The following is a 67586-nucleotide window of genomic DNA, read 5'->3' on the forward strand; positions in this document are numbered from 1 at the left end:
CATGTCTTGCTCAATACACCCAGATATCCCCACTTCAATGAATCATTTGAAAATAGATCTATTTATGCTTAATGTGCCAACTTCCTGACAGGACATTCTAACAGGAAGGCTATATTAGTGATTGAGTGGGAGTAGGGTGAGACAAATGGCAGGAATGATATAAGCCATTATGACACACACACACACCCCTCTGGATGAGGGCTGATTCACCAGAAGTCAAAGCACCCCTTAACTCTCAACCTGCATATCTAGTCAGTGTATTCCCCTCATCCTTTTGATAAATCTGTGTTTCCAAGGACATGCAAGTGCAATGATTATCCAGGAGCCGTCATAGCACTTAACAATGCACAAACTAACCTGTATTTGTCTCTTTGATGTGTTATATGTCTTGTTTTTTTTTAACTTGTTTTACTTAAGCTGAGTATTCATAGTGTACATTTGTATAGTTATATTGTATTTGTATTGTTTTTGTTTTTTATTTTTCAATAGCACTGAAGTCTGAGAGCTGACACCTCAATTTCATTGCACTTGTGCAATGACAAATAAATATATTCTATTCTATTATCAGTATTTGAGAGACTTTTTGATATAATCTGAAGATCAAAATGTCTTAAATGCAAGGTGGGGCGCAAACCAAAGACAATAACTCTTATTTTTATTTTAAAAATTTCATTGTAGAGAGCTAGATTTACCAACTCCAAAGCTACCCTTCAAACTCCACCACCCACATTACCAATACAACATCTATCACAAATGCATCTTAAATTGCATAAGCTACACTATTATTTCCCCTGCCATAAACACCATGCTGGACACTAAACCAGACTTGCATCCCACTTATTCCCCCATAAAACATGAGCAACATAGTTATTGCAACTATATAGTTACATTCAAATCAACATGTGGCAGAACCGGTGCATGTTCAACATTGCAATCTAATTCTGCAGGGGATTTGCAAATGTAAAAACAGAGGACTTGCCAATTCTTGGTTTTAGTTTGGCGTAATATATGCTAGTGGCTCCCCCTTGTGGACATACAACATAATGCACATCAGCTGTCCATGACCTAGCAAGTCATGCTGACCCAGCTCAATATGGAGTACTGTATTAGTGTTTAAGGGATAGCTCAACAATGGTCCAGTTTACTGTTAAACTAGAAGTGATGCATTACATACATAAACACACTGGTCAATAATATATGCATTGTGTATGTAAGAGACTGACCACAGTTTGGAAGTTTAATCTAATGGACATTATAAAATATAAAAAAGGTTAATAAATTTGGCTTAATGTTGATCACTTCTTGTGATAAGTGGCAGTTAAGACACCTGTAGGTACAGATGTGAGAAACAAATGGATGATTAAACAAATGATCAGACAATATCCACTTGACTCATGTCGTTCAAGTGAGTAAGTCACAGGAAATTAATGTATTTTTTTTTTTGCCCAGTTGGAGCATAAACTTATCAACCATGTACTCCATGGACAAAAATGTTCAAAGCAATCAATTTGAAGCATTCAAGGTCATGGATGTTAAAATGTGTTCTAGGAGCAGGTAACAAAGTGTCTAGGAACACTAGAGGGTTGGTTTGTTTGGTTTGCATGCCGACAACTCCCCATTCAAGTCAATATATACAATATGTTTGAAGCATTGCTATAAAAATCACAAGTAAAAGATTAATGCTTTAACACCTTTATTGTGCCCAATCAGAACAGTATACTTCACATTTGTAAGTAAAGGCAGCAAACATTGCAGACCACAATGAGGTAGACGGTCAAATCTCTAAAAAGCAGCCGGGCTGGCCAACAAGCTCAGCAAGGAGTTACACGGGGAAGGGGGGGGGGGGGGGGGTGACATGATTGGAAAAATGACACCATCTTTGGCACAGTTGATCAAATACACATCCCAAAGAGGAACATGGGGAGGGGGGGAGGAGGGGAGAGGGGCATTAGAGGAAATGCTGCATTTTGGTCTGCTCTGGCTCCTCCTACATTCCAGCAAAGTACTACGTTCTACATTCAACAAGCAGCTGTTCATGCCTGGGGTCATGCCCCACGGCAATACCTGCTGATGTACATAACAAACGTGTTTAAAAACCAGTCACCGCTTTCTCCAAAGTGCAAATTAAAAAGTGCAACAATAAAACTATGTGCATTCAAAAGGTCAATGGCCATTTCAGTATCAGACTTGTAAATTGAAATTGATTCGAAAATGACTAAAACATCCGTTGAAGTGATGCTAGGCTTTGAAAAACATCGCAAAACTGTCAAGGTGAGATTTAATAGCAGTACATTGCAAAACCACTGAATTAATCCTAACAAGCAGATCAGCGGGGGAAAAAAAATAAATTGCTCATTTGTATCATCGTATGGTGTGGAAGAAAACTATAGAACTATTTAAATAAATTTAAATGCTGCCAGGTAAGTTTTCTGTTCAAAATTTCCATGTCTTCCATGACTTAAAACCTGTGTAAAAATTAGTAAAAAACTGCGTAAAAATGTCCGGAAAATGACAGTTGGCCTTCAATTACGTATTTGCGTTTCAAAGTAAAAAACGCTGGCCGGCTGTACTGGGGAAAACAAACAGCCAACCAGCTGAGGGGAAAAGAAATCTAAAGGCACTGTATGGCATCTGCCAGAGTGAAAGGCAATGAGATTTGAATGATCAAGTCACCAAAAAAAATGTAAAAAAAATGCTTTCAAAAAGAAAATTCTGAACCATGGCCTGAATGGTCTCCAACTCCCATGCATGGGACCTGAGGGCCTCCTCAACCCATCACTTCACTGTTGAAGGAGACAAGCTCTAACTCTTTCACAAGTAGAAACTTTTAAAATTTCTAATACTGTGCATAGTGCCATTGTGAACAAGCAAAAAAAAAAAAAAAAAATCCACAAAAAAGTAGCAAGTGCAATAGTGAACCTTCTAGTGTTGGATTCCCATCCCCCAATCCTGGTGGAGTGCAGTTCCCGTGGGGGGAGCCAGCACTCGTGCTCTGCTCCATAGGCGTGGCGCTGTCGACTCTCGCCACTAGCATTCCGCTGCCACGCTTAGCTGGAGTCGCGGCTCTTCTGGTTGCGCATCAGTGGGCGATGGTTGCTCAGGATGTCCATCGAGTGTTGCCAGTGCCAGCAGGAGCGGCAGAAGTACTTAAAGCAGTTCTGAGGGAAAGCACAACATATGAGAATAAGCACACAAGAAACTCTTACACGCTTATATAAGTTAAGATAAACCACAAGGTCTTAAAATCTGTTAGATCAGTGTGTGTGGTGTTGGGGGGGGGGGGGGGGGGGGGGGGTTTCTCCATTTTGGACCAACCTGGTCTCTGCAGAAGAAAGGCCCAGTTTGACGATTGCACAGTTGGCACATTGAGTCCTCCAAATATGGGTCAATCTGAACCTGAATGATGGGAGCAAAAGTTGGATTCACTTAGTCAGTGATCAAAACAAAATGCTTGTATCTGAGAATGCACCTCAAGTGACTCAGCAGAATGCGCTACCTTCTTGGTAAACTTTGGGGTTTTAATCTCCACAAACGCAGCACTGACCGCCTTCAAATAGCTACGCTGATTACTGAAGGTGACGCGACCAGATCCTGGGGAGGAGGAAATTCATTTAACACTATAATTACAAAAATCACAACAACTATTTCAAACCATCACCAACAGACCAATTTACAACTCAAAGCACTGGGAAAAAAATTATAAAATAACAAGACTTGCATTACCAATGGGGTATTTGTGCTTGTCTGTGTCGATCCCCGCATACATAACTCCTCCAAACAGGTCATTCATGATACTGGCCAGAGCTTCAGCATTAAGCATGCCATGCAGAGCACCCACAAAAACAGTCTTACTGGGGTCCAGGCGTTGGGAGGGGCATCGCATGTAGTTACTGTCAGAAATCACCCATGGAATTACCTGAACCTATTAAGCAAGAAAAACAGGGATTGAATTTTAAAGCCACACTGGTCTCACACAAATGGCCAAATTAGGGCTGGGCAATATACAATTTTATTATACGGCAAAGATCCTTATTGCCCTACAGTGACGTCATCTTAAAAATAAGCAACAACATGTACCAAGTACTAAACATTACATCCTTAAAAATTAGCGATATTAATAGACATCGACAGCCATGAGCATGTAATGTTTAGTACTGATAGAATCAGGACTATTATTATGAAACTAGAAAATGCATTTCCTGAAGGAAATACCAGTGCATGAAATGCAAAGGTTAAGAAAGGAAGAAGAAAAGAAAGAAGAGTGAAAGAAGGAAAGAAGAAAGGAAAGAAGAGTGGAAGAAGGAAAGACAAAAGGAAAGAAGAGTGAAGAAAGGAGAGAAGAGTGGAAGAAGGAAAGAAGAAAGGAAAGAAGAAAAGAAAGAAGAGTGAAATAATGAAAGAAGAAAGGAAAGAAGAGTGAAGGAAGGAAAGAAGAGTGGAAGAAGGAAATAAGAAAAGAAAGAAGAGTGAAAGAAGGAAAGAAGAGTGTAAGAAGGAAAGAAGAGTGAAGAAAGGAAAGAAAGGTGGAAGAAGGAAAGAAGAGTGGATGAAGGAAAAAAGAAAGGCAAGAAGAGTGGCAGAAGGAAAGAAAAATGGAAGAAGAAAATAAGAAAGGAAAGAAGAGTGGAAGAAGGAAAGAAGAGTGAACCAGAGTGGCTCTGGATGAAGAGATAAAGAGAGAGTGAAAATATTGAAAAAAGGAGATCAAAATGGAGTGAAGAAGAGAGATTGAGTGTGAGAGAAAGTTGACAGAGAGAAAGATGGAGAGAAAAAAAATAGAGAATGGATGGTGTCTTAATGTTCCTAGTTACAGTTAAATTGAGAGGGACAGAGAGAGAAGAGGTTCTTTGGATTTGGCACAGGTGTCAGTAAAGCACAGGTGCAAGCCAGTTTAAAGACCCTATTATGATGTCATAATGGCCCAATGTAAGTCAATGGGAGAAATTTATATTCGTTTTTCTTTATTATCTTAAAAAGTATAAAGTTTAGAAAAGTGAAAAATACATAGCATAAGTGTCGTTTACAAGACCTACGCGACAAAGTTTGAATGAAGTTTCTACGTTAAGCGGTTCGGGCTGAATTAATCGCAGAAAAAGGTAACAAGAATAAGAAGAAGAAGAAGAAGAAGCCTAGGAATAACAATACAGGGCATTTCATGCACTGTAATTATCTTTGAACAGGAAACCAGTTGAATTTTCATGGCACCATGACAGTTAAAAAGTAAAGACTCAAGAACTCTGGGACATTTTGATATCGGTAATACTTTATAGGACTTAGTGCAGGTCAGTACAATTCAGAAGCAGCGAAAATGTGTTATTGAAATGATGATTAAGACTAGACTACTATGGTTTGAATCACTTGTGTTTAACTGTAAATTAAAGCCATTTAAGCGGAGCCCTGTTGTCCATTTTCTATTGATCATTGTAACTTGAAGTTAGCAAGTCATTGTTTGCTAGGCAACACCTGAAATACACTGTGTCGTGAGAATACTTGAGAGCTGAACAAAACGACATGTTTTCTATTTACAATTACCATTATTTTTCATTTATAAAATTAAATGAGTTAAAATGCCATACAATACTAACCTCGGCAGTTTGGTCATGCAGGGAAATATCAGACTTCAGCTTTGCCGTATCAACCTCGCTACCGCTCTGTAGATATGTTACAGCCTCAGTGTGATATTTCCCTGCATGACCTCTCGGTTAGTAAGTAGTTGTATTCATTTAAGTTTAACGACGTGAACAATAACCAAACTGCAAAATCAACATTAATGCTTCTTCCGCAGTCACTCAAACACCAGCGCTAGTGTCAGTACTGAGTCACCAATCAATTCTATTGGTCTGTTGAACGAGTCCTTAGGACAGGTTATAGCAGTTGCCTGTTTTATCAGGTTAATGCTGCTAGTAAACCATAGACATATAGGAAACAAATTACCCTTTTGGTTTAACATTGAGTATTTAAATCACTAGTGGTATATAACACATCAGAAATGTGCCATTGATCAATTTGTACCCATGATGACACATAACCTAGGGCTACCATCCATATCAACTGCTGTAAAACTGTAAACTGGGCATTTGTTGAACTGTTTTGCATGTTGTCCTGATGTGTTTTCCCTACTTGACTGCAAATAGATTTTCTTATTAACTGAGCTATGCATGATTAATCCATTAAACTGGTGACACTGAAAACAACAACAAATTTGGGATACTTTTCCATCTTCGCCATTACCATTATGACTTAAGAAATACAGAGATTATTGTTAAATCTTCACATGTTACAAGATAGTCAAAAACTATACTGATCCCATCTTTATGACATGTGATTGCACTGTGCCACCTACTGACCTTTCTTGGTATTGCTAGTTGCAAATATTAAAACCTCTCCTGGGCCTATGATGGGAAAATATGGCTCATATGCCACAAATGGCCCTAGTGACTGGGGATGTGGGGAATGGCATATAGTTTAAAAAAGAAACACATTTTTGAAACCATTTTATCTTGAGCTCATGTAAACAGAAAAAAGGGATACAAAAATTATCTAAAAATTATAATGTCTCTAAAAGGCCCCATTAGTAACCTATTATCTGACTATCACATTAACTGTTGCCTTACCAAACATTGCATTTTGCATTAAATACCACTTACTGGGGAAAGATCAAAGTAGATGTGTATATAAAATGAAATATAGATGTCTATACACCTTCAAATATAAAGTTATTAAACCGTCAGGTCTCCAACATATGAAATCTGTAACAATGCCAGATTAAAACAATCCATAATCTATAATGAGTTGCCATTCCCACATAGCAGTCAATCACAGCAAAGTATTGTGTCTTCATTCCCACAGAAAATAGAAGACATGTTCGAGTACAGAGAGTGAACCTCCACAAGATGCCAGCAGCAAAAATGTCCAGTGTAGTGGGTAAAAGAACACATTTATTCATGGCAGTCATAGCCAAGTCTGAAGCCAGTTAATGTAGGCTATCCAACTGTAGCTTAGGGAGTCATTTTAACAGTTGGCAGTTGCTAGGGTTTATTATGAACTAATTAGCTGCAAGATACACTTCATGTATTTGGGGGCCAAGCGGTGAAGCTAAACAGGCACCGTATGTTTCTACCTTTCTTAGTCTAGCCAGGTCACATTGCCTGGGAAGACTTTAAATCACATTATCCTCTGCTGCCACAGAAGAGTGCTCTCGCCTATATTGTTCCACTACAGTGTATGGTGTCCACCCAGACACTTCCATGTTTGGCTAGTTCAAAAATAAACAAAAGCATCAACTTCATCCTCTTACCTAAACTATCATTCTAAATTAAACTGAACCAGTACCACAGAGCCTTCTTGCAATCTTCGGGCTCGTACTTACATCCTTGCTGCGCATCCTTCGGCTGGACATTTTAAAGTAGTATTCACTTAGGTCATCGGGGTGGAGGAGGTCCTGGGTGCAGGCTTGAAGCAGGCTACGCACAGACCTCTCCGACTCGAACACCAGGTAGACATACCCTACAGAGACACAACTGTTAGTATCTGAAATCCTACCTTGAAATCAGTTTTGTAAATGAAAGTGAAAACCGATAATGTTCATTTAAAGAAATTCCACACCAATCAAAACATCATTTTTTTTAGCTCTATACAAAAGCTAAAAGGTCTCATTTAAAAGTAAAGTGTAGCACAGAGCTTAGAGATTTTAAGGCAAATTTCCAGTAGAGAAAGCTCCCAGAAATCAAGATGGTTGGTGGTACCATTTTCAGCTATGCAATTTAGTTCATTGCAAGACCATGGTCTAAAAACACAAGTACTATGCCCCATGAGATTAACCACACACCCACTAAAGACCAAGTAATGGTTTGGACTTGTAGGCCATAAGACTTCACATTATTCGCTAGTCATATTAATCTATGGCCATGTGTGATCCCTCTGGGACTATATTCATCTGACTGCATTATTCTGCAAAACTTCTTATCTTCTATTTCTTCTTGGCTTAACCACACTGAGAACTTAGGACGAGAGAATTCAGAAAGGCATTGCCTCTTCAGTGTTTTAAAGAAGTACTTTGCTGTAGGTCTAGAGGTATTAACAAAAGTAACATTTTAAGTAACAAGGTCATTCAGCCATTCTGGCAGTGGGTTGTGTTTCATCTTCACCTACCAGAACAGTGCCACACCACCAAGCCCATTCCAGATGCCCACCACCTCCACCAAGGTGCTCGAGAGAAATTAAAATACCCGACCGCTGCATTACCTTTTGGCATATTACCTTTGGGAGGGCAGCGTGGATGCTTGCCGTCCTTACCAGGCCATTCCACAGTCAGAGGGCCAAAGCTACTGAATGTGTTGTTCAGTCCAGCTGGAGCAAGACAATACAAAAACACTTTAAAGACAAAACATTCAAATCTGCCAGAGGTTGTCTGCTGCAACAGCTAGTTTGTTGACAGGTCTTGACAGAAAAATTATTTGTGTGCTACATCAGTGCTAAACAGTCGGCCATTTTATGAAGCTATAATACTGGTCCATAACCAATAGCCTTACCAATCCTGCTCATTTTAATGTCTGAAGGGGTCAAGTTTACCTCTCATACATAGACAACACCATAAGAGGTAGTGATTGTCTTCACTGAAATCAGATGTTGATTTGCATCGGAAGACTGCAGTGTGTAATGAAAGACCTCCCCTAATTGTTTTGCTATACATTGCCTTGATGCCCTAAGCCTAGAATATATATACCCTAGAAACCCCAAGTTGGGGAGTTTGCAGTCCCAAATTTAAATGCATGTTGCCTTTTGAATAATATGGGCTGGAAGAAAGGGAATGCAAGGTTCAACTTCCAGGTATGGCTGAACTGACCAACCTGAACAATAAGACAGTCATCCAGGTCTGAGGAACATGGCTAACCTTAGCAATAAGACAGTCATCCAGTTCTGAGGGACATGGTTCACCTTAGCATTAAGACAGTAATCCAGTTCTGAGGGACATGGTTCACCTTAGCAATAACAGTCATCCAGGTCTGAGGAACATGGCTAACCTTGCATCTAAAGTGTACATAGGACTCCAGGATCCATTACATAAATCCTGAACAAGTTCCTCTAACAGTTTAGCATCTATGCTCAGCTCTGCACTGTACTGTACTGAGATCTAGTGCAAGGGAGAGGTGGTAGAAAAAGCAAACTACTTCAGACAAGGCTTTGCAAGCCACTAGTGTCATTTTGCAGTGAGGGCCAAAACTAATGTAGGCACTCAATACTTTTGCTTTTGTTCAGGCTTTGTTCATTCACACCCTTTCAAAATGGATGGAAGCATACCGTTGCTGGTAATAATCTGAACCAAGATGCATGAAAACCGTGTGAACAAACCCTCAGTAATATCCCATGGTACACCTCCCAAAAAGACTTTGCAGGAATACATGGGATTCTTGTAGTTTCTAGGTGGCAGTTGTCCACTCCAGGTAAAAGTGGCCTCATTCACAGCTGTGTGAAAACAGATAAGAACAAAAGATGGAACCCTTTTGAAGCACCCAGACCAATAAGCAACACAGAGATGCTAAATGTCCTGTGCAAATCATGGCTTGGGGCTAAATCAAACAAATGTCAGCCATTTTGAAAGATACAAAAAAAGGACCACATACATACCAGCAGCTTGTCTATGGAGCCTGGCCTCCCTTTCAATACTAAATGTCTCATCTGGAGCATCCATGAGGTCCAAGTTAGGCCACACAGAGGCACCGGGCCAGCGTTTGGCCAGAGCATTGGCTGGCGTGGCACTGGGAGGCGGGGTGAGAGGAGAGTTGTCGTGGTCTAGCCTTTGACCCAGAGCCAGCTTCAGATGATCTTTTTGCATATTGGACATCACAAAGTTCAGCGGAGGAGAGATCCTCAGGGATGACTGCCAAACGAGAACACAAATGACGACCAACTAGTATCCTTACAAAACATGCATACATCCCAAAGACAAACTCCCAGATATCCCCAGGAAAATCAGGGAAAGCATTATATTTGCATCATATTTGATGGCAGTCACATGCAATAGAAATGAGTCGAACCAAATTGAACATAGAACCGATAGACCCACCAGGAGGTCAGAGAGGTGGTCAGAGCTGGAGCTGAAGCCGCTGGTCTCGGAGTCCACCGGGCTGCTGGAGCGAGAGTCCAGGTAGGAGCGGGAGTCCAGCCGTGGGCTCATTCGGACCATGCCGGGAAACTTTTCCAGGAAGTCAGGACCAGCCATTGCCTCATTGGAAGGAAAGCCCATGGGTTTGTGGCGGAGCTGGCTTAGGGGACTTCCAAGCATTCCTAACACTAATGAGAGGATCAAAACATGTATTGACAACAATGTAAACACCAATGTGGTCTTCCAAATGAAACATATAGGCAAAATGAGCCTTCAGTAGCACACAAGCTAAATGGTGGATTTGATCTGGTGCTGTTCACTTAACACTAAGCCCATAGACTCAGACTTCAAATAAGTGGGATTCCACATGCTACTGGTGGTGATATCAGCTGTGGACAATGTAACCCAGGGTTCAAAACACCAACAGGCTGCTCGTCATTGGATACAATTATAGCCAGTAACAATATTTCACCCTCCAGGTCATGGAAAGTATTGGTAATGCAATCAGATTGGCCTGACTTGTCATTAGAATTTAAATGACTAATAGATTTTCCTCAGCATGACTAAGGCGAAAAGTTTGAAAAGAGAGTGCTAATCTCATGTACAGTAGAGAAGAGGCAATTGGGTTTATTCATTACAGATCCCTTTTGAACATCAAGGCAGACCAGTAGCAAACATCCCCAATATCCTCTTAAAATCCCGAACCATAGCGCAGAGTAACGAACAAAACAAGGGATGCATTGTACGCAACATCAACAGAAGTCTTATAAGGACAATGCTGCTTGTTACATCATACTGGTCTCCTGACATGGCAATATCAGTACACAGCCAGAATACATCGACCAACTTCACAGAACAAAAACAGTACAGAACACTGTAGAAATATGTAGAACATTCTACCACATCAAAAATACAAGACACACCCACATAATGGACTCACCCAATACAATCTGGGAAAAAAAAACACACAAGTTGCAAGATAGCCATCAAGGACTGTACTCACTGGAGGAGGAGTTTGCTTGAGGCACCGGCTCGCTCTCCTGGTTGCTCCATGGGCGGTCCCACCCAGACAGGCTGAGAGACTGCAGGCCTAGGCCCAGGTCATTGATGTCGGGCAGCCCCCGCTGGGGTTCCTGCGTGGCGTTTGGGAAAAGCATCCTGCTCGCCGCAGCAGAGAAGTCAGAGTCCTGCCGGTCTGCGGAGGAAGAGGAGGAGGAAGAGAATGTGGAGATATGAGAGTTAGGGAGCTCTGCATCAGCTGCGGGCCATGAGAGAGATGGGGAAAGGGAGGGAGGGAGCAAGCTGGCTGCCTCCTGATAAAAATAAACCTCACAGCGTACACTCCCCCCCACTTCAGAGCTGCCGGAGAGTCAGCCGAGCCAAACCTGAGCCAGTGGCGAGTGCGGTGGCTGCCTCTGCCACGCATCTCCCTCTGCGTCTCAGACCCACCCAGCATGTGACCCAGGTGCTGATGCACTCACACACTCTTGCTAATGACATCACCTCGCTGCCCCTCCCCTCCCCGCCTCTCTGCTGGCAGCTGTGTGCGACACCAATGAAAATTCCTGTCAAATTCTCCGGCTGACAAAACAAGCGGAACGTCTGTCTCGGCAGGCACAGCTCCAGCACTTTCCTGTGCTCTGGACAAGAGAGAGAGCGCGAGAGAGCGCGAGCGAGAGAGAGAGAGAGAGAGAGAGAGAGCACGAGAGAGAGAGAGGGAGCACGAGAGAGAGAGAGGGAGCACGAGAGAGCGAGAGACAGTAAGAGCGAGCAGGAGGGAGGGAGACAGAGCGATAGAGACAGATTAGAATTCAAGATCAGAAAGAGGGTAAGGGAAAAAGTGCAGGAAAGAGCTAGAAAGGGAGAGAAACGGATTATACGACAGCCACAACAGCAAATAGAGGGGGCTGACCAAAGGCAGACACAGCCCTACACCAGGCCAGCCTCTGCCTACGCTCCAATGACGCCGGTTCAGACAGGAGCCGCTGACTGATCAGAAGCTGAGGGCTGTGCAAATCACACTGCCAGCCCACTCTCTGCACTCCCAAGCTGGAGAGCATCCAACTGCCACAGCCACGATTCAGCAACTTCAGCCTAAGCAGAGGGGTGGGCGGAGAGAGTGAGAGACCATCGCTGTAGCTTTGCATCTGGCTGCATGACACTGCCCTATTAAACTGAACCTCACTAATGCAGCATTGTTTACCATGCACCACAGACTCAAGTCACATGAGGGCACTTTAGCAACCATTACAATCTACTCATTTTACGATTGTGTAATATGGACAACTGTTCTGTTCTGAGTATTAAATAATGAAAAAAAAAATATGTAAGAACCAGAAACTGAGTCATAACCAATACGACACAGTTTCAAGAAGATTTAAGCTACATGGTAACCTATCAGTTTATAAATAGATGCCAGCGCGTAAAACTGAGTCAAAATGTTACAGAAAGAGGCAACGAGGTGGGAAAATGCAGACAGATTCAACCTTGCCAAGCTTCTGGCAAGTTTCCGGTTAGCCCTCATGTGCTGCATTGCTGGAGGCCTGCAGTGGTGCAGCATGAATCAGCTATTCTGAACTTGATGTACAAAGGCTGCTTACAAAAGAAGGTCAATTTAAAATCCATGACAACAGCACGTCTACAGTCAGCTTCCACTGCTAGTGACATTGGTATACAACCATGTTAACAGGTCTGTTCTGATACAAATACAATTAACCATACAATTAATCCTACCAAACAGAGGGTCTCGCCTTCCCCTGCCACCGGGTGAGTTGCACATGCCAGTGAGGTCCAAAGAGTTGCCCAGCATGCTATTCATTCTGCGGAAAATATTGGCATTGCTGCATGAAGACAAAGGGGCCTCAAACTCCCATCTGTTATGGATGCTAGGTTCGTCTCTCTGCAAATGAAAGAACAGAATTTCACCAGAAACATAATGTTAGCGTTATGGGTTAACTTGTGAAGTTTGACAATGGATGGACATTAAGTTAAACCGAAACTGGGTCAACAATAGCCTTGGCTTCTAATAACTCACTGAGGGGTCTATGGTAGACAAAGATGTGAAGTGATGAAAACGCTAATGGACTTCCCAATGTAAAACATGTAACATTTCACCTCAGCTTTCAAAAAACATTATCATAGACAGTGCCGTTGCTGGTTCTCACTCAGACCAGATAGAGGTGTGAAACTTTTCGCGTGTGCACCACTACTTACCATAGAAAATGCCATTGTAGAATTGTCAGACTTTTTCGAGCATAACCGTTAACGGCTAACTGAGGTTTACTTATGCCCTCTTCAGCCCTTTGAAATTAGCCTTCATGATTAGGAAAAGGTGCGCTCGCTCGTGTCGTCAGAGCTGTTGACAATTGGTAGGGGTTCAAACACAGGTCAACATGCTCGCATTCATAGTCATAGTAACATTTAAATAATTTACACGTCCTGGATTAAAGTTGGCAGTTGTAAAAAGTCTGTACATTAATGTGATGATTATTTTCTTTTTTGCTTTGTCATAGAATTGTCTATGCTGGAGTCTGGCTGGAGAGAGTCTTCTATTGTAGGCTAGCCTATTGGGATTGTTTCTCTCTGAATTCAGGAGCGAATAAGAAAGCAGATGAGCGACGTGACCACTGCATGCTCACCCATGTGGCGTTCAAAACACCTCGAGCCAGTGTAATTGATCAGCTTGCTTTTAACGGGGCATGGACCACGAGTGCCAGCTCCTGGACGGCCCTTGGTGTGACCTTTCCTGAATTATTATCTGCAAACTATATGAAATACGTTATGTAAATCTGCAACGATATTCAGCACCATGGATAGCGAGGAGATGCAAGTTAACATCGTTCAACCCGGCATTTGATAGAGTACTTGAATTGTAGTACAAACGACGTTTTTAGAGTTGTGGATTAAACTGTTTACTGGTGACCATGGGCAAGCATGTAGTGAGAACACTAAATGGGAAATCGTTGATTTAACTACAGAAGGCTATTACAAAATAATCTGCAGAGAAGTGACGACACACTTCCTGTAAAATTGCCCAAAGAGGTAGTTTGTGTGAATTGGTACAGTAAACATATACCTAGTTCTATCGCAATTGCGAACTGTCTATTGTAATTCCCAATATAACGATATTAATTACTTCAATTACAGCAATGTAAGTTATATCATTTGATTACTTTCGATTACTTATTGACTGGCAGGCGAGAGGCATGCAAATTCAAATAAGAGAAACAATCTAAAAAACAAATCTCAAAATGTGAGCGCATACTGCCAAATGAATGGAGCCTGTCTAGATGGCGAAAACATGCAATTTATAAATACAAGCAACGGAGTGAATGTTAGATTCTACATATAACATTTAAAGCCTAGAAAGGAGTACATCCAGATGTTACCCTTTTGTAATCACCAACATTTTGCTGAGAAATTGCACTTTTCAGTAACTGTGACAGATTACAATTACATTTATTTTGTAAATTAGTTGTGTCACTCTGCCAACTTTCCCTTTTCCATTCAAAGGTGGCAGTCTTTGGGCCCATGCTTGGAGTAGGGTTGCCCTCCACTCTGGAAACTCAAACCTTCAGGGAGGGAAGTTAGAATATCTGGCTTAAAGGCACAGTCCACGATCCAATAGACAATTTGTCAGATTCAGTCAATTGCTCCTCGCTGTCCTCTAGCTGACTGTTCTGGATGTGCGCTCAAAAACGAATGTTTGTACACAGTCCTGGATATGTTAGTAGGAAAAAAACAAGCAGCTCGGAGAAAGTCATACACTATTCCAGCCAATCAACACGTTGCTTCAGGAGCACAGAAGAGAGGGTATAAATTGATTGGTTGTTGTGTTCAAGTTATTGCCAGAATCGCAGACTGTATCTTTAATATGGGCCTGCACAATTGAATCACCACAATGCATGTGTAATAGAATTTTTTTTTTGCAGTCTTAACCTTTGCTGGTGCACAGGATGCTAATAATAATGTTAAAAGATAGCTGGTGTCAGTCAGAGTTACTTTTTGTAGTGGCTGCACACTTGGTTATAACAGGCTTTATCGGCTTAACACTGATGCATAACATTGTTCTTTTATTCTAAGATGTAACCACCTGTAAACTCATACATTTACAGAATCCACCTTTATGCTGTGAGTCTATAATGTAATGTACCACGACAGTAGGCATTCATTTTATTTAAAACAAACCCTTATTATGTACAAAAATACCATTTTATAAGGCATGGATCAGCCTAGCCCTAGTGTATGTTTGTCCCACCAGGATCTTCTGACGGGTTGTTGTGATTGTTGTCGCCAAAAGTGAGTGAATTTGCTGCTGGAATTGGGGTTTGTTTGTTGTTTTAGTCCCAAATAATGCAAAAATTCCACGACAACATTTTTTTTTTGTCTTAAATATTGCAGTAATAAGAGACAATTGTAACCCCAATTGCATAATTATTAATATTTAGAATTCATTATGAATGTGTAGTTTGTAAAGAATGTGATTCCATGCGATTGATAGCAACCAGCCGTATCAACTGTTGAAATTAGTCACAGCAGAACTTGAACAGCAGCCAGATCAATGCACAAGTCTGTCATCTGGTTTATGAGACTGGCTGTGATTAGGGGTTTTATTTATCCTCTGTCCTCTTCAATATCACGCTTTGACTGATGGACACAATTTAGTTTGGGTGCATTTTGCATGGGAAGTCAGTGAATACGTAAGTATATCTCTGTTTCTCTGTCAACACCGTCCATGTGACATTACCTTATCACCTGAAATGACGTGCTAATGTTTATACTAAACCCTAATCTTGTATAAGCGTTAATATAGTATAAAATGGAACTGACAGTTAGAAAATGCACAGAAATACTGGGAAACCTTATATTTACATGCTTGCTTCAAATCTTCAAGTTGTTTTTTAATAACAAAGCAGGCAAAACAATGTGTTGCAAAGTGTTACTGAAACCTATCTGTAGAGAGCAGCATTGTAGTCGTCAGTGGAGATTCCATGCATCTTCCTCTAGGCGGTGCTCCAGTGTCATAAAGGCTCAAAGCACAGTACGAAACCAGGCCTTGAGCTGCAAATCAGTGGTATAAAGAGACAGGCCTTTAGGATATCATTGGCCCTGGGCTGCACAAGCTTGTCATTTTCATGGTTAGTCTGCTCATGAAAGGCTCTCCCTTCCCCAACCTATGCACACCATCTTTTAAGCTTCAATTATCTACTAGCCATCAGAAACTTTGATTTTAAATATATTTAGGAATTTCACTAGGTATTGCATTCAAAGTTTGAGTGATTTGCACCATGAATAAGACCTATGAATGAAACAACTGGCAAACACAATTGTATTGTTTATAATTTATTAGTTGTTGGGCAACAAGGAAAAAAAATTACTTCTGCCAAATTCTTATCACAACATTCTCAGTGATCATGGATCCCATATCCCTTTCAAAAGTTCAGTCAATTTTTGTAGTAGTAAATAGAAGGCTCATCATAGATATACAGCATCACAATACATGGGTCTCTCAATGGAACAATAAAACAGTTCTCCCCATTTTGGGAGTTACCATAAGTTAATTCATACTGAAAACACAAACTTGACTTTTGATCTAATAATTCAAGCACTGAAAATACAATATTGTAATTGCTTACATAGCTTTAACATCGACACTACATTTTTTTCAGAACAAAATAATCTTCACTTTTTCCCCAAATATGCATCTAAAAAAAATATTCAGTGTATGTTTACACAATGGATCACAGGTTGATTACGCATGCAATTAAATAATAGAATAGGATCTAGCAGGTCAAGCCATGCATTTCCTCCTTATAGCAGAAAATCGTATCCTAGCTTTATTAGGACGAAACGATTAGGATGAAGATTCTAAACTTAAGTCAACTTCTCTTGCCAGCACTTGCATTTTTATATATATTAGTTATTGAATTAGGGATGTTTTGTCAGTCTATTGCGCATATTGTGCATCAGATTGCAGTTCTCACATTTCATATATAAATCAATTGAATAGCAAGCAGTAACAAATCTACTGTAGTTTGACTGGTGATGGAATGTCAGGACTCCGCTCCATTATTGCAACCCAGGTCTCCGTCGAATGATGCTAAATCATGGTCATCCATGGATGACTTCTAATCTGAATGACCCTGTTGCACCCAGTGAGTCATTTGGCAACAATTTGCCTGCAATCTAAACAGTACTGACTAGAGTATAACTTCAAGAAACTTCCCCAAAATGTGATTATTGCATTCATTTCTTTACTTAAATTCACAAGATGGACATTCTAGCTAGTTCTGCTAATAGAAACGGTACATTTCCCACCGGTAAATTAAAACATGGACTGCTAGCCCTCCAACCTTGAGGTTAGGGTTTCTTTTAATCCAGTTTCACATTCATAAAGATATTTTTAACCGCCATCTCACACTGGATCCAAAGTTGCAGTTCCAGACTAAAACAAAAAAAAAATGCCATTCAACATAAAGCAATTAAGGAAAACCTATTGCACCAGTAACCTATGTCAAACTGAATAAATGATCTCATTACACACACACACACACAAGCTCAAATGGAAAAGACCACTAGATATTACCTTGAACAGATCATTTAATTTCACACAAAAAATGCATAAATATACATTGCACAAAAGTACAAAAATACTTGTACTTATTTTGTTCAAATATACTCTTAGACATCAATAATTTGGCAAGCCAAGATTGTCCTACAGGGGTTGCAATAATGGTGACTCGTCAACTTTTATGCTCTACATATTGTCTCCTTTTTTGCAAAGGTGATGCTGAACTCATATAAACAAAAACAAAACAAAACAGAAAAGAAAATATCAAGGCATGCAAAACATCTTTTCCAGGAAAAGAAAATACCCAATACGTTTTAACACCACCTTGCATATATTACAAGTCATTTTTTTTTTTTTTTTTTTTTTTAACAGGAGCAAGACTAAAGATACAGAACATAGAGGGCAAATGAAAACAAAAGAAAAGAAATAATGGACAAAAGGCCATGGCAATGAGGCAACTGACTGTACTGTAAAACAAACACACGACCATATATTCTACATCATGCCAATATATTGAACATGCACTACGGCTGCCTCAGTGCCCCACAAAGCCCAGTCCCTCCCTATGAAAAAAAGCAGCTTCGTCACTTCATTAATTTCTATTTCCTCTTCAGAACACCCCCTCCCCTAAAGGATTTTCTAAGTGCTATGTCTGTACCGTTACAGCCACCACACAGCATCAGAATGTGATTGAAAGAGATTACTTCAAACTCCATCTGGCTGTTTCCAAATGAAACATCGTCTGCAATGTAAATTATCCATTAAATAAACCTGATTAAATTAACAAAGGGCTCTACACATCTCACTCCAGTGGGACCCTGACCCTGGTGTGAAGTGTCTGCAGAGAGAGGGAGACAAGAAAACGCACAAACCGTACTTTTAAGAAAATTACATTTGCATGAGTGCTCAGCCTTGCCTGGTACAGCATGTGTAAAATGCAATACAGCAACCATGTTCATGTTACAACATGCTTACAGTAGGGAAATCTTACATACAAGTAATGCTTAAATGAAATGACCAAATCTGGGAAGTTGTAGCAAAAAAAAAAAAAAAAAATGCATCAACCATAAAATTAGCAGCCTAGGATAATTCTGAACCTTTCAAACATAAAAAATAATTCACAATGCCCAGTCACTTACAAATGATTTAACAGAACTGACGTGACTTCCACCCTGGCTGGGAGGCCTCTGATGGAGAGGGATACCAGCGCATCTGAGGGAGAAATGGGACAAAGTGACAGTCAAATGTGGGAAGACTTAAAAACATTTGACAGTAACATTTAAGGAGTATTTCTTGATTATTAACATTTTGCTGATGCCACATTCATGTTCCATTTTCAAAAGCGTATCTCTTAGCAGCTGTATCAGTATATCAAACTGGCCATGTGTTATAAATGCTGATCGTTTGTGACAAATAGACTAGTAGGATGGATTCATCAAGTCATACATTATTGTAAATCCCCTCACTCTTCATTGTACTGTCCAACATACAGGCTTTTCACCATGATTGTGGTTCTGACTGGTGTGTAATGGTACTTTATGCAAGCCAACCTGAGGAGCTAACCAGTGTAAGGTCAAGAGACTGGCAGGTGGAAACACCACCCATTTCTGGGTTGCATCAATTCAGGGTCATGGAGAATTGTTTCACAGACCACACAATGCCCAAATAGCCCAATAACATAAGGTGGCCCAACTGTACAACAGGTTCAGGAGCTTCTTCTGGTACCCCTTCAAATAAAGTAATGACTAAAGTAAACATGTGACCATCACCACATCTGCCAGGACATCAAAATGTTTTCATTTGTTTTTTTACAAAATGTTTTACCTTTATGGTAACAAGGCTAGCTGACCTTTTACAGTACTGAGCCCGAAGCACCTGCACTTTCAACGCACACACGACTTGCATGTTTACATAATGAACATTCTGTGAAGTATGATCAATTGATCACACATGCTCCAAGAACCATTTTTTGACAATAAGGTCACCCAGACCGCCATTTTAAACAAATGTTTTCAGAATGCTGACGCACCTGCAGTAAAGACATGCTGAAAGAAAGAGTTAGTGCCCATCAATACTGCTCATGGCTCATCAAATTCCTCAGAAAACAGACTTTCATATGAGCACACTGATCTGGTCTACATGAGGGTGCACAGTGAAGTCATTCACAGTGTTCTCGTCACATCTCTCATCACACTCCAATTAAAAGGTCCTGGTATACAGGTTCTACGGAGAGGATGCAGTATTCGGACGGAGATCCTGGGAATTTTGAAAATAAGTTGGCACTTCAAGACTAGACCTGAATGACTTGACAGTTTCTATCAGTATTCAAGTCATACTTAACAATTTCTGCTATGTCTGGAACTCAAAGGAGTGAAAAACCCAATTTATACAATTTTCCTGGCTTCAAATGTTCTAGCTCATTCTAGCATGTTTAATGTCAAGTTTGCTTTAGACCAATTCCTTCAAAGTTGAGGTGACCCATTTCACCAATACTTGACCTTACATGTAAAACAAACAAAGCAATCAGTTTCAATGGAAACTATCCCTGAAGAACATATAAAAAAGGCAAAGATACTGAGTGAATGTCTGCACTTGATGCCAGCTAAAAATCTGAACCTCTCCAAACATCTTCAAAAGCAAAACAGCCTTTAGTCCACCGATAGGCATTCTTTGGATGTTGAGTTATTATGTCTATCTACCCACCATTCTTGTGTCAAAATGTTCCCCTAATGGGAATTTCTCTTTTTCAAATTAATTTGTGCAAGTCAACTTTACGCAAAAGCAAACAACCCATCAAACACAATATGTATGGCATAGGTCTAGAATTCCTCCCCCCTAGTTTCCTGAGCCAAAAGGTCTGCACTCACCTGGGCATGAAGGGCGGCGGCAGCAGCTGCAGCAGCAGGATAGGTGAAGGCTGTGTGGGGCAGACCAGGGGCCAGCTCAGTGGTGTACAGTGGGTAAGGAGACCAGGCCTCAGGTGAAGCAGGGATCAACGCTGCCCCCGTCAGGTCATCTGCAAAGGAACACCATGACCACAACCATCCAGGCAAACAGAGGAACTCAAACCACTTACACTGACAACGCATTGTCGAGAGTTGTCACTATGGTTACTTGAAAGGTAATGAACTCTTTTTGATCAGCGAAGACAGAATAAGACAAGTATAGGTGGAACATGACACTCTGGTTCAATAAATTGGCATGGCAATTGTATTGTTTAGGTGTTAAAAATATCCAGTGTGTCATTTGCTAAACCCAGTTCTGATGGGGCAACTATTGAAATGGATAATTTGATCTTAGTCGTTACAGGGCTCAGAATCTGGCCCATCAATTTGACCTTTTTCCATTAGCTCTGCAAGGGTAACAGCTAAAGGACAGCTAGTTCCATTCCCCGTCCAAGTGATAACTTTAACGTTTCACCACTGAACTTTGACAATAAAAACACATTGGGTCTCAAGAGCCCTGGCCAGCACACTTATTACAAGAGGTACTGTGCTGATCAACCTCCCAACCGGGAGAAGCTTGAATGACTTGACAAAACTGCAGCTTGCCCTGGACAGTTGTTTGTTTCTGTGAAAGAGTGACACTTATAGTTTTACAAAGCAAAAGGGCCCTCTGCTCTATAGGCATGCATGTGAGTGATTAGTTTGGTGGTGTGGAGAGTCACGTTTGACGCCCATCTCCCTGTCCGAGGGCGCGGTCACTGTTGTCAGTGCGGTGCAAGTGCTAGCTCTATGCGTGGCTGGAAAAGAACTTACATGGGTCCCGTGCTATGAAGTGTGCTCCTAGAGCAGGGTGGATATTTGTGGGGTTCGGTGTGGCCATCAGTTTACTCTTAGCCATCTTCGTGTTGGCTTTAGCAAACTCTAACCGTAGGGTCTGTGGACTTTCTGGGTCAAAACGTATCCCCTGAGAACAAAAGGGGGATACAATGAGGGCGGACGGACCCCAATGTGCAGTGTGCCTGAGCTTGTGTTCACATGCAGGTGGATGGTACTGCTTGATATTAAGTGATGTGTTTGCAGAAGAGAACTACTTGGAAAATGTGTACAGTGTACTAGTTCTAGTGTTGAGATGAAGCTACAATATATATCTGCAAAAGAACAGGTGCGCATCTACAGAATAAAATAGGCCTCCCAACATTAGTTGGACTTTATAAAACTGGCCTTGGATTTCATCTGTAAAATCAGAAGGAGCCCCACCAAGCTTATAAGAGTGAAGCAGGACCATGAAAGAAATTATAGTGTTCAAATTACAAGTGTATTACAAAGCTAAAGCAAATTTGAAGGGGACCATCCCTCTGTGAATCATCTAAAAAGCAGACAGTTCAATAATTCAGAGCTTCAGTTACAGTTGACTGAGTGCTTACGTTTAATGCATTTTTTGCCGCTTCAGCGCCAGACCGACTGTCAAAGGTAACAAACCCAACAGGCTGGAAAAGGGTAGAGAAGACGTTCACGATCTGTCTTGGTACATCATTGATCAATGGCAGGATACAACTCAATACATCCACGTTAAAAACAGACAATTTCATATGTATGCTTCACCTGCATGAAAATTACTCAATTGATCATATACCTAACCTTCAGGTAAAGTGAAAACGTTTTTTTTTTTTTTAAATGTAAATAAAATATATAAAAACTTTATTGTTGGCAATCTATAATTTAGCTTCCATAAATGTATGGTGAAAACTTTAAATAAATATTTATTGAACAAACATGTTGGCAATTTCAGAAACCTGGACTAGTTTTACAATCAAATGACTTGCATGCTTCAAGCCAATCACAGGGACAAGTGGATGTCAACAGTGATGTGCCAGTTTGAGGGAAAAGGGTTAAAATACTGTAATTCCAAGCAATAACCAGCAGCAACATCTCACCTGCTTTGATGTTAATTTAATCAGTGAACCTTCATAACCCTGAAAAGGAAAATAAATCCAATTAACAGCCATGAAGTCACATGCTTGGTGAGGTAGGAATTCCACTGCTCCTCCCCACATGAAGCGGACTACTAATATGGTCCTTGCCCAGCCTCAGCCACAAACAGTGGGGGGGAGAAAAAAAAGTAACTCCAATTGTTTTCACAAGCCTGGTTAAACAACCAAAAGAGGTAGTGAATGGTTTGTTGGTTGGAGCATAAAGGATACAGCACTTACAAAATAGAATTATATAGAACAAAGCATTCTTAATACAAGAGATGGGGCAGTCTAACCTTAAATGGTCTGAACAGCAGATACAGTTCACGAGGTTTGATATCTGTTGGGAGGCCACTCACAAACAGAGTGCGCACCTAGGGAATGGAAAAGAAATTCAACCAAAGTTAATTTGTTGTTTGAATCTGAAAAAGTAAAGAATAATCTTATGGACAACACTACCAGCACCTCAGGCGCACACACACACACACACACACACCCCCCTTTAAACCTGTTCCACCCCAAACACACCCCTCATGCATCACTAAGGAGCATGTTGAGCCTGTGATCACCCAATTAGCGACTTTTTACAAGAAATGATGAATGTCTGGGAAATTGAAATCCTGTCAGGCCCTTAAGACGTGATCATGAATGTCCATTTGACTGGATTAGCCACAGCTCCTGTAGCTCTGAGGGAGGGCCTTATCAGCAGTGGTCTGCCAGCAGAACAGTGGAGGACAGTCATGCACAGCATGACCACATTTCCTTCCCTTAACCCGTTGCTTCAAAACCAACTGGGCACTATGGCACACGGCAACATTAAGTGGCAACAGCTTCAACCCACACCAAATCAGTTTTCAGCGACACCACAACAGAAAAAATAAATAAATAAATAAACCTTCCCTGTTCCTACGCAGTCTTTAAAAATAATGTTCTCCACAACACGGTGTTGAGCTTGTTCGCATTTACACCACTTTACACATGAAATGGCAACATATCAGTACAATGGATCAAGGACTATATGCTCAGGGATTCAATTTCATTTATAAAGGCATGTCCATATTGCTCGTCATCTGAGGATCAAGACAAGTTGACGTAATCAGTCAAGGTCATGAGTTCTAATGCTTCAAACAGCAACACACAGCAAGCGCTCTACAGATCTAGGTAGTCATAGCATGCCATTAAGACAAACATTTGGTTTGTGGAAATGCTCAGGTACTCAATCAAAATATTTGAAATGGTACTTTAAATCACAGAATCAGTCTGTCCAAGTCCCTGATACAGCTTGGTGAACCAGTCACTCAAAATGGGTCGTGTGAAAAACACTGCCTTTATTAGGCCAAATGGACACCAAATAAACAATTCTGCCAGATATTCCCTGACCTTCTGTAAGATCCTAATAAAACCTCTTAAATGTAATTAAAATGAACACAGAAAATGATTAGACATATGAAACCGTTAGGAGCTAGGGAAAACGCATGGCTGAATCCAGTGTGCTGGGTTATTGTTTGGGTTGAATAGATTCTTCATGTGCAAAACAGAATGCACCAACAGCCTAGGTGTCAGCTTTTGGCTATCAAGGATTTTTTTACCCCGAAAAAAAAAAAGATTTGGTTAAGGTGGCCAGAGGGAAAATGCAGGTATATGGTCAGGTTTTACCTGTGAAAATTACCCAAAGATTACTTCCGATTGTTATTGAAAACTTTCAAATCTTCTTATGAACTTAAGGTCTCAAGATAATACCTTGCTCAGTATTAAGCGGCTAATCTTGGATTTGAAATCCAGTCAGTGACAACTTTTGAAGCGTATTCAACTGAAAACTAAGTGAATAAGCTTGCCTTGTTATTGTTTGACCACCGCTTTTTCTTATAAAAACAGGAAAAAAAAAAAAAAAGTGTCATATTCGACTAATTATTGCATCTTAGGGAATCTATGCGGCCAACAACAATAACAACGAATGACCCAACACTATTGAAACCTGAGCATGTATTTATAACAACTTAAGGTCAATTTGAAAAGTACGGCAATCTGAAATGAAGTAGCCATTCACGCCTCCCACTTGGTAATTATAAGCATTTTCAATCAAATTATCATTGGAAGAGCGCGCCGTCTTTGATGAGTGGTTTGGCTGAGGAATTAAAGGCTTTCAGAGGATCACCACTGCTGATTGTCAATGTATACCTCCCAGTAACAGTAGGAAAAAAAGAAAACATCGGATTTGTGTCAAACACAAAATGTATCGTACTTTTCCAAATTGTTTGCCACACAAGACAAAGCCACTGACCATAAGCAGACAGTAACTTAACACATTTATACAGCAATTGTCCACGGAGTTGAAATAGCTATAACTTTCAGTTTACTCTAGTTTTCTAATTACGACAATTCGTTAAATATTCCCTTACCTCCTCTTCCAGTGATACGTTGTTTGTTTCGGTGTCAGACTTGAGACTCATGGTGTGACTTAATTCTTTTACACTACGGGGAGAAAAGTTCTGTTCCTCGTTGAAGCAGTTTCCTGCGCGTCGTTAGCTAGCAGTTTCTTCTGGTGTTCGAAAAAAAGTGCCCAAGTGAAGTTGCGATAAAGGCGAATATATCCCAAAAATACTTGGAAAAATAGAAAAGCTAAACTACGGTGGCAGAGTGGAAAGAAAGGTGGAAAGGTGCACTGTGAAGGTGAGAGAAGTGAGAAGTGGTGGCTGTGTATCCCTCCCGCTTACATGTATCCTGCTTTAGTAAATTCTGAAGCCAAGTGTTTAACTTGTTCAGAGGGGAGGTCTGTATCAGAGTTACCCTCTCCACCAATTAGGTCATCAACTAATTTAAAGGCCCAAAGAACTGTGTGGCAATCAGGCAGGAGATAGACCTCAGCTGGTGCAAAACCCAACCTCTCTATTATCGCACCATCGCTTTTTGGGGAGGAGCGAGTCTCCTTTCCCACTTTTTCACCTTTTAGTCGTTTTGGTCGCGCATGCTATAGGGTCCTACAAACGTATGGCCTCAGTTTTGATAGAACATTTAAATTCATTTTCTGATTAAATGGATGTAAGAGTACACTTGATGTCCAGTTTAACGATCCAAATCCTATGTAGGTATTATAATACAAATTATTATAGGCGAAGTATCTTTTGTGGTGTACTGGTATATCTATGTATGTTTTTGTTTACAATAACTCATTACTATATAACAGACATGGATTTGAAACACTGTAAATATCAGTAAGCCAAAACAGTAACCCATAACATAATCTTTCCGTAGTATAGCAATGCAATGTAAACATAGTCTTATGGAAATAATTTAATAATGATATGTGATCTTTATAATTATGCAAAGGGTGTTAGCTGCTAAATCGTCAGAATGATTGTCTGTAATGTGGATTATTTACATCACCCAATTAAAGCCAGTGTTCTTTTCACATTCTATTGCGCAGATTCTAACCTTTTTACTGCAACAACAACATAGAGGAGGGGAATCCCTAATACCACATATGAATAAAAGAGGCGATGTAAGGTACCCCTGAAAGAAATAACATTTGAATGTGTGTGAACATGTGTGTACACAGACACTTGTCTCTCTGTGTTTATCTATAGGCTGGTGTGTGTGAGAGTGTGTTTGTGCATTCATCTTGTAACTTCCATGGAAGGCGAGCTTCCTGACTTTGTGTTGGAGTACAATAAAGCAGCCTCTCAGCACAGGAGTAGAAAGGTCTGGAAATATTTAGCGCTTGAAGCAACTGACTAAATATTGTTTTGTACAATCCATCCAAAATTAGCCTTATTCTATTTGTAATTTCAAAGGATCTAGAGATACAAAGAACTAATGAAAATGACACCACTGGCCACATTGCACATTACACTGAACATGGTAATATCCCCAGCACATTAGATCAACATGTAGTTGGGAACAAAAGGTAATGGCACATTGATTTTGTCCTAGTAATGCCAGTTAATGTAAGAAATGTGTACGTATGGTGTGTTGTAAAAACAATATTATTAAAACTATGTTTAATACTAGGAGTAATGCTTATTGTGTTATCTCATTCTCAGAGGTTTATAAATAACATGCCTCTATTAACACCTACCCCAGTCATCTTACCCCAGGACAAGAACCAGTGACAGGCCCTCACAGAATGATAAGTGCCCAGATTAAGGCATTCTTATCATGTGTCTGTCACTCAGAAAGCCAAACACTACAATGAACCACAGCTGACCTGATGCCAACTGCCATGGTACTTTACATGGCATGTTAAAGATGGTTAAACCCGGCCTACACCAAACAATTAATATATTTGTTTTGAATGTATATCTCTTACTGAAGAAACTATCAACTCTCAATTATTTTTAAATGGAACTGTAGTGCCTTCTTTGTCTTTCTGACAACGTTTTCAATATGTTGGAAGCTATTCAGCTACCATATTTGTTTGTAAGGGTCATACAGTATTTACTATTATTTAGCATTTGTCATTTTAAAGACAGATAGGGAATTCTTGCCTTGATAATACATTATAATGTAAATGAGCCAAAGACAGATGGGAAAGTGACAGAGGCTCCCCCATATGTATGCATGCATGAACAATCTATGTGAACGGGCAAGGTATGATTACACTCTTAATGCAAATAAACCAATGATGTTGTCCATATGAGAGGCCACACATGTGTATGTGGTGATTATAAGATTACCATTTATTAAAAGACTATGAATTAAAAGACTATTTTGTTTGATTAGCAGTAACAAACCTAGACATAGAACAGTGTGTTCATCTATATTTAAACGTGTTATTATTTATATTAGAGATTACTTACATCACTATACTTAATCACTATTAAATGTGGCATCTTTTATGAATAACCCTGGGGCAATTCTTAAGTTTAGCTATTGATTTGGGCACAAATGTTATAACTGTTTTCTGCAAATATGGACCATTTATAGTCCAGCACAAAACAAAGGCCCTCTCATCCAGTAAATCATGAGAAAGGCATTCCTCTGCGTAGTTAATTAGACTGCAGCCACATCATGGAAAATGGGAGGTTACCAAAACTAAATAGCTGAAAGCATGTCCATACACTCAGGCATTACATGAGGTCCAGGCCAGAGAGGCCTGCGAGAGACAGCGACCATATAAGGATTAGACTGTCACTGAAGTGTTTATCTGAAGTTCTAGCGAGGCCAGGAGATTAGGGCTCGCTGCTTGAACAGAGCGAGAGCGAGCTATAGCTGAAGTACACAGGTGTACAGATGTCACAGAGAGTCGAGAGATTGAGCAGAGGCCAAACTGCAGTAAATTCTTGATTTTTATGGTTGCAAGATGCATTACATCAACTTTGTTTTGTCAGGGTATCACTTCCCAGAGGAATGAGTTGGATCTAAGGAGATAAAGTACAGAGGCCGAAGGTGGAAACTATCTATGTATTCATAGCGTTTCCTCTCCTGTGTCTCTTGAGTGTTCATGTGTCCTTCACAAGTCCAACAACAGCGATTCATGATGTTTGCTTGCAGTCAAATCTGTGTCAGTGAACAATGGCTCTGTTTGTGGCATTCAATGAATATGTGTCACAGATTGGGATGAAACAACCATGAACAGACTCAGAAGTGCATACAGGAAGAGTTTGCTTAAAACCTTTATAACCCCACCTTGAAATAATGTTTGTGAGCTAGGTTTTAGCTACTAGCTCTCCAAAAATGTAGCATGTCTAAAGAGCTGATCCTTTGCTGTAGAAGGCTAAGACTGCCATGCAGGCTATAATGTTAAATGTACTTACTGCAGACAACAGACATGCTTCACAACACAGATTGTTTTTATTTCATTAGACATCCTCAAAACGAGTTTAAGACTCAAGCAAAAACAGAAATGTATTGTAAATGAGTTTCCACACAGACAGATAGATGTATGTCCTGACTGGCCTTAACCATTTGACAGTGAATTCTGATTGGAAAGTGAGGTTTCCATACCCGTCTGAAACTGATTCCGATGGATGATACTGCCCATCCTGAGAGAGAGAGGAGCTGCAAGGTGAGATGAAGATTGGCTTTTAGCAGCCCTCCAAGGAGCTCCGATCGCACCACCCCCCTCTTCCACACTGTCGATTCTTCAGCTTCATTACTTCTGCACAAGCTGAAAAAATACTTTCTTTGCATGTTCAGCCGCTGCTAGGTAAGGAAATATAAAAATGGAGGACTTATTCTGAAGAACTTCATTGCCACAGACACAATGAGCAGATCAAAGACGATGAATAGCGAGCACTGCTAATAAATTAACTGGGAATAGGATGGTCATTGTTTATTTTGTTACTTTTATAACCCATGAATGCTTTCCAACTGTATATTTTCCTTATGACAAGATCTTTAAATCTTTGTTTCTTCATCCTCTTTTTGCTGTTAATATAGACATGTTAGTGTGATTCCTCATCACACCTTGTCCTAGTCTAAATGAAACAGTCAATGACAATTACTTTTTCTTAAATTTTATTTTTACTTAAAACAAATATTTCAACCTTCACAAGAATGTGGTTGAATTTACTACTGCCTTAAATGTGTATGGAAAAACAAAAACAGTGACATTGATTTCCATTATTATTTTCTCTGAAACAAGCCATCAAACATCAGTATCTGAAAATAAAATCATCACTGAAGTCACTGAAATATCTGTAGATATTTTGAGACTGAAAGAGAAGCCATTGCACATTTAATATAAATCCGAGAAGAAGCAAGCGAGTTCCACTAGAGACATCATGGCCAAAGATAGTGGTGAGATGCTGCAATCCAATGATTTATTTACACTCCTCTCCTTCCGCATTTAATGGAGGGATGAAAAAAACCACAAAAGCTGGCTGACATGAGCAAAAAGAAAAAAACCTGTCCAAAAAGGGATGCTAGAGATAGATAGCTATTAAACATAGAAAAGGGAGGTACATCCACTGAACTAAACCCAGTCAAATTATAGACCCTCAATTGCTACTGACAACCAATGAAAGCAGAGCAGTCATAATCGGATAATTCTTCTTCTTTACCCATTAATAACTCTGTAATCATTTGTATCAGTTTTGTTTTTACTGTGTCTAAGCCTCACGCCTGGTGCAGCAACTGTGACACAAAGCCCAAGCCTACCAGTCCGCGGCCCCTGATGAGCTTCATGTTTTATTATAGAGAAAAAGCGGCCCCATTGTCCCAGAAGCCACCTCGTAGTGCACTCCTCCTCCTCGCGCCTCACTGCAACTGTCCCATCGAGTTAGCGTCTCCTGCCGCCAAAGCACTTAGCTGCTGCTCCCAGTGCCCTCTGTGGCGCAGCGAAACTCCGCTCGGAAAGTCCAAGAAAACTTTCAAGAGCGCAGCCCCCTACAAACAAGGGCAGCTTCCGTTTTTGCATGTGTGTGTTTGTGTGTGAGGGTAAACACTTCCTGGTCTGCGCCATGAAGGAGCACTTGAGTGACGGCGTGTATTGCGAGTGGTGCTTATTAGGGAATTATACGTTGTGCGAAGCTTGGATTTAAATGGTAGTTTTGAGGGGGCAGCAGTGTGTCATTGTTCAGGGGAGAGAGAGGTGACATGCCAACCCACTGAGTGGATGGAGTGCTTGCGTGGATCTGTGGCACAAGCTGCTGGTAGTGTCAGGATAATTCATGCACAGACACAAGTGCAGCACTATATACTGTATATACCCAGAGAAGAACTCTCCAGATCTCTATGAGGCATGTGCTGTGTGGCCCCTGGCTGTGCATACCCTGTGTAAGACAAGCTGCCTCCATTAGGTGTTACCATTGCTTCAGTTCCTGTTTTCCACTTAAAGACAATCACACGTGAGCATGCATGCAGGCAAGCAAACACTCTCAGGCAGCACACCCGCCCACCTCACGCACACAAATAAACACGCGCCGGTAACCCAATCTCTGGGCTCCAACATCTGCATGATCCTCAGCTGGGGCTCTTGCCCCCCCATCATTGAGGTGCCGCTCCTTCTCAGCCGCTGCCCCCCCCCATCCCCCCATTCATGGCCAGGGAAACACAAACACTCACAAACGCCAGAGTCACCAGAGTTCATTGCTTTAGTCCCAGGGACAGAAATCCAGTGCAAACAAAGGCAATTGCCAGAGATAGACCGTGTTTATTGTTTGGTGGGAGCAAACATAACAAACACTAGCTGAAATATGATGAGCAAGGCTTGCAGCAATGCCACCTTTTCTGCTCTATGTCCTAGTTCTATCATCTGAAGTTTTGCAAAGGGTCTTTCCAGCATATGGACAAATTTAAAACGTTTATCAAAGTATTCCGTATGATGTCCGTAGTACTGAAGAAGACACTGCGTTGTACAAGTGCGGAGTGCAGCTGCCAAGACCACAGAAGTTGAGTATTTGAGTATTTTTTCCCACTTTCACAAGTTACATTCCACAAGCCTAACACAGACGTAAACACTGACCCCATAAGATACACAGCACACACTTTATGGAGAGACTGGCAGATCATAACATAACCATAGTCATGTTCTTCTTCAAACATGACAGGTCACTGCAACATTGCGGCATTTTAGCTGGCTTCCGTCTAAGAATAACATAATGTAGTGAGATGTAGTATGAGGGGCAAAGAAAGAAATGTTGATGTTTTGCTCTATCCATTTAATTGCACTTCTAGAGGAGAGTATTATTTCAAGGTTCCACTTGAGACGAGTTGGATGACCAGCACTTACGTTACTGTTTTTCCACTGGAAGGTCCAATACTCCCCCTAATCACTAGGAATTCCAGAGCTAGCAGTGCGTTTCACTGGATTTTCTGGGAGTGGAGGAACTCTCAAATGACGTAGGACCCTCACTAGCAAGAATTCATGATTGACTTCCATCTATATGAAAACAAAAAGGTAAAAAGAAAAATGAACACAATTCAAACCATTCCTCTCTTGCACACACATTCACACGCATACTTGTATGTCTTCTCTCAAACACACACGCACACACACACACACACACACACACACACACACACACACACACACACACACACAGACATACACCTAGGGATGTTCTGGAATGTCACCATGAACTACAAATCAAACTTGATAGAAGACAGAGAGAAAGAAGCTTCTTCCTCTCCTTTTCCTCAACACGCCAAAGTGGCCAACTTCCTGTTTGAGTCTGGACAGCCGACTTGAAAGGTTATGCTATTAAATCAAAAGGGCAACAAATTCCCAGGAAGAAGGGCTTGGATCAGATAAACTGGGCTGCCAGTTTCTCAGGAAGGGACACACACACACACGTGGGAGAAAATGAAGGAGGAAGGAAGAGGAGAGGCAATTACTCTCAAAAATATGCAATCAAATTGCTTGGAGAACCTTTTTTTTCCCTGTGTTTTAATTTCAGTCTCAAACCAAGATGGAGTAAACAGGTTTGTTAAATACATCTCAGCTAAGTATATTAAATGAACATATAAAATATTTAAACAGTGTAAGAGAATGCTTATGCAAACATTGGATAACTCTTTCAGGAAGATTTCTGTATAACAAATATCCATGTATCCATTTACTATGAGAGCAGTCAATAGATATACAATGTCAGCACTTGTGTTGTGTTTCTATTGTGTGATTAAAAGACAAATCCCTTCCATCTCCACCAGTTACTTTCCATGGTAAAAAAGTAGGGTTTTTGTTTGGCTTTGTCGCAACAGCAAACCTCCAGGGAGTGCGAAGGCTCCAATCTAATCTCAGAGCTATCCATTGGTGGTCAGACCATATATGGAGGTAGGCATTTTTGGCTGTTGTGGATTACAGTTAACGCTGTAAATAAGATATGAACTGTTCATCTAAAAATGATTAATTAATACCAGGTTCATTTTTAAAGAGTAGTCAGATTTTTCTTTTAGTTTTGATGCATATGAAAGGTCAAACCATCTTCCTCTGTGTACACACAAAACCCTCTGGCATAAATACAATTTACTTGAAGACCAAGAATTCCTCTACTGCATGTCCATGCTTATGATCTTGACCTCTACTAAGAGGACTTTCACATCGCTAAATAATATTTTGCTTCTGGTAACCTTGTGAATTTTATGGGTAGCACAACTTCAAAGACATCCCATCACATCTGCTGAACACTGTTTGGTGCTCTTGCAAATCTTAAGCTATTAAGGACATTCCTTTTCATGACCTCATCTCAGCATAAATCAAGAGGATTGAAGACAAGGATATTAAACGTCTGATTTATTTTGCCTTTTCAGGTACTCAGATAACAGACTATTTGACTTACAGGCTACAGAGCTAACGCAGTGGCTAGGGCGAGGACAGCAAGTGGACAAATCTCCCATAGCCACATATATTGCCAAATGTGGGGGTCTGTGTGTGTGTGTGTGTGAGTGTGTGTGTGTGTGTGTGTGTGTGTGTGTGTGTGTGTGTGTGTGTGTGTGTGTGTGTGTGTGTGTGTGTGTGTGTGTGTGTGTGTGTCTACACTAATTGAACCGTTATTTTGAGAAACCATTCACCTGGCCATGGATTTCAACAAACTTCAAACTACAAATCTCAAATGTGTATTTATGTGATCTAGAAAGAAGAATCACATAGTCGAGAGAGTCTACTTTTTACCAGTGCTAAGAACCTCAGTGACGTCAATGATGTATATTCCCAAAGTGTGTCCTCTTTTCTTTTTAATGATATAAAAAAGCAAATGGTTTCTGAATGTGGCACTCTAGACCATTCAACACAGCGCAGCGCTGTAAAATCAGCAAGCAGAAATAATGTTATTAAATATTGAACGTATGTTGAGAGGCCATCTCTGAGGTGCTCGAGATTTCTGGAGCCCAAACAAAGGAAGGCAGATTGCAAACTAAGACATGTAGAGAAACTATAGCTAACCAGCAACGCACCAGTCACTGCAGCCATTTTGATTTAGAGGAACGATAGCATATTAAATAAAGGAAAATAAATGTTTTCAACTAATATGCTGTAAAGGGTGAAGACAGGGTGATTTCTGTTTTAAAAGCAAATAATATTGTCTCTCCATTAGCATAATAGCAATTAATATAAATTTGGTGAAGATCTTAGCAAGCTCTCTCTAAAAAAAGATCAGGAGGCAGCTCAGAGACTCAACTGAAACTCTTATATATGAGAAAAACTGTAGTAACACTTAACATTTCACAAGAGTTAAAGGTTCATAAGTTCAGTTGAGAATAAGGGTGAACTGTAACACAAAGCAGCCCAGCTTCAGTTTGTAGTGTAAACTGTATGGCACATATTTGTGGTATGCATAAAATCTTATCATACACTTTAGCAGGGTTACATTGTTATCAGAATGAATGAGGCAGACCCAGTGAGGATGGGGGAGGAAGTGGAAGGGGTGGGGGCAGGGCAGGGCTGGGGCTTACCAGCTGCATGCGGCGTATAAACTATTAGAGTGAGGCTGTCGCAGCTCCTTCCACAAGACAAAAATAAATATGACAGCAGAAAAGTCCCAACCATTAAAAACAGGATGATGTATCCCAAACACACACAAACATGGATGCACACAGGCACTGACACACACACACCTACGCACAAACACACACATGGCAGTTTAGAGGAAAAGAACCTTCCCTTTGAGGCACTCTGCCGCTCTATTACATTAGAAAGCACATTTTTGTCTGTTGTTTCAATAGTAAGCCTCAGAGCCGAACAGGTGGACTTGTGGGGAAGGCACAGTTAAAGTCAAGGGGAGTGGGAGCAGAACATTCCGGAGTCAAAGCAAAGTGTAATACCCGGGGGATGCGGTGGGGCAGGAGCGGCACACAGCTGTCTATCATCTCCAGTCAGTTCCAGTGCGGCTGAGAGGCTACTTAGCTGGATGAATATTTTATGGCGGCCCTCCCCTCGCGTGGGCCTGTCGTTTCCCCTTTCTCTCTACAACTGCGCCCTGCTCTCATGTGCTCTTATGAGCGCACCAAACTTTGCATTATTCAGATGCCTCACGCTGTGAGTCGCTCCCCTCATCTGGAAGAATATTGCAAAACCCCAAGTCTCCAGGATCGTTCTTTTTTTTTTTTTTTTTTTTTTTTGAGGGGGCGGAGGACCAAAAGGAGGCCAAGATGGATGTCAGCCAGAAACGAGGTCTCTCAAAATCTCAATTTGTTAATTTTTGTAGACGTCTCACTTGTTTGAGATCTTCATTCTGAGCCTGACTAACACACATGAGTAGAACGGTGTTTCCTGGAATTTCAACTGTGAAAAAAAGTTTCCTTTGATTTTGATAACCTTTCCAAGTTAGGAGCTGGATGTTATACATAGTTCTAAAACTATTTCCAGGAGTAGATATGGTTACATTCTTTCCCAGGCAAACAATAGCCAAACAACTTATCTGCAGAGAGATTGCAGATTCTACAGAACCAAAAGGGTGACTTAGAATAATGTTTAAAAATATCTTCTCCTGCTGCATCAAAAGTGGATGTATGTGTGACCTTTTAAAATATTTCTGGGGTACCCTTGTGCTTCAGACACGTAAATCTGGGCATTACTAATCCTAATGCTGTCTCTTGAGTCAGGTCACTCCAATGGTCTCCACTTGTTCCATTCTGTTGACATAATAAGTGCTAATGTTATGCCCAAAATCCTCTCTTTTTTGCAGTATAAAGATTGACCACAGTGAACAAAAGCTCCATTGATATCAGTGGGCCAAGAGCCAGACAGGACAGCTGCAGTTAGACAGGTCAAGGCAAAATCATTGGACGAGGGGGGAGGTGGTGAATAGGGATAGGTGTGCTTTGATTTGTGAAACATGTGATTATCAGTGGGACCCAGAGTGTTACTGAATCAAAAGGGATTGCAATATACTAGTTCAAGGTTTTCATGGTCCATAATTAACTGTCCAGTCTTGTCGAATGCTCTTAGATGTGGACGGCAGTGGGCAACAAGAGATGTCAATCCTTTCTAATGGCTGTTTTGTAGTTCACAACAATAAATCAGAAATGTTATCTGTCATGCACTTTTAACCTTCAGAGCAGCCACCTCTTTTAGTAACTTCTAATTGCAGTACCATAGCTGAAAGTGACGTGGAATGGAAGACTCAAATTAAGCTTTAAAGACCTGCCAAGAGATCACAAACAGTGGCTGCCGAGACGCAGCCATGACTGTGCATGTTTTTAGACATTTCTTCCTTTTTTCTCCTGGAGATAAAAACTTGTAGAGTGGGAGAGGGGGACGACGTGGGGCTCCTCCAGACTTGGAGGGCCTGGTTGTCTTTCTCCTCCTCCTGCTCCTCTCCCTCGGAGGGCAGCCTGTCTCCTGTTTGGATAAGTGAGTGGGGAGATGTCAGCCAGTGTGCTGATGTATACCACCTGCCTTGGCCTCCCCCTGACCCGAGACGCAGCCCCCACAGCTGAGGCATTCCGATACCTTCCAGGGCCCTGTTTACACTGCAGCAGATTATACACTGCTCCCCTCAGATACATCCCTGCAAATTACCAATGGCTCCGCTCCACTCATTCATCTGGCCCGGGAGGGGGGCTAGTCCTCTGCCCCTGCTGCCAAGAAACTCCCCCCTGGTCGCCTCCACTAAGGGGCTTTTAAACAATGAGAACTCACAGGCCGATAGCTGTTGTTCGGGCTCGGGGCAAGCGCACTGTACTTACGGAAGAATTCCACTTATTTTTCCATTGACAACATTGACAACTGAACAGGCTGTGTTTGCTGTTCAGTTAGATGTAAAGTGAAGTAGGCAACGGTGGGACCGACTGACCTCATTACAGGGAAAACATGCAACTTTATTTCAGACACCGTGACAGACAAGTTTGTAATTATCATTAAGAACCCTGTGTGTTCTGTCAACATTATTGACCTAGGCTATGGAAGTGTTTTGGTTTCGGGGCTGGTCGCGTGATTTAGATGTCATCAGATGACACTATCACGCTGGTGGCCTGGGCTTCATGTGTGGCGTAACAGCTGGTAACACCTGTGACAGCAGATGCTGATGATGGCCTTTAACTCACAGTCACTGACTGAAGGCCTGACACAGGTTTGATCATCACTGAGATGGAGCACTGCTGTCCTGCTCCCCGACTTGACAAGCAGCGACTCCTCCATGACATTGTCAGCTTTGGGAATGGGGGATTTCATATTTTGAACATGCATTTCATATTTGTGTGGCTGGTGTATGTGTTTGTGTGCTAGCCTCTCAACACACTACCTTATAAAGTAGGAGGAACTTGAAAGGATGCATTTGGTGTACAAGTTAGTGTTTTTTCATAGCAAGTTAAAGCTCTCAAAATCAATTTTTTCACAAGAGTTTCCATGTAACAAAAAAATTACGTTGGCCAATGGTTTATAAAAAAGTGATGTCACTTTCATCAACTGCACAACCACATAGCTTTGAATACAGATCTGTAACTCCATCTGCTGTGCAGGCATAGGTACTACAACCACACTTGCACTAACCAGATACTGTCTCTGATATTGCTGTACTGAGGCAACACAGCTTACAAGTGTGATGTTTTTTTTGCCAAAAGCTACATTTCCTCCAAAATGTTGAGTTCACAGAGAGCTAGAAATCATATTGGAGGGTGAGTGTTTATTGTAAATAAGTATAGTTTTGGGGCTAGCATAATGTGAGGGGATCATCGGATAAAGAATACCCTTGCACTTTGGCCCCCACCCTACAATCCACCTTGATAAAGCTACCTTATCATTAAAATTATTATTATTATTATTATTATTATTATTATTATTATTATTATTATTATTATTATTATTATTATTATTATTATTATTATTATAGTGTTGAATTGTGGCCCTCTTTATTTGGAAATATCATTCCATATGGGGTAATTTTCCAAATGTGAGTAATTATGTTTTATGTCTTATGACCTATGCGATCTGTAAAACAACCAGCATTTCTGATGTACTGTAGATGTACTGTGTGGCTGGACACAGCACTCTGTTACAGTATGTCCCTAAGTCATGGGGAGGGTTGATTACTTCAGGGGGAGGGCACAGTAAATCAGGAACGGGAACACGAGAATGGATCTTAGAACATCTTAGCACAAGGTGAGTGTCAAATGGCTTGGCTTCGTGCCAATATCTTGTTCTGACAAATAAACAGGAACTGTTATAGATCTGTTTGTAACCTCCGTGATCAATGTCATAATGCTGGAATGAATGATAGATGTGCAATAATAGCCGTTGCCATATCTATATATATATATACAGTATATGTGTGTGTGTTTGTGCGTGTGTGTGTGTGTGTGTGTGTGTGTGTGTGTGTGTGTGTGTGTGTGTGTGTGTGTGTGTGTGTGTGTGTGTGTGTGTGTGTGTGTGTGTGTGTGTGTGTGTGCAACAATAAACACACTTTGACTTTTTTGACTTTTGTGTGTGTGTGTGTGTGTGTGTGTGTATATATATAGTTCAAGTGCTTTATTTGTCACATACACGAATCAGGTGAAATGTAAAAGGATCTACGCTCCACAATATCCAAATTAAAATAAAATAAATAAAAATATCTCTCCCTAAAGAGAGAGAGAGAGAGAGAGAGATAATACGAAAACAGCCATTTGACAATCTGTGTTCAACCTTATTCATTCTCTCATAATGGCAAACCGAATGTCTAGAACTCCAACAGACATTTATTGTATACAAGAAATGATTTTACATGACACTACAAAAGACAGTTTTCCCTTTCCATTAAACCTCGTGCAAGTCCGAGTGCATGACGGTCTTTGTACCAAGTGCCAGAGGAGGAGGGAGGGGCGACGGGAAGGAGGAGCAAGCGCAGTCCACTGAATCCTCTCGTTGACTGCGATGTATGTGAGAGTTGGTGAGGATGTCGGAGAGGATGCAATGATCAGCGACTGAACCTGGTAGAACGTTTCCATAAGTGCACTTTACCCACGCCCTTCAACTTTAACAGTCAATTTTTCAAGAGTCGATTTTTAGCCATGTTGGACACAGAAGAAAGGTAAGTTAATTGTGGGAAAGGTTTGTCATATTTTGGAACCTTTTTGTCATGTTGTGATCTGCACCCCAGCATTTGGACTTTTTGTGTTGTGTTGGGCTACTTCGTATTCCATAAACGAAAGTCTCTCGATTCCATCAAAAACTGATGGCAGGATTTACCACAGGCAGCTGCGTATAACCTATTGTTATCTCTAGTCATATTGCGGTGTCTTTTGCACCGCGTGTGTACGCTTCATTATTGTTTACAGAGATGAGACATGGGGGATGACTCAGCGATAAACAAACAGTAAAAACTCCGTTAAAAATATATATCCTCAGACATATAGGCTATAATGTAATGAACAGTGGGTCTATATTTACCATGTGATCTTGACGCCTCTCTTAATTATTCAGCTCTGCCAAGAGTGGGAACTGCTCCTTTTATGTAAGCCCATCCAGGGGCGAATGTCTGATCAGCACATATCTCTCCTCAGTTTCCTCCAGTTACACAACCGCTGCCTGTCCCGATGCTCCCAAGGGGCCATTATGCAAGACACTCATGGAGACTCCTGCAAGACCTAATAATGACTCCTTTATGACTGCTTAGAGAGCTGTCTTAATGGACTTGTCCCCAGAGGATGGTTTCTATAATTGTTTTAATCTGGACTGTCAGACCATCATTATCGTGTGTGTGTGTAACATGGTATGTAGGCTATGTGTGATATAATGATTCTTGAAAGCTGCAGTAACTGTATTAAAGACCAGAGACACCTCTTTTGTAGTTGAAACTTGTATTCAGACTGGGTGGTATACTTAAAATGATCCATTCTGCAGGTTTCCCAGGATTCTTAACAGTGTTTTGTGCAGCTGTGTATGTCACTGGAGAACTGCTGACGTAAAAAGGAACACCATGGTGTGACAGGGATAGGACCAGAGGAGGGTAGAGCCAGAGAAAGCTATTTCTGGGTCGTGGATTAACACTTGATTTGAGTTTCGGTGCCAGGACCAAACGGAATCCTCTTAAGTACTTTAAAAGTGACCTGCATTCCTCTGCTTGGATGTTGTGTATCCAAATTTATCTTTTGGCTGTTGTGGTAAGAAGAAAAACAAGCGGTCGTCACGTGTATCGGCTGATGTATGGGGTTTCTTCTCTCTCTTACCCATCCAGTCCTGTGCTGCGGGGATCCAGTCAAGCGCTGTGCTGCAGTAGGCGCCAGACCCCTGGGCCTCTGTGGTGCTCCTGATGCCCCTCACCCACAGGTGAAGATCCCGAGTGGGCGAGGGAATGGCAGGGATCACTCGATCAATGTTATCCTTTATAAGGTGGGCCACTGTCTTCTGCGCTCCCCCTGACGAGCACTCCCTAGCCATTTCTGACTTGAGGAGGCTTTTAAAGGGTAACAACTGATCAAAGGGTGCTTCAGATCCAATATGCTTGTCAGTGATGTCAGCTGTCATATTTTAGCAAGTAAAGTTGGAGTGAATGGAACTTCCCCAGGGCCAAAGGATGACTTGTTTTGAGGGCTGGCCTCAATGAGTGCTTTATGCTCTGGTTAGTAATCTACCCTGAGCAAGACTGGGGGGAATAAATATAAATATTATTTGGGTATCTGTGTGTGGCAAATCTCTCTTCACTGACCTATTCTTATGAAAATTCCTCAGCAGTTGCAGATAGTAGACTCACCTTGACCAATGTACATCTCATAAGATGCTGTTATTCATGGAATAAAACAGGGATGTGAAGATTAAGACAGATATTTAAGACTACACTGAAACTACTGACTCCGCAATGTATAAGCTTGTGCCTCCTATACAGTATATAAGGGTTACTGTTTACATTCACTTACTTTGACAGAACATCTCTTATTGTCACATAAATGTACTGGCAGCAACACAAATACAATTCTGATTAGTTTAGAGGAAGAGTAGAGCAAAGAGACTGCAGATTACTGAATCTTCATGAAGCAAACACTTTGCTCTTCTTTCCTATGCTGCTGCTCCAGGATGCTAAGCTGACCGTGACGCAGGTGACCTCTGCGAGCAGCACGTCCTGCGTCCTGCTCTTCCAGTACCAGTTGAGCGAGCAGGCACACTGGTGCTGGGAAACGGTCCTCTCCTCATGCAGTCTCTTCCTGGGCATCTCAGAGGGGGCCCTCCCGGAGGGCAGTAAAGAAGGGTATGTTTCCACCATCTGTCCCCCCGTCCCCTGGAGCCACAGCTCTCCTTGCAGCCTCTCCTTAGTTACATAACTAGGCTGCGCATGAGTCGCTCTCCATAAACCAGTCTCTGAGTCATTGTCGTCATAACAACAAGACCTGATGTCCATATCAAACACCAGGCTAAGCCATGCATCTTTAATTCAGGACACATCTGTGCCAAGTGGACGGGCTATGCAGGGACTTAGGATCTCTGGCTCTTTCACTGCTGATTGCACCGAATTCACCATTAGTCTCACCTGATTGCATTCTCCTCATCCTCTGTTTTGCAGTCTCACTCGTCTCCTAGAGTTTGCCGAAGACAAGCTGAATGTTCACCAAGTGTTTGTGCGCTTTAATAAAAACAGGGAGGACCGAAGTAAGTGATTTCATGGAATTGTTGATGTATTGTGTTGTAATCCTGTAGGCAGGTTTGGAATCATAAGGCTCCAACATATACTGTAAGTCGTTGTGCTGACATTAAAAGGTTTTTAGGCATGGCCTCTCTTTGCAATGATGATGATTACTATACTTTGTTTTTCCATGTCTTTCAGTGTGTCTAACCAAAACCTTCGACTACATGGGCTTTGAGATGGTAAAACCAGACCATCCGCTAGTCCCCTCTCAGCCCGATCTCCTCTACATGGTGTATCACCTGGAGCCAAGCCACTGTGGGGAAGAGTGATGTGAACAGGTTACGTACACATCAGCTCTCCAAGTCTGACATGCTCCTCGTGTCCTCTAATGACCAGCACTTAGCTCTGTTGGACTTAAGTTCCACTCAAAGGAGGTCTTTAGTGATCTAACCTGTTGGACGGACATTGCAGTAAGAATTAAGTCATCATCCTATTAGGTGTGTATGTTGACCTGTACTTCTTAGAACACCTTGCCACGGCACTTCTAGTAACAGGGTCACTTGGTGCTAAAGATAAAATTCTACTCCTTTGCAGTCAAAAGCATCTATGAAAATGTATGTGTTTTGTCTCTCTAGTATATTGTGTGTTTACACTTTTTCACCAGTCCATCATGTGTAAACCGGTTCCATGCTAAGGACATACAACAGGTGGAAGTTTGGTGTATGGTTGTCAGATAGGAGAATGGAAAGCATACTTGCTGCAGATAAAGGATATCAAGACAGTGAGTGTATACAGGGGAAAACATTAAAGTAGCACTTTATTACAGATAGTTTTATTTTCATCCAAAGCATTCTACTTTTTTACTTTCACTGCCTCTTAAGTATAAGTAAGCTCTTCAATGTATGTGGTCAACATTATGTCCTGCCTGAGCAATTGACCTATATAATGCACCTTTATTTAGGGACCTGCATGCACTTTCCTTTGCCTCAGTTAACTTAGATGTGAAGTCAATGAGTGATCTATGTTGATAATAAATGTACAGTTTTCTTGTACACGTCAAAATGATAATATCTAAAGTTATAGTTATGTTCTATTCCAGATGTCGAATAAAATAATATGTTTTAGCGAGATGGACTCTGTTATTAAAAAAAAATGATTTACCCACACATTCACTACTGTGCTAATCTCGCAACAGGACACATCAGTCTAATGAGTCTGTTGTTCAACAAACTGATGCAATACCTCTGGGAAAAGAAGAAAAACACAATTAGCTAGGGCACAGTAGGCTACATGGTCTCTTACATTGCGGTAGGACGGTTTTCAAATAACTGTAAGATGTTAAATACGTGTAAAATATTAGATGTAGGCCTATTATAAAAATAAAGCACATTTATGAAAGAGGATACACAGCATGCCCACAATGTGATTGTACACCACCGATTCGGTTACTGATATAGCACATAATAACCCTCTTTTCCTAATCATAATGACATTGATTTTACAGTAAGCCTTGGCCCCATTAATGTCCGATTATTTCTCTCTGGGGTCTCTAAAGAAGTTGTTTAACTGCCAGGGGCGCTATATCGTCTATTTTCCATAACCCCATTTAATCTCTAATGAGGCGTTTGTTTTCAACAGGAACTCTCAAACATTCTAATCCGCAAAGTGACGACGGTTACTTGCACAGTCTATATGTAAATATTAACATACTTCAGCAACTGTCAATTGTTAAAATGGTTCCCTAAAATATAAATCGTTAGGATAGTTCATAGCCAGGTAAACTGGCATGAGACCCTCGCATGATTTAGACCGCTCACGGAGGGTTCGCGGTCTGTAGTATCCCGTTAAAAACAGCCACACACACGTGACTTAACTGTAACGGAAGACCCGAGTAGGAATGTGAATTTGTTATCTATCCAGTGTTGTTTTTACCTGATACATTAATGGGTTTCGTATGTGAAAGAGGTTCACGATTATAAACATTGGGATAAAGCGCCATCTAGTGAAAGAGATGGTTAACTAACAGTCAAGGGAGGACCCACAAGGAATCCATCTTGCTGGGCAGCCTGTGCAATAGGACAGTGAAGGAGAGAATTTATAATTGTTCCTTTGAAACGACAGGAGTTATACAAAGGGCACCCAAAGACACATGGGCGCTGTCTTAATGAGATACATCAGTGTAAAATAAATACTGACACTGGGGGATTAAATACACTGTTGGTCAGACCCACCAGTCCCAAACTACCTTAAATTGAATTGATGCAAACGCTCTGAAGACTGTTCCGTTTACACAGAGCACATCTTGCCCACCTATAGTGGTCCCCATAAATATATATATAAAAAAGGTGGCATTACTTGAGAGTTGAAGAACATTTTATTCAAATTCATAAACTTTTTTCACAGAAGTTATATACCTACAGCTGCTTGCCTTTTGTTTCTCTCCCCCTACATATTGGACTCGTGTCTCTTGCTTAAACTGGATGTCTGAAGGGACTGAAGCGCTTAACATGCACCTGGGGTGAAGATGGATACAGGCGATTCAATTTTATTTCTAGTTTATAAATCACATTGTTCTGAATGACAGCAGCTGATACAAAGCTTAATGACAATCACTTCAATTTTATACACATTGTCTTCGGTTTCCAATTTTTTAAAATATAATAGAAAGAAAAACAAAAAAGTAAAAATCTACAAAGAAAATAAAGTGGTAAAAATCAAAACACAGATACATACAAACAAACCTAAAAATGTGATGGTGCGAGTCCCATGATGTTTTTTGAAGGACGTCTTTCTTTAAGTCTTCCAGGTTTCTCTTTTGCCACGGAATCTCTTGTAGAGGTCAAAAAATGTCCCAGGTCAAAACTGCATTGGTGGTTAGTTTAAATGAACTTGTGTAAATACTATCACAACAAAGGATGCGAGTTATACATCGCAACAGAGAAATGACCTTCTTATCCATTGTGTGTGTGTGTGTGGGGAGGCTGCCTCTAGATGTGTTGGAGTACATGTGGAAGATGTCGTCTGGGGCATTGGGACTGCGGATTTTTGGGCTGTGCGTTTACTACAGGTTGGTGTTTGAGTGGGGAAGGGGGACGGGACAGAAGGATGAGTCATTTCATGTTTAAGGCAGACCCCAGATCAGATCAGAACCACGCCCTTTCAATTTGTTGTGCAACTGGTACATTGTTTCCCCCCGCCTTCCCCTCTCCTGGTGCCTCGCCGGGCCGAGTTGTGCCGGGACAGGTGACCCTACTGGTGGGCGCACTGCACCCCGGGGCCGTGGTGGCCGCCCTCCTCGTCTGAGCTGTCGTTGTAGGCCTCGCGGCGGTGGCCTCCAGAGGAGCCCTGGCTGTTGTCGTAGTCCTGCAGGTCCACCTCCTCTGCGTCGGCAGAGATGACCGGCGCCTCAGCTCTGGTGGGTAACAGGTCCTCAAGCTCCTGCACAGATTCATACAAATCAAAAAGGTTTACCCAGGTCAAGATGGGAAAACTAGGTCTGTGCTTCACAAGTACCACAAACCAATACCACCTATTACAAGACATAAATCAATACGTGTGCATTGTACATTTACATTACATTTAGCAGACGCTTTTATACAAAGCGACTTACAATGTATACTCATTTTAGATTTACACTGATGGCACACTGCACATCAGGAGCAATTAGGGGTTCAGTGTCTTGCTCATTGTTCTTAAATTCTCATATTTCAAGCACAGGATTAGAATATTGACGGATTCTATAGAGCTGGTCTGAGCTTCATGTTTCACTACTAGACTGCTAAATGGACCCTGGAGAACTTTCTGGATTCCCAATTTGCACAACACACTGAACTACGCAGTCATACAACTTAACTAGGCCAACCAACTGCGCTGTTCAGTGTGTATGTTAATTACCCAGCTGGACATCAGCCAGTACCATATTTGTTTCAGTTATACATTAATGTAGAGTGGCAAATTAAGTAAGTATGGAGAAATGCATTTCTCTTGGTCAATTCCAATTACAGATTTTCTGGTTTCATCTAGGCCATGGCACAGTGTAAACTAACAGTTTTTAAACATTCTTCAATGACTACGGCCAATCTCGCTGTACACCTTTATCATTTTCATGGCCTGCCAGGTATTCTGTAGACAAAAAGTGCACACTGAGAAATAGATTTTTTCTAACCTAGAATAAAATTCTGTGAAATCATGGCATTTGAAGTCACATTTTCCAGGCTTTAATCTTAACCAAAACATGGTCAGAATAACTATAGCGTTACCCATATATTGAGATTCAAATGAAGATCCTTACTTCTGATATTGAAAAATATATAAATCTAAAGGGTCGATTTCCCCCCCTTATAGCTGCAGTTGTATGGATGGCTCACTGTTGCTTAAAGCTAATCCAACATACAAACACACATTACCTCAGATTTAGTCACTTCCACAGCCAAAACATGCAGGTAGGTTTGCCCTAGTACTAAAGACATCATGCCCCATCCAAGCCAACTTACCGTCAGCTTCTCTGGGCTGATCCAGTTGTTCTCGGGGAACTGGACATCAAACTTGATGTACAGATCTCCTTTCTCAAAGGGGTTCCGGTACTGTGGCATGCCCTCTCCTCTTACCACCCTGATGGAGCCTGAAGAGCACACAACACATCATCACCACCCAACCAAGGCACTGCCACAGAGGGCAAGATCACCCCACCATCAGAGAATCCCTCCCCCCCTCAAACCAGAGATACACAATGGCATAACACTCACCTGGCTCAATGACTTTTCCAGCGGGGTACTTCACCACAATCTGTCTGCCATCTAGGTGTTTCAGTGTAAACTGGAATCCGCAAAGTGCTTCAACTAAACCAATTTTGTGAACCATGTGTAGGTCGCTGCCATCTCTCTTGTAAGTCTGAAATAATAAGACATTTGATGAGTGAGAGTGTTGAGTGCATGCAAGGAAGAAAATAAATTCCCATCACGCACCTGGTCCAATGGGCAAGTGATCATGCATTTTAATAATTGATACAAGTTTATATTGGGGATTATATTGGGGGCAACATTTCCAAATACTGGACAGTGTTCAAGAACAATTACTGAGGTCTATACTGCAAGTGATCCCACTGATTAGGCAGTGCCCTATCCAATACTAGCCGTGCTGACAACAGGCACTTAAGCTGGGTGTCATCAGCATGTGTCTGCTAGCCTGGCTATTCCGAGAGGCCATCATCTCATCTCAAGAGGGAGTGTAGTGCTGGAGGTGACATAGCTGGCCAGGGAGAGCAGCAGACGCAGGGGCCTGGGCGTGAGTCACTGGAGCCGAGTGGCCAGGTGGTGGCCGCCACACTGAGAGCGAATCAGCGGCCAGGCTGGAGTGCTCTACAGGGTGCTCATGGCATGCCGTCATGGCAAGCTGCTGCACTGGCCCTTCAGGGATCGCAATTAAAGTATTTATCACCGGGATGGCAAACTCAGTCGACTATGTTAATATGAAAAGTGTTGCCAATAGCCAACACCACCACCACAATAACAATTCAATTAAATGGGCCTGATTTACCACTGGTGTAACTCCGAAACACAGAATAGTTACCTCATGTTCTTTCTCCTGCAGGACAAGGACGATGTCCCCTGGCTCCACGGCGGGGGCCTGGTCTGCCTCCCCTCCGAAGGTGATCTTCTGGCCGTGCTTCATGCCCTTGTCCACGTGGACCTCCAGGATCTTCACCTCCTTCACCACCTTCTTGCCTTCACATTTTTTACAGCGGTCCTTCTCACTGATCACCTCCCCTGCAGGCAAACAGGCCATCAAACACCTGGGTACCACAACATCCTTTACATTTATCAAGCACATCATTGGGGATCACTTCTGAGGTGTGACGCCACAAACACCTCGGTACCATAACATCCTTTACATTTATCAAGCACATCATTGGAGAGATCACTTCTGAGGTGTGACGCCGCAAACCATGGAGGTATTATAAAGACCCGGAATAAGTAAGAATAACCACTCCCAATCATTTCAATGGCTGCTGCTATGCCTGTTAATTCAGGCCAGGAGGGATGAAATTGACCCCTGACATATTGTCATAATGGTGTCCTATGGCTGATCACTTCAGGCACCATTTATACTAAAAGCCAATTAGGCACAGCATAACAGATGACCACAGGCGCTACAGAATAGTGTCATCTATGCATGATGATGGGTGTTCCCGGCTTGAAAACTGCCCACGATGACAGTCATAAAGCCATTCGGGAATGTGCAAAGTTGGCTACAAGCAGCGCCAAGTTTATATCTGTGACTGCTGTAGTTAATTGCAGTCACAGTAACACATGACTGCATTTGAACCATTATAGGACAGAATTTCTACTGTAAAATCACTGTCCTGAAATCATCCCGAACTCACAGAAAACTGCTTAAGTGCTACTGGTTCCATTTATAGCCCACATGGGTTGCTGCATAGGTCTTCCACATACAATAATAAGAAACGACTAAATTGTTTACATCAAGACTTATTATTATTATTGTGTTCTTTACTATATAAATTACAAGTGGTAATGTCTGATGTTTATCTTCCACATGGAGATATGCTTAAAAACATTTCTTCATTCGTGTCATAAACATGTCACCTACCTATAAGCCTACATGACCTCATTTAATTAGGTTTTTTATTGTTTCCCATACATCCAATACATGGGGCTAATATAATAGTATGGGCCATAAGGCATTAGCTTTGACACATCTCAGCAGCCAGACTCCTTTAACACCATCCTGAAATAAGGAGGGGAACCGTTGTCAAAATGCACGCGTGAGGAGGCCTGCCCTACACTAAACGCATGCATGAGCCCTGCATATCAGTTGCAGAAATGGCAGACTAAAGCATCTGTTCTAATTTAATGAACCCACTTGAAAACATTTCATATCTGCGACAGAGAAAATGCATTATAATGAAGGATTACTAAATGAATTGTTTTCCAATTGCTTATTTAGCAAGTCACTTTTCAGTTGCAGTCTATCAAGGCACCGTCTTAATTGCCTCCAGTGGTTCAAAGCAGGGGTAGGTCTACCTGATGCCAACTGGCTGAAGCTAGCCCTCCAAATCCTGACCCCTGTTACAAATCTGTAAGTACAATCTTAACTAAATGTTCAAGAGTCCACATACATTTCTCACAGAAATAGTCCTTTGGTTTAGGAACATGGTGCCTTACCTTCCCCATTACAGTCAGTGCAAACAGACTGCATCTGTTGGACCATCCCAGGAGCCAGCTGTCTGATCATAATGCGCATACCGCGCCCTCTGCAGGCCGTACACTTCTGGACTGCACCCGTCTTCCCGCCCTGGCTGCAGTGGGAAACATGAGGTCAGCCACACACCAAAACAGTCCCATAGCGCTCTCATCAGTGCTACAAGGAGCAACACTGAGAGCTGCACTAATTGGGCAGATGGAGGAACTTAGAAAAACTGGGTTTGTCGGATCATTTCAAAGTGGATTTTCAAAGCTGCACTGTACACCAAAGAAGGAACTGACTGGCTTATATTAACACGTACTTGGCTGTCATCTCACATTTGGACTGCAGTCATTACAAAAACCTACTGCTTTTAGAACACAAGCAGCCAGAAATTGTGACAAGAAAAACAACCTGGGGGCCGTTTGGTCTAATCAAGGCAAGTTTCCCAAAAACACACTTCCAAAAATGCAGGGGCACACACTTCCGTAGAATTAACCAATTAATTGCATGCAAATGATGCTTTCTTTGGAGCGGGTTCTGTACTGGTGGAAGTCTTTAAGATGGACAACCCCTGGTGTGTTCTTAAGCAGCATTAGACCACCAAAAGCATGAACTGAAATGTCATAAAACATCCAGGGACCCCTGAACATGTATGGTAGAGACGAGGCCTAGTAGACACAGTAGTCACAAAGGTTATGGCAGCGCTGTCAAAGCATCACTTCTTAAAAACAGTGCACTGTGCTGACATCACAAGGATAACTTTCTCCCAAAGCTGGTATATTTTCATTTTCTTATTTTGCCTTAACATCATAGCAAATTATGATTGAACACTAAGAACACAACACAAACCGGTTTGCCCACGTTTACACTGTATTCTCAGAAACATTCCAAAACTCTCCTACCTACCAATTAAAATCACAAGCCATCAGTCACAATCACATGTTCTTTGAAGTTGCTTTGTCATTTGACAGTTAATCATTAACAACAGGGGGGTTTTCAGAGAACACTACTGCATGTGGAAGAGGACTACATGCAGGCAGCTGAAACTTTAATCACCATTGTTTAAGCTGATCTGAGCCGGTCTTAGGATAAAAGCCTGACCCAACACTGAGCCGCTTTCATTCACACCACACCGCAGATTCAGGCGAGAGGAGAAAGTGGAACTATGCCACACTAAACAACAGCATACTCAGTGTCAAACGTGGAGAGGTGGCTAATTAACCACGGGGCGGCTGATACGTTTTGATTCAATATTCAATCATTCCATGGCAGTGTCATACATTCCAAGCATGAGGGATGTGTGCAGAGCGAATACCAAAAGCGATGAGTCACCGAGGTACAGAGCAAAGAGAAGTTTTGAAGACATAAAAACCTCACTTATGGACATTTCCTCCTACAACACTGAAGGTCGAGTATATAGGTCCTGAGTACTAGGGATGGACAGGATTTTGGCATTATAGTTGTCTACGGTATTACGTCACTTCACGGCATGAACTTCGCAAAACCAGGATATTTTTTTAAAGCATGGAATCAAGCATATGAATCCCCCAGAATTTCAGCGGTCAGAGAATTCCATATCAGTTACCAGAAGTCAGCTTAAATCTCCTGTCTACAATTACCAAATGAGATAACTAGGTACCCGCAAACTGAAACTGATTTTCACAAGATTAACGATAATAGAATAGATGTAACATATTTTTGACCACTGGTGAAGATTTTCCTGCGGTTGTTTTCTTGTAATCAATAGAAAGCACGACAAGATACCTAGCAAACACTGGCAGATGACAAACCTACACAGTAGCCTAAAAAGATGTCAGTCAATCGATATTTTTTTTGTAATTAAGCAGATGTCTTGACAAGTACCTGCACATCCCTCAAGCCAGAAAGTGTCAACAGGCTGATGTCCCCGGCTAAGAACTTTGAACACTAAAGGCAATGTTGATGACTTCACTGAAGTTTAAGCTTCCTGTTTGTCTTCAGTCGTCTAGAGCAGTGGTCCCCAACCACCGGGCCGTGGCCCGGTACCGGTCCGTGAGGCATGTCACCGGGCCGCACAGAAAGAATAAATAATTTATATAATTTCCGCTGTTTTCATTATTAGCGTCTGAGAGGTGTTTTATTTTGAAAAATTACCGGATTTTCTAGGACGTATCATTCGCCTGTGCCTCTTGTCACGTCAAGACGCTTGTCTCGTTCAAGTGATACGTCACTCAAAAAGAATCCCGCAAATTAGCGAAAATGAGTACAAAACTAAAATCTTTGGAGAGCTTATTTGAAAAGGCCCACTAAGGAGCCTACGGCCTCCAAAACATAAAGCTTCTTTTAACAGACAATACCAGAAGTCATACTTAAAATACGAGTTTATCGCAACAGGTGATTCTCACGCAACAAGTCTGCTCTGTATAATATGTGGCGACAAGCTAGCAAATAAGCCAATGAAGCCTTCCAAACTGCTTCGGCACAGGGAGACCAAGCACTGATTCAGCGTTATGGTGAGTTGTATTTTTCATGCACTTAACATTCGTAATACAATGGCATGGTCCCAAGTTAACGCCACTTCACGTTAATGTTAGCTTTTATAGACTCCATTCTATCAAACTCGCGCTTGCCTCACGGGTGCAATTGATTGATTCACATCAATATGAATGGATGACATGATTTACAAATGGTGAAAAATTACACCTTGAAGCCGGTCCGTGAAAAAATTTGCCTCGTTAAACCGGTCCGTGGTGCAAAAAAGGTTGGGGACCCCTGGTCTAGAGTACATTGTGTACCAATATCATCTATACTGTGGAAAATACAGTGATTATTTTAGTCTATATCCCCTCCCCCCCCCCCCCCCCCCCTTACTGGGTACGGTGGAATCTGTACAGACCTTTTCACTCTGGCGAGCATTCTCCCATAACTCTTATTTCATAACATTTAAAGGAAACACTGCAAATGAGGAGGTCAAATAAAAGGAGGCTTTTGCAAACATACTTACCCATGGCAAGATGCACACAGGACATTCTTGCTTAGCTGTAATTTGGTTGCCTTCCCATTGTATAGGTCCTCAAGAGACACCCTGTAATGAGATGTTCATTTCTCACTTTAGAGACTTCATTAAAACACAACTGTGTCATGCTAAGAATGTGCACAGACCCTCTCCTTCTGGGATACTTTATTCATATTTTAATTCCTCCTTTGAGGAACTCTTAGCATAAATATCTGTTCTGAATATAAATGCACCCAACAACTTTTGGATCCATGGTTTTCAAACATTTCTATAATTCTAGATAATCTTACCATTACACTATTTGCTACTGATGCCACAGTCTCAAGGTAAGAGTGTTTATGAGCGGGTATAGAACGGTACATTCAATGTTAAGATGGCCACAAAGTAAATGTCAATGACACAGCTTGGTTTTCCATCTACTCACTTCAGGGGGTGTACCATGTCCTCTCCTCTTCTCCGGCCACCATTACGGCGACCCTGCCCACCCATGAAACCAAAAAGGCCACCTCCAAAGATGTGGGAGAAGATGTCGTCCATGCCACCACCCCCTCCACCGCCTTCCCGCAGGCCTTGTTCCCCATAACGGTCGTACAGTTCCTTCTTCTCTGGGTTGGTCAACACTTCATAGGCAAAACTGATCTCTTTGAACTGAATTAACAAAGAAGAGGCAGCTGTTAATTTAAAACAAGGCAACAGTAATAGTTTAACTGAAAACAAAAATGTTCTCAGTTGTCAGATAAAGTGGAGCTTTATAGAAATAGGCTAATAATTTAAAAAAAACAATCTATGTAACTTCTCAACTAGTTTTGACATCCTCTCCATATATTGTGATGTGAACAACAGAAACACACCTGTTGGTCCCACTAGCCATCCAGGATATGCACTATGTAGTTATGTGTTCCAGGATGGAACATCCCATGATGATGTAAGAAAAGCTTTCACAGTACCACATTACTAACTACACAGCCAAGCATACCAGTGCCAACCGGGCTGTTGGTAGCGTTATATACAGTTAGCTTGCTTATTTTAAACCAAAACTACTGCCATTTTAGGCTTCATAATTTGTGAAACTTTGGCAGTCATCACAATATATTTCATAGCATTTACACCTTGGTGTATCAATTTTATAAAAACAATTTACAGGCATTGTACATCTTATAAAGCCCAATGTGGAAATTGATGTGCTACTGAAATGCAACCAGGTTAACTTGACATGTCTATACCTTGTCTCCAGCATTGGGGTTCTTGTCAGGATGATATTCTTTTGCCAATTTCCGGTATGCCTGAAAAGGATGCATAGAGCGATTAAGTAACCTTTGAAATAGTAGGTGAGAGTAGCTACCTAGCCTTAGCAATAACGAATTAGTGTCTTGTAACGTTACCGGGCAGCAGTGAGACAGCAATGAGCGATTCAATCAGAATCTGACTGCTGAACATCAATTTACGAGTTAGTAAGGCAACGTTAATTTACCAATTTACAGTGCGCTAGGAAACATAGGTTGGTCGGGTTGCTGGCTAGCTACAGGCCTTGCTAACTTTACACGGAAGGACCAAGTTTTTTTTTTTTTACTAAATTGTCTCGTGAACAAACCTGCACAGCAAACATTAGCTGACAAGTTAATGCTACATGATATTTGGGTCAGATAATTATGAAGCCACTGTCCATGCCAGATATATATTTATATAATGTTAAGTTACAAGTAACGTTACAACCTTAGCTATATGTTTAGCAAATTTACCGCAGAATATTCGACAATTTTAACAAAGGAAATGACTTCAAGTTCAACTTGCAACGACTGGGCTGATGCTGGCGGCATGGTAACATTTGACTGTCTAAATCATCAAGTTAGGCATCATTGTGTATACATTTCATCTAGATAATGTGAACCCAAAACGACAACTCTAACTACAAACATAGCACGTGAATTAACGTTAATCTCCATTTGACTTGCCGGTGTTACGCTGACATTATTAGGACAAATAATTAGAACAACCAGCTAACATTGCTTTGTAATCAACGAACGTTAACTTGAGATCTAGATCATGTTACCTGACGCTAACTGACGGAATACTACTGTGTACCTAAAACTCAGTTAATAATTTCATAAGCATGTCCACTGGCTAACCACTTTAGCTAGCAATGTAGCTTAGCGAGATGTAAACAAGTAACGTTAGCTTTTTCAGCAGCTATCCGGCCAGCTTGTTGCTAACCGCTGAGTAGCACATTCACATTTTGCAAGCTAGTCAAGCCATTTTATGCGGGTTGCGTTAGCAACGATCCAAAGCCAAATCTCCAATCAAGAGAATCGTGTAACTAGCTTTGTCTGGCCGTGGAAGATAACGATTCCCAGCACTTCTATATGTCATAACTAACGCCCAATGCTTAAAATGCGGAATTTTCACCAGCTAGCAACAGCGATAAAATTAGCCAATAATTACAAACTAACAGCATTTTCATAGCAGATAAGTATGCCATGTCCCACATCTCGCTAAGTGTTAGCTATCCATCCTAGTTGGCTAAAAGTGGCTAATGTTAACTCAAGGATATGTGACATGGTCGATAACTTTAACCATGCCAAACCGTGAAACAAAATGTCGTAGGGAAACAAAAGGTATGTGTAGCTCGTCTACGTTTATATAAAATGACAAAGAAAATTGTCAACTAACTAATGGCTAACAAAGTATTCATCAGCATTTAATCCACATGACGCGATTAGCTTAGCTAGCCAATTTATAATATCTCATCCGTGAGGCCCAGCACAAACACAAACGTTTCCTGGCTCGATACATTCAAAGTAGCAACCTGGCTGACGTTAGTTAACTTTAAAATGACTGCTAACCTAGCAAACGCTAGCTAGCCAGCCAGCTATCGCTACATAACGACGGCTAAAGTGAACTTCTACAACAAGGCCTCTTTAGTTGGCCAATAGACAGGCTGACTACCTTAGCTAACGTTAGCAATCTTTCGCTAGCTAGCTAATCTGACTTTTCTCAATAAGACCTCATCGTTCTACAATCTAAACATAAGAAATGAAAGATGTAAATACCTTTTTCAATTCATTTTCTGTGGACGTGGGAGACACTCCAAGAATGTCGTATAATTTAGTATCAACAACGTTCGCCATGGTGAGGCTTTACGAAGGACCTTCTGTGGGGTAAGCGGCGAAGAGAAAGAGGAACCGGTAGAAAACGTCATACGCATGTATCAATTTTAACCGCTTCCGCTACTTTACTAAACGCTTTCGCGCTGTTTGCGAATCGTAGTTGAAGGGCCACAAACATTGGTTTGCTGAATTCTAAGTCAAGTTTTCTACCTTTAAGCAGTAATAATAGTTGGGTTTCTATGAAAGACAGGCCTTTATAGAAATTCACGAAATAAATAGACAAAGTATTCCCAGGGATCCATCCTTGCATCTCTGCATTGCCTCTGAAAATATTAAACTAGGATATATTCTTAGATGAAGCAGAGATTTGTCATGCAGAATGAAATGACTTGTTGTCTAGAGCCCTTTGCTAAATCTGCCTCACTGACAAACACCCATTTTATTGTTCTTTCTTGTAGTTGTGCCTTCCTTTGGCTGCTAACAAAAGATTTAGACTACTTATTATCTCAAATCAGGTCAGCTAACAACAAGGATACATACAGTTTATCAATTATGTTTGGCATCCATTGACTTTCAACTTTGTATTTTTGTATAAAAAGATATGTACTATATATAAAATATACTATAGTATTGTGGGATAATGTTTTCCTCCAAAAGAAGATCCTTAAAATCCTACAACATGCAGAAAGTGGTGCAGCTGTCACCAGCCAGTTGTACGTTGTTGTTGTTGTTGTTGTAATATATTTGACTGTGTATAACAACAACAACAAAATGTATGTGCTTTACATGTCACTAGAATAAATACTGGTTCTGCTTCAGTGGGAGCTCACTGCAACCGTGAAGCATTGCTTTATTGCAGTTTCCTACCTCAACAACAAAAAAAGAGAGATTTAACAGGTGATGTTGACAAGTCCAGCATGCTCATCAGCTATCACATGTTCAGGAAAAAAACAGGTTTTAATAATTTCACTGAGTAATAATAAATGATACTGCTCATATTTACAATACAGTTTTAGCCTATCTATAATGTAACTATTCAATCATTATCATCAATGTAGTTTTAGCCTATCTATAATGTAACTATTTAATCATTATCATCAAGGTAGTTTTAGCCTATCTATAATGTAACTATTCAATCATTATCATCAATGTAGTTTTAGCCTATCTATAATGTAACTATTCAATCATTATCATCAATGTAGTTTTAGCCTATCTATAATGTAACTATTCAATCATTATCATCAATGTAGTTTTAGCCATAATGTAACTATTTAATCATTCTCATGTGCAAGCCCATTGTGGTGCTGATAACTTTGTGCTGGATAGCAGTCTGATGAAGTTACAATCTCTAATTCTTCACAGCAATGCCCTGACAAAACCCTACACAGAAAAGCAGCTTTAAGTCTATGTCCTTACTAAGAGGAATGGACTATTAAAACTGAACAAAAACTAAATGAATTGCATGGCTCTATCAGATATTTTATTAATCAAATTATTTTGTAATTGGAAAGATGTTATTTGACAGTCTCATGGGTCTATGCTGTATGGATTAAAAAATATGGCTGTCATTGAATGTGAATACCTTTTAGTCATTACATAATTGTTCACATTTGTGCATAATAAACCATAACAATCTTAATCCATGGGCCTAATGAATGTAATAACAATTTCCAGACGTTATGTGATCTCTAATGTGGAATGATTCTGGTAAACATTCTGATGACTCTGGACCACTGATCTCAAAAAGAAACTCTTTAGAAACTTTCTTTTTGAGATCAGTGCTCTGGACCCTTTAATGAACAAATATCAGTGTAGTGTCTCCATGACGATACATACAACATCAACTATTGTCCTATATGAATGCAGAACTATTGTCTAGGGAGCATGTATTTTACAAAAGAGAAATACAATGTTATGATTGTCCACTAAACAGAACCCTGCTGGCTACCTGGCTCTTTAAAGGACTTTGCCTTTAAACTATTTGCGTTACTATTAATATTTGTGTTTTTAATATAATTGTACAGCCCCACTATTATTTTTTGTTGCCAATTTATATGTGTTTTCACAGATGAAGGTTTTAACTTTTTTTTCTATTCTACCTGCAGATGTGTGAATTCAGTGGTTTGACCTGAAATTAACAGGGGTGTGAATTGGTGCAAAATAAAAAAAAATTTAGTCCAAGTCCAGTTGAACAGATGCATAGGCCTGAGGGTGGCGATAAAGTCAACATTTTGTTTGAGGGATGTATGCATACCACCTGCTAAAGATAATGTTCGTTGAGATTTTGCAATATCTGGTAGGCTGATATTTTATGATATGTTATCTTTTATTGCCTAACTTGTACGTTATGACCATTTGTTTAGTGCTTTAATGAATTGATAATTGTCATTTCTAAAACATTTTCACATTATATTAACACTGCAACATCATAGATCACGCACACAACACCTCTTATAAAGTTGTCTTTTATAGAGTATGGTTATGTTTGGTTTGAAGACCAAATAATATAATAACATAATGAATGTCAATTAATATCTCTTAGATCCACCATCATTTTTCATTTACTAAATTGTTTTCTGAACGTGCAGAAATAATGAACCAACTTTTTTTATCATACTATTAATAATAAACTGATTTCTGTGTCTATGAGTAGTTAAGCATAGTATGAGACTAAACCTCAAAATGCCTTATTTAGGCCAATTGGATGTTGTCCAGTAACTCATGATAGATAGACAAGTAGTAGGCTGTGTTTAAAAAGTGATCTCTCGGAACATGTCTCTCTAAAAAAGTACTTGTCTGATGTGAAAGACACACAATTACTTATTGTGTAAAGTAAACAAATTTACCAATATTCTAACAACTCCATAAATGATACACTGTTTATCCAGAGCACATATCCTTCTTCTCAGCAGCCTTCTCCACGATTTACATACTGTACATACATGCGTGCACCCACAAGTATATATACACACATACATACGCACACACACATCCATCCAGGGGGGGATTACTTGTACGTGGTTTAGTGTTTAACCTGATAAAGTTAACTCAGAGTAAGTGGTAAACCTCCTAATAGAAGAGCCCAATGGCTTTGTTTTTGGAGGCGAATGAAGCCATAGGACGCTTCTGTTAGAGGTTACCACTTACTTTGGGTTAACTTCATCAGGTTAAACACTAAACCACGTATGAGGAATACCCCCCCCCCCCCCCCCCCCTCCTTGTGTGTCCTTGTGTGTCCTTTGAGAATATTATTTTAATAAAAATATGTTTTGTACTCAAATTTGTGTGTTTTTATAATTAATTGTTAAGTGAAAACAACACATTATTTTAGATAATCTTAACTTGATATGATAATTCAAAGACATTATTTAATTTAAATTACAAGGTTGAACCCACTAATGGGGATAAGTGAACAGAATGCTCATTAATGAGTTCACTTTATTTTGAACTTGAATAGCAAAGTTGAAACAACACTAATTGTACAGTCATGTTGACTCGCAGAAGGCAATTCAAAGCTTAACACAACTCAAAATAATGAGTTAAAACAATTGATTAATCCATTTCATTTCAACTTAAAATTTTGAGGCAGCTGGTGATTTTAAGTAGAACCAAGTACATATTTTTTACAGTGTACCCTTCTTCTCAGTAGCCTTCACATTGAATCGCCAATACATACTACTATTTTTTGACCAGTAATACTTTTAACCTGACGATTGTAAGATGTGGTTTCACTGTACACAGGGGTTTAGGTGGTGAATAAGGTGAAAATGTCAATTAGCCTATTACAAATGGAAAGTCATTCTGTGAGCGTGTAACGTGTAATTCCACTAGGTGGCGTAATTTCTAATGGAATAGGCCTGCATGTGGCACTAACTCAGTGAATATGAAAAATAAAACTTCACGAACAACTCAGTTGGAACGGAATTTGAAATGGCCTGTGGATAATATAATTAAGTAGTCATTATAACCAGATAATCATTATTCAGTTCGTGTAAGATGGTTCGTCAAAATATACTTCTTGCTTCTTGTAGCCTAACCTGTGCGATTCTCGGCATAATTAACCCTATTATAAAATAAATCCCGACCTTTTCATTGCTCTCTGGGCAATCTTCTCTCAAAGCCCTTTGCACATTGGTGTGCAGTATGATCTTGGTGCTTGCTGCAACTGACTTATCCACTGTCACATTCTATGATGCTAAACTGCTGCAGCTGTAGCCTATATGCATGGAACTAGCACAAAATGGTTCCCAGTCATCCACCCTGCAGCCTGGTCAATTTGAGATTCATTTTCACTTTCACACATAACAGGGCTTTTACCCTCAGATGGTGTTAGTGTCAGACTACGAAAAAGCTCCGTGACACCCGAGCAGGGTACCTTCAATGGCCTGTGTCTATAAGCGAACCTAAGGCGACACGCTCAGGACTGGCCCAAACACGAGCAATTTTGTCTAGGGATGACACTGAATAAACGATCTAAATGTTTCACAGAGATTGTTTTGCCACTGTATCCCCTCAGTGATGACACGGAGGGAAATCGACCCCCGTGGCCCATGGTTGCAGAGCCAGGATGCATTGGGGGAAATGAGGCAGACAGCCAGTAAATAATTGTTGCCATTGTGCCCCTCAGCCACGGCAGGGCCGGGGGACGGCTCCACACGAACTGCCAGGGCTTGACATGGCACCCGGACCCCGAGCTGTCACCCCTACGGAAACATCACACGCGCCTCGACAATTTGTGCACTTAACACTTCACTTGGCACATGACAGGTGCTTATTTCCTTATACTAGTTCACTTTTTTAAAAGAGGGCGGGGGTGAGTAGAATGTGGACATATACCATGGGTCTCTGAGTGCCCTGCAGCGTCTGTATGCGATTATGTCAGTGATATGCCCATGTGGACATTTCGAAGATTAACACCTTACAGTATTATTGTAATGATTATTATTTTTGTTTACTATTATTATTATTTATGTATTTACTACAACAATGATTGCGCTTTTGGATTCGAGATGAATCGCTCATTTTATAATAATGCTCAAACTTAAATATTTTGGATAAATATCAAAGCGGCATGTAGCCTATCACAGTCAGGGAATATTACAGAAGCATTATGTGTTCTATTGTCTTATCACATTCATTGAACACAGGACTGTGCCATGCATTCGTTCCTATATTTTATGTATTCTTAATCAGAGAATAGCCCTTAAAAGGGTTGTCCTGTGGTAAACATGGCAGCCACCTGCAGGACCAATTTGGGGGAAAAGTAGCCATTTTTACACTCTAGCCTTTTTATACTCTGTAACAGACTAAGCTGAAAGAGTATGAGTTAAAGTCGCATGGCTTGCTCAGACATCAATAATCCAATGCTACTTGAACCTGGGAGGTCAGCTGAAAGAGAAACATGTTTTTGTTTAGTGTGGCAAACCACACTGAGACAGTGCAGGGGATTTGTCGAGAGTGTGCACCTGGGCACCTCCTGCCGCCTGCACAGAATTGTGAGAGGGGGAGGGCAGTGCCACGCTCACATGCCGCACATCTCTCGGTTAATTGATGTCGGACATTTCCACTGCTGTTGCATTCAAGGAAGCCTTAAACAATTTCACCCAAGGCCTTGGTGCAGGCCTCTGGTATAACCTTGCCTTCTGCAAATTGGTCCCATCTGGAGGTGTGGGGGAGCTGCCAAGGGCTCGAGCAGCGGAGGCCTTCATGTAACCAGAAGGTTCTAGAAGCCCTGACGTCCCCGTGTACATGGAGATCTACGTGACCTCGATGCTGCTGATGTCTAGATAACATAATCTGACTTCAGAAGTCCTGGTTTTGGTGTAACAGCCACAGATCCCATCAGAGTAGCAGACTTTGTGTTTGGATAAGCAGAGGAGCGCTAGCTATGATACCGCTAAGGGACCTGGAGAGCTCTCTTTCAGAAGCTACCAGCTCTCTGTGACACCTGCCTGCAGTACTCCACTTGGTATTCCGCATAATCTATTATCCATCAGCTGTCCATGCCTATTCAAGTTACTGCTTCAGAAGTCCTCAAAGCAGAAATATTTTAATACTTTTTATTATGCCATTGTAAATAAAACAGAAACATGAGGTTTTTGTTGGGGCCTGTTTTGGTGAATTTCTCAAATGCATTTTTTTTTTTCATGTATAACTAGCCATTGATTGGTTGTATTGGTGTGTGGCAGGTGGTGTAGTGTGTTCATGCGTCAGAGATGTTGAATTGTTTTTTCAATGATTATTTTTTGTATGTTTACCAAGATTTTTATGACAAAAAGAAACTTAAGTAAAAAACACAACACCAGCACATGTGGCCTTGAAATAGGACAAAGCCCCCAAAGTTATAAATAATTGAAAGTTTAACTTACTAAGAGCATCTCTTACCTTGACACTTTAAGTGACTTTCATGGATATTCTAATAGCACTTGTCATGTTTTAGTCCTTACCCCTTGCATTCAAAGTCATGGTCTCACCCTTAGTTTTCAAATCCCATTGCTGTGGTTGACAATTCAAAAACATGAATGGGATCACACCTCTTTTTGTCCTTGTCAATCACTGGCACCTCGCGCTCATCTTGAAGTCACACCAGAGACTGCAGGGAGAGACTGTCAGGTGGCATTAGTGTCCCACTGCCACAGCTAAAAGCCAACTTTTTAACATAACAAAAAACCCACTGATGCATTATTAAACGTGCAGATCAGGCACAATTTTCGGTGAAAGATCTTGGATCTTCCAGCGTTCGGGCTCGCGGTCAAGTCTCGCTCGTGAGCCCTGCAGTGAGCCACAAGGCCACGGCACAATCCCGCCCGCGTCGCTCACCATGAATAAACCATCACAGAAGCCCGAGAAGCTCAGCGGCGGCACACCACAGAGATCCACAGCCTCGCCCAGACTGGGGGCTGGAACCTGACAGATGTGAGGTGGAGTGAAGGGGAGGTGGGCAGATGCAGACTGGGTCCAGGTGGTCCCAGGCCCTTCCGCCTGGCCAGCAGTGGCTCATCGCAGCATTCACCTGATTGGCACTAATTGGCAGGCTCTGCTCGCTGAGACGTGGGGAGAGAAGAGGCAGGAGACGCGTCCCCTGTGCTGCCTGCCAGTGATTTTTTTTTCCCTCTGGTGGACTCACTCTCCCTGACCTTGGGAACTTGCTACCACTGTCCTCAGATCAAAGCAAAGGCAGCAAGCTGAAGAAAGATGTTGAGAAGTGAAGCGAATGGTAGACAGAGCTTTCACCGTGCGGCGGCCTTGTGTGAGTGTGTCATTGCTCCAGCCTGCCCGCTGACAGGTAGTACCAAACTATTGTCTTTTTTTAAGCTCTCACAGGTGCCTACACAAGTGCATGTCAAATCTAGACATAAAACAAGCTAACCACACAACTCACCTCTCTTGCTGTTCTTTATGAGAGTGATTTACTGATGTACAATTTTCAGCCAATTTTATTCAATTATTTACTTTCTATCAGTACCAGGAAATTAACTGTTTTGATTTTGCTCTAAACGAACAACTAATAACGCACATACTAAAATAACAGTTTTAAGAGCATCTCCAAGGCTATCAATTATTTCTGGGGTCCTCAAGCAGGGAAAAAAAAGCCTCTTGATCATAAACCAACAGAGAGGACAGAGATGGTAGATTGAGGTGTATGAGGTGCCTACAATTTCACAAAACCCTTGTTTCGCAAAGCCCTTGTTTGATACAAAGGCACTTGGAGGAAAATTGGCAAGGTGTTTTCGGGCTACTCTGAAAGGAGTGTGTCAGTCCACCAACCGGCTAATTGTATCTCCACAGGGAATTCAGACATTACCTGTAAAGCCAGCCAAACCACACCGAAAAAGAAAGTCACTCAAGCAGTGGAGTCATGCTGACCACTTACACATGCATGACATGGATCAATAAACAAGCTTGAGAATTATGAGACTGTAGCGGAAGTTTGTCAGATGCGAGCAGCACTTAAGTTGAACAAGTTTATATTTTTTGAGAAAAAAAGACAAAAGAGCAGACCTTGAGGTGTTCTCCACACGATGCAACAAGCCGCTCTCATTTCAGTGACATTACAGCAGTCACTCAAAAAGCCTGTTTTTCTCCTGGTCTTCTCTGCTTGTTTTCTCTTTTATGAACATGGGTGACTTGGCCTTTTTCTTCCCTTTCAGCCAAATTGATCTCGTTGCTGGAAAGCTAATTGTTCAGGCATGTGTTCGGCTTCCTGGTGGAGAGTGGATGTGAGCCAGCCGAGGTCAAAGGTGGCCGTGACATGTTTTTCTCTTATTCTGAAATGGGGAGAGGCATGGGAGAGTGTCGAACACACAGATGAATGGGGCCTTCGTTGAGGCACTTAAATGTGGATGGGTACAAGCACCAACAAAGGCAAAAATAACCTGAGTGGCTTGTGGTAGCTCCTGTAAAGGCGATAGATGTCAGTACATCTGTCACAGTGAAAAGAGGCTGAAACTACAGCCATCACCATGGCAAGCAATAATGTCTCAGAGAAAATAATATCTCAGAGAAAAACCAATGTCACAATATTATTATCCATTACTATTTATGTTTTGACAACTGTGATTTAAAGTTATATCCCCGTTGACAGCCTTTATGAGATTGTTAGAGGTGGCTTTTGAAATTGGTGCTTAAATTTGTATGAATTTAGGACATCAGATCCCAAAATTGTCCCAAAGACAAATTGGTTATACTGAGAAAAAAATACAATGTTCAAAATAAAATATGAATTTCAAAGTCTTGCACTACTTAATTTTAAAAAGGTTTTTGAAAAATAAATGTTGCTGCCAAACAGCATATTCAAACATTTATAATATACCTCAAGTTAACTTAATAAAAGTTTTGTTATGAAAACTATTAAATGACAGATATCGTGATATGTATGGACTGCAAAAAAAAAATGCAATGGAGAAAAAGAAAAACTGTAAAAACACACTCTGGAAAATGAATAAATGAACCGGGAGCATGACCATTGATTTTTATCCTTAACGTAAACACCAAAAATGAGTGAGCCAATAAAATGACCCGAGGCTAGACCTGGCCACTGACAAAGCCATAGGATGAAAGCAGACACCCCGCTGAGATACTAGCCCAGCGCTGTGGTTGCTCCATAGGTATGCAGTCATGCATTATATAGATGCCCCTAATCACAGAATCCTTCACCGTAGCACTCAAGCAGATAAAACACCCTTCTTTTGCGCATTTGCTGTACAGGGAAGTACCTTTAGAAATGTGGCATTCTATTTGATACATATATGTTTTATGTGTTGTCATAAAAAATGAATATAAATAAAATACAAGACTTGAGTGTGTGCTTTTTTTCGGACAGTTTCAAGTTCTGGCAGCAAGAAAGCAAGGGCCCATTTAACAAAGCTTGTGTAATAGATTCTGGCATATCCCGCCAAGCACCAGCGGGGCCACAGACCTTCGGTAAGCCCAGCAGAGGGTCTTTAATTGATGTGGATAAGGAAATTATCTATACTCTGGTGGTTCCGAGTGGAGGATGCTGAAAATTCAATTAAACCAATCTATTTTCTTAAAATATAAAGTGTGACCATGGGACTCACCTGCAAGGTCAAGACAGAATTATCTACATTTCTGCATCATGGAAAATGTTTGCTTTAAAATACTATGATAGACTTCTGATACATATGCTTATTGTTCAGATCAAATCCAAGGATATCACTAATACTGTATCTTTAATGGACCAACTCTCAATACCCTTTGTATTATTTTATTTTTTTTAAATGAAAATGCACTTTTTTGATCAGCAATGTCGCAATATTTGCACTTTTGTAACTTGTTGAAAATGACTGATTTCTTGACACAGCATTCAACTAGTTAATCTCCCAAAGAATAGGGTCTGATAATACCCTGAAATTGTATATATGGTACTATAGCAATTTAGACACACACACACACACACACACACACACACACACACACACACAGGCACAGATGGTGCTATAGAGCAGACAAACAAATCCAAGAAATATCAGTTGATCTGTGCTGTGCGGTAGTGGTAGTAGGGGGAGTCGAGGGATAAAAGCAAGGTCTGAATGGTCACAAACACCTCTGAAAGCCATCAGTGTTTTGGTTTTAGCTGGCTGAGGGAGAACCAAAGGGCAAGGTGATTCTCTTTTTTTTCCCATGAAAGGACCTTTGCAAGTTTGCTATCAAAACTAAAAAAAGAGACCAATCAGCTTCTTCACAAAGTGTGAATAATACAGAGGCTTTCACCCGAACAAAGACAGTGAAAGCCACATTGGTTTAAGAGGAAGAAAAATGACTCATGAGTCTGATTCAGTTTTCAAGGACAGAGACCCAGACCAACCACAGGCCCATTTGCCACCATTCAGACAAAAATAAAATGGATACTCTAAATAACCTCTGATAGTGGGATGACATGCCAACAATGACAGTTCTGTTTGATGTTTGTATACATCTGTACAGTGTCTGGTATTGATTTTCAGGTACGTTTACTTGGACTTTCTGGCACCCGTAGCACTTCCTTGAATATAACAGTTGTCCAACAGAGCAAACTGAAATGCTGAGAACTTTTGTTTGTTGACAGCTCAGATTGATCATGCAGCAACACATTATTTAGTTAAACAAAATCAATAACTACAAGGTTCCCTGTCCTGAAAGTGATAATCAGATTCTCTTATGTCTATGAATGTCACTAACTCAATATGCATTGGACCTGTATCAATTTATCATTGCCAGTTATGCCACTTGCTTGTTACTTGCTTGATACTGCATGCATCTAACATTAAACATCTCAATAAGTGTCACAAGCACTGTGACCAGTCCTATGTTTCTTGTAAACTCATTTAAAAGCTGTAGTGGTCATTTAAAAACAATGAAGTGACATGACACACATTCCCAGGTGGTGGCTGAGAGGTCCATCTTCACACTGACCCGTACTCCTCCCTGCCTCCTCCACAGACCTCCAATCTTGGTGGGAGGGTGAGTGGTCAGGTCTGTTTGAGGGAAGTGAAACAGCAGATGGTCTGTGTAGCCACCAGACAGGGCCTGACTGAGGAGGAATGATGAAACCTTACAGAGCAACACCATGAGGGAGAGACGACTCCTGCCTGGAAGGGAGCGCTGACCTCTTCGCGAGACCTCCTCCCAGCCGCACCGGGCGTCTCCCTGAGTGACTGAGTACAAAAACACCCAGTGATTTGTCATTGGAATAAACGTGGGTGACACGTCTGAGCCAGTGCGTACCCAGGGTAGAGAAAGACCCCTACTGTCAGTATCATGGGGCACTCTGATTGCATACTTAATCAGCGATCAACCCACGAAAAGATCAGACGTGCTGGAGACATACAAACAGCGCTAACCACCACCGCCTCCCTCCTTGCTCCTTTCTCCACTCTGATACGTTTGGGTGTAATGGATTTTTATCAGGCAAAAGTATCAGGGCTGATTTGACGAGTCCCCAGGCTGCTCTTGTATTCCTTTTGAAATCCTGTTCTTTAGTAGTCTTGCTCAAGCAGCCTGGGGCCATGGCCTTCAGAGATCACAATGTTATTAATATAAACATGTCAAACCGCATGCTGAAATTCAAAAACAGAGGTGCCAAAGATGTCAAGGTGTCAAACTCCTGAAATATAAATTATGTTTTAGTATTCCTAACCACTACACAAAATATGGTTTAATGCAAAAAAGAAGAAAAAAAAACAGCTGTACGTGAATGCTTAATTTCAAATGGCTGCCTAATTTGAAATGGAATGTCACCAAGTGCAGGGCCCAAAAGGACTCTCCGATATCCCTAGATAAAGTAGGGTTGTCAAATAAACTGGAACACCACGAAATATAATGACCTATTCGAAAGAGAGGGAAGGGAAAAAAGAATACCAACTGTTGATGAGAACTTTTGATATAATTGAGAAAAGCAAGAAAATTAGCAGCAGTTTGAAATGTAGCTGCATGCGATTCAGTTTCTCAGTATAACTGCTTGCCGTGTTGCAACAATTTGTCTTTTAATGGGTTCCCAATTCCATCACAGTGTGTTAAATATAATAGACAAGCACAAATAGTGGATAACAGTTTATGTAGTTAGTCAGCATCAACTGTATATTCAATTATTTGTCCTCCATTCTGTCCAAAGCATGAGATATTTCAGAATCTTTGTGTTCCGTGCACCTACAACAGAACCAGCCTGCATATAAAAAGCCCAGGAGAGCCTCATCAAGAGCCTTGAAAGGCATGCTGTGCCATTTTGCATGGAAATATTATCATTTTGATTGCCTCCTTTTTTTGCTGCATGAAAAAAATGTCACGAAGAGCCTCTTTACTTCTCGGAACTGCAAGTGGAGGATGGACACATATTCTCTGCCCCGCCAGCTAATTTGGGGAAGGAGAAACACAGCTCAGAAAATGATAGAGCAAGGTTTTTGAAAAATAAATAACTGGCATCACCCCACTAAATGTTTTCACCGTATGCCACAAGCACTTCCAGGTGCCTGTCACCCCCGATGAGTGTTAACATTTGACATAATGCTATGATACATCTGTGACAAAAAGGCCTGAGAACAGGCCGGCTGGGCAGAATTACCTGATGTGATGTGTCACCTCTTCCGGTTTTCTGAACAGGCATTCGCTTGGGTGTGCTTGCTGCAGGCCCCTGAGTGTCAATGCACATCTGCCATTGCACCGAGCCACGGAGCACCAGCATGACATCTGAAACTAACCAGATATTCAGCAGTTTACACTTCAAATGTATTTTAGCCACTGAGCCCTGTTAGAGCAAACTGTCCGTCAACAAAGTGGAGAACCTTCAAGCACTTACCTGCCTACTACAATTAAGTGAACACCCAAGCTCTTTCACTGTGTATAAATACAATCCGTTAGGGAATGCAGTGTGTTATGAAAAGGCTTTTCATCTAAATTGACATGGTGAGTGGTATAGAAACATTATATAGTTCTCTGTAGCACTCCTGGTGGTATATAGAATATATCCTTTTACAACAACAGAAAGATTGAAATCTAAGAGTCTATATAAAATACATTCACTATATTTAGCACAAAGAATGAAGAAACGGTCTGTTAAGAGAAGTCGAACTTAGGAGCCTAATTAACCTACCTGTGTACTCCACGGAGTACAGTATGTTGATATTAGGTTCGAAAGGAGACACACATTTGGATGCGTCTTGAGATGAGAGGAAAACAATCTTTGCTCATGAACTCTTCAGCCGGTTCATTGTTCTTATCCACTGGCCTGGAATCTGCCAGGAGGCGAGGAGGAGGATGGTGGCTGGGCAGACCTAGGTCTTG

The 67586-nt window shown here is 41.1% G+C and overlaps 4 protein-coding genes across 6 annotated transcripts; 1 reads left to right on the forward strand and 3 right to left on the reverse strand.

The window, feature by feature from the left end:
- Positions 1 to 3047: 3047 nt before the first annotated feature.
- On the reverse strand, positions 3048 to 13333 carry cpeb1b (cytoplasmic polyadenylation element binding protein 1b; the record flags this gene model as incomplete). Of its 2 annotated transcripts, XM_080843407.1 has the most annotated exons (12): positions 3048 to 3158; positions 3316 to 3396; positions 3497 to 3591; positions 3724 to 3922; positions 7370 to 7506; positions 8245 to 8349; positions 9352 to 9465; positions 9628 to 9880; positions 10067 to 10293; positions 11109 to 11300; positions 12839 to 13004; positions 13319 to 13333. In XM_080843407.1, the coding sequence occupies 12 exons, from the start codon at positions 13331 to 13333 to the stop codon at positions 3048 to 3050; spliced, it is 1695 nt and encodes a 564-aa protein (XP_080699533.1). The 2 variants fall into 2 exon arrangements, with proteins under 2 accessions (XP_080699533.1, XP_080699534.1); XM_080843408.1 differs by lacking the exons at positions 12839 to 13004; positions 13319 to 13333 and having other exon boundaries at positions 8260 to 8349; positions 11109 to 11289.
- A 4059-nt stretch (positions 13334 to 17392) lies between these two features.
- On the reverse strand, positions 17393 to 25196 carry rbpms2b (RNA binding protein, mRNA processing factor 2b). Of its 2 annotated transcripts, none has more exons than XM_080843446.1 (8): positions 24990 to 25196; positions 22887 to 22964; positions 22555 to 22593; positions 22045 to 22107; positions 21434 to 21584; positions 20543 to 20691; positions 18815 to 18887; positions 17393 to 18513 (listed from the first exon to the last, which is right to left on the reverse strand). In XM_080843446.1, exons 1-7 carry the CDS (start codon positions 25038 to 25040, stop codon positions 18822 to 18824), a joined length of 597 nt encoding a protein of 198 aa, XP_080699572.1. In that variant the 5' UTR covers positions 25041 to 25196; the 3' UTR covers positions 17393 to 18513; positions 18815 to 18821. The 2 variants fall into 2 exon arrangements, with proteins under 2 accessions (XP_080699572.1, XP_080699571.1); XM_080843445.1 differs by having other exon boundaries at positions 22045 to 22137.
- A 14420-nt stretch (positions 25197 to 39616) lies between these two features.
- Positions 39617 to 42131, forward strand: oaz2b (ornithine decarboxylase antizyme 2b; the record flags this gene model as incomplete). The annotated part of the gene is made up of 4 exons (XM_080843543.1): positions 39617 to 39775; positions 40456 to 40628; positions 40941 to 41026; positions 41202 to 42131. Coding segments are annotated over 4 exons (549 nt in total), but the record flags the coding sequence as incomplete, so codon positions are not given.
- Positions 42132 to 43358: 1227 nt separating this feature from the next.
- On the reverse strand, positions 43359 to 54388 carry dnaja2a (DnaJ heat shock protein family (Hsp40) member A2a). The gene is made up of 9 exons (XM_080843217.1): positions 54252 to 54388; positions 52428 to 52487; positions 51629 to 51852; positions 51193 to 51273; positions 48188 to 48321; positions 46572 to 46768; positions 45749 to 45893; positions 45497 to 45624; positions 43359 to 44441 (listed from the first exon to the last, which is right to left on the reverse strand). The coding sequence occupies exons 1-9, from the start codon at positions 54327 to 54329 to the stop codon at positions 44253 to 44255; spliced, it is 1236 nt and encodes a 411-aa protein (XP_080699343.1). The 5' UTR covers positions 54330 to 54388; the 3' UTR covers positions 43359 to 44252.
- Positions 54389 to 67586: the final 13198 nt, after the last annotated feature.

The sequence above is a fragment of the Sprattus sprattus genome (genome assembly GCF_963457725.1).
Source record: "Sprattus sprattus genome assembly, chromosome: 8".
Classification (NCBI taxonomy): Eukaryota; Metazoa; Chordata; class Actinopteri; order Clupeiformes; family Clupeidae; genus Sprattus; species Sprattus sprattus.

Bases quoted from the DNA above. Each gene is read 5' to 3' on its own strand.
- rbpms2b (XM_080843445.1), bottom strand. From the start codon at position 25,040: ATGAGTCTCAAGTCTGACACCGAAACAAACAACGTATCACTGGAAGAG. The intron at 22,965-24,989 runs GTAAGGGAATAT...TCCATTCCCTAG, and splicing joins ACGTATCACTGGAAGAGGAG to GTGCGCACTCTGTTTGTGAG. The intron at 21,585-22,044 runs GTAAGCACTCAG...TTTTGTTCTCAG, and splicing joins CGGCAAAAAATGCATTAAAC to GGGATACGTTTTGACCCAGA.
- dnaja2a (XM_080843217.1), bottom strand. From the start codon at position 54,329: ATGGCGAACGTTGTTGATACTAAATTATACGACATTCTTGGAGTGTCT. The intron at 51,274-51,628 runs GTGAGTAGATGG...ATCTCATTACAG, and splicing joins GACATGGTACACCCCCTGAA to GGTGTCTCTTGAGGACCTAT. The intron at 48,322-51,192 runs GTAAGTATGTTT...TTCCCACTGCAG, and splicing joins CTGTGTGCATCTTGCCATGG to CCAGGGCGGGAAGACGGGTG.